This window comes from Lepeophtheirus salmonis, chromosome 6 (genome assembly GCF_016086655.4).
Source record: "Lepeophtheirus salmonis chromosome 6, UVic_Lsal_1.4, whole genome shotgun sequence".
In the NCBI taxonomy this organism is placed as follows: domain Eukaryota; kingdom Metazoa; phylum Arthropoda; class Copepoda; order Siphonostomatoida; family Caligidae; genus Lepeophtheirus; species Lepeophtheirus salmonis.
The window spans coordinates 45,627,481-45,697,232 of record NC_052136.2 but is presented as its reverse complement, the minus strand read 5'-3'; the positions used below and the strand labels follow the sequence as shown (position 1 = coordinate 45,697,232).

Here is a 69,752-nt window from a genome sequence, read left to right as displayed (position 1 = left end):
GAAAAAAAATACCAACAAATTTTTTTTTTTTTTTAAAACCTATAATTGAGAGGTTGTATATATATATATTTTTTTTTTCTTTCTTTCTTTTTTTTTACAGCGTTATTCATATTAATATTATTTATTGTTTACAAGATTAACCATATACTAAACAATTTACAATCTCCTAGTATATATTATTTAATCTTTTTAGACTCTTTGTAAATAATTTTTTTTCTTCTTAATCATATGTTTCGTGATGACTTTTATATTTATATTCTAAATATATATATATATATATATATATAATCACATTTTTTTATTAATACTATACAAAATTGTTAAATGAGAACACAAAAATGATTAAGTATAACTAGTAAGTGTTAATTTATATATAATATAATTCAGATGGAAAAAAATTATTCATTTGATTCTCTGACATTTTTAGGAAATAAATTTACTTAGTTTATTAATATTATTTTAAAAACTATTTTTTAACAAAAAAATATAATAAATTTAGGAAAATAATCTGATTCCAATGGTTTTTACATTTAAAAAAAATGTAGAAATGGATTTTCTGGGAATGTCATTATCAATACATTATCCACTTCACTTGATTCCCAATCAAACCCGGTTTCCGGGACAATGGTCTAAAGCCCTGCTCCTGTTTTGAGCCCACATTAGATAAATATATACAAGCAGAAGACATTTATATAAAAATTACAGTACTCTACTGCATTTGAATTTTATAAATAGAAATAAATAATTAATTTATATCGCCAATATCTTGCAGATTACCCAAATATAACTTTTTTTTAAATGTATGCTCACAAGGTTACCAACAATTTTTAATTATTTTATCAATCTTTTTTAGAAAAAGAAATGTGTTTTTAATATATGTTAAGAGGAAATTGTAAAGTATTGTAATCTATCATGTGAAATATTATTCACCACATGTAAATCTGGTCATTTTTTTTTTCTTCATTTATTCTTAAAGTCGAAGATGCATTTTTATAATGCATAATTGAATAATTTTATAACTTTTAAAAATGATGAAGTTCGAAATAAAACTGAAAAGAGCGCCTTCAACACTCCAACTAGAAAAAAATAACGAAGCTCCTATCCCGTCGATGATCATCCTTCAAATATTATTTATATCGTTATAGATATTTTAATTCAATAAATACAATATTAATTGATTCCCATGAAATTAGTTTAATTCTAGACTGAAACAATACCTATCATTGATATAAGAATTAATAATAAAAGTACATTTGTGTGAGCAAGAGAATATGGAATGAAAGAGAAAAAATAAGAAATTAGAACAATCAATTTGTGTTTAAAATAAAGGTTGTATAATTATTTATTGAGTCTGATTATCCAGTAGTTAAGAAAACCATGCCAAAGCTGAGTGCATTATATTCAAAAAAAAAAAAAAAAAAAGGGAGAACACATGATGATGACTTATAAAAATCATAACTTCATTGATATAACGATAAAAAGATTTCATCCAACATACCCTTTTATAGAAAAATGTATAAAAAATAGTAGTTCAGATTCTTATAAAACACACCATTACTCTAAATTCTATTGTTTCTCCAATCTATATGGTTCTTTTTAAATAATAAGGGTTTTATCTTTAAATGGTTAAAATTTAAAACAAATTAAATACTATAAACCGGATAAAATTGAAGGTCCAAAACTGAGCATGGTCTATTCTTTTTTTTATTTTAAAAAAGATTAAAAATTTTTGTTTAGCCTTTAAATGACTTATTAAACCATAGAAAATGAAATAGCGCGATAAAAGTTTCTGTTGATTCGTGTTATTATCGACCCAAGAGGACGTTAGCTGTTGTTTGGATATTTATGCTATAGTAATCTATAAAAAATGTATCTTTTTTTATATATTTTCCGAAGAATATATAAATATACGTATATCATACACAAGGACATACAACAGTTGACTTGATCGTACGAGACACCTGCAACCCTCAAGCAATATATACTTAACTATGTATTATACCTGTAAATCACTGAATAAATATTCATCAAAATGGTCATTTCTTCATCTTTAAGGCCTCAGAACTCAAAGTTGGATTGAGTTATAGATCCAAAATATCATTTCTGAACTGCTCTACTGTCAATAATACCACATGCCAAATTTTTGTCAAATCTGTTTCCATGTGAAAATTTTGTCATTAATCTTTGTATTTTTTATTTCCTTTTTAATACAAAATTTATTATTGCAGAGTTTAAATTTATAATCTCAAACAATTTCTGATGGACGGAAGAGACTTGAGACAAAGTTAAATTTTATGACATAATACAATCATTGTATCCATGTTCTTGAGCAATGACCAAATGAATCGATCATTCAAAGGATCATCAGCTTGCAACCAAACATGAGAAAATATGATGATGAGTTCAAGTAGTGTCGTGTCACACCTCATTTAAGGACTGAAGTCTCGTCCAGTCCCACTTGTTCGTCCTTGAAGAAGGTCAAATCGATCAGAATTTTTTGAACTAGGATAAGGATGTTGAGCTCCCTGAAAAAAATACGGACCAGACAATGGTCCAGCCGTCAAAAGGTGAATAACTAAATTGTCCAAATAAAATCTTCTATAAATAAATATATAAATATTAAATTATAGTTGTTGCTTGATAGTTTCAGTTTAAATTTACTTAATTCATGAAGCATGTGTCTAATGGTCTCACCTTACAAACTCAAGCTTGTATTATTCAATTAAATGAAAGTATATGTTAAGATATACCGATTGAACACCGAGAGATGATTGTGATGATCTTTTTAATTAAAACACAGAAATCCTTAAATGGATGTAATATCCTGTACTGTAGTCGAATCCGTCTTTTCCGAGTTCAAGTTCTTTTAACGACTCTGAGACTACTCAAAGTCTCAATGCCTCCGTGTCGTCATGTTATTTTGTTGGTGTTGAGTCTGATTCGTCAGTCTCAGAGTCAAAGTATTTGATAAAATGACTGGAGCACCACAGCTATGGTAGTATCCAACTTCATAACAATTCATGGAAACAATATCCATCACTTTACACACAAAACTATCTCATTTCACTATATAGTAGAGTGTTCACTATTTTTTAAAGTTAACAAAGTTCAAAATTATCATGAATCATGAGATGTGTTTAGGTGTTGGTAATTACATCCTAATTTTTTTTTTCTGTGCCATCAAAAACAGTTTCCCTCCATCCCGTTAAAGTTCCAGTGTTCTGGAAGTACTTCAAAATGAGATCAAATTAAAAAAAGAAATAAATATCATCATAATTAAGGCATAAGAAAAAAAAACTTATATCATAATTTTTTTGAACTTGTTAGTAACTTTTTTGATTTTATTATGTAGTCAGTTTTGTAAGTAAAAACTCATGAAGTAACTATTGACGGCATACACAAAATATAAGTAAATAATTTTGAATTTTTATTTATTCAGCTATTTATAAAATTAAATTTTTTCATAAACACGATAAAAATATCCATAAATATATATAGTCTTTAAATCTTTGAATAATCAGTAAATTAATTCATGAAATCAGACTTTTGCAAGTTTTTATTCAATTTTGCTCTCACATTTCAAGCTGTTCATGCAAAACGTACACTTTAACATTTGTGGCTATCAAAGGAAGTTTATTTATATTAATGTTTGAGCAGAGATCAATAGTACTTTGTCCAGATTTGTCAGATTCTACAAAAGGGGACACATTATGTACTGAATATATTTTATTTGAAAAACATTCTGGAACAATGCAAGATGCGAGATGGATTATAACTATTTTTACTCTTTTAAGCTTATACATTCAAAAAATTCATCAGTGGAGCTTAAAAAACTTGTTATAATGATTTTAAATCCCTATGTTACTACTTTTCTTCATATAAAGATTCCCTCACATCAAACACAGATCGAGCAATTTCAATTAAGAAAGCAAACCAGCATCTCAACTCTGACGAAAGAAATGAAAAAATCGGTTTTAGTTAGGACCAATTTCTGCATTGCATATCCAGAAAATATCCCTATACGTGTCTTGTTGGATTCAAACCAGTTGACATCATCTTAGACAAAAAGGTCAAGTCAGAATTTTTTTCCTAGAAAAGAATTTCTAAATGGGCGTCTAACTAGTTACCTAGATTTAAAAAACTTGAATACAGATCCTAAAAGTTATTAAACTTAACAACCTGCACAAGGTGAAGATTTAGCTCTACCAAATATTCCGTGTGATTCTCAAATCGTTGAAAGGGATATAGCATCAACCACGAAGGAATCTGAGAAAAAAAATAATAAAGAGAAAAGACACAAAAAATTTCATTGTTACAAATCACTCAAGATCAAAATTGAATAGAAACTTTCAAAAGTCTGATTTCATTAATTAATTTACTGATTATTAAAAGATTTAAAAACTATGTATATTTATCCCCATTTGTATTTTGTTCTTGAAAAAAATTAATTATATAAATAGCTGAATAAATAAAACTAGCATATACTTTTTCTGAGTCCAGGCCTCCATGCTCCGAAACAAGTCTATGAAAAGAAAAATAGAGAGACAAAAATAATTCCTTCCACTTAAGTAGTCATAATTCATACCATTAAGGGAATGACTAAAATGTCGTGGTCCTCAATCATTTTGAAAAAAATGGGAATAAGCTGCAAATAAGGACTTATTCTTTCATAGACATTCAATGGTACGAAAGTGTTATCCACTACTGAGACGATAATTATTAGAGATTAAAATGACGAGGGGGAAAAGGTACTGAATTTGATCTTTTTTTTTTTTCTCAGTACAATCCGTATGGATTTTCCCGTCTCTTATGTAAACCGTGGTGTACAAAAACTGGGTAGATTTTGTTAAAAAGTTGTATAATACCCTGAACTTTATTGTGAAATGAACTAAATTCAATTGTGACATGAAATTTTCGAGTTCTTTTTGTGTTCCAGTCCAATTTAAATCCTCGATGAATCGACGTAGAAAATAAAAAGGATTAGAAAAATTTTAATTCGAAGATTGTGCTGCCATCGGTTTGATAATTTTAACTATTTTGCCCAAGAAAATATTGGCAAACGTGGGTATAACCTTAGTTCCCATTGTAGTGCCCCACAACTGGATGAAGAGCTTCGAATCAAATTCAAATATGTTCAGACAGAGAACATGTTTCAACAATGATATCAGAAACGAAGTTGGAATTGATTTGTTGGGTGAAGTTTCAAGAAATTCTTTAAATGTGACGATTGCCTCATTAATGGAAATATTACTATATAAGCCAACAACATTAATGGAGATAGGTGTTGCATTTGTGGGAAGAGTTTCACTTTCATTGATCTCGTTGACGGATCTCAAGAAGTCTGGAGTATCCTGGATGGAGGTTTCATGAGATTTTACATGCGCTTCTAAATGAGAATCTTCAAGCTGAATTAACTTCTCTGTGATGGACTCATTGCCAGATATGATGGAACGTCTTGGTGGAAGACTCCCTTTTGAAATGGTCTTTGTTTAATTTTAAAGATCTCATAAAATCGAGCAGCTTTCTTTTTTTTCGTCAAATTTTAAGGGTGACCACTTTATTTGTCAGTTTTTTTAAAATAGCGGCAGATCATATTATTTTCAACTATGATAATGATAACCACAACTCAATTCACTTAGATTATGAATCCATCGGTGAAGAAAAAAACAAAAAAAGTACAAGGATGAAAAAAAATTTAGAACTTAAATATTATAAGAATCAAAAGTTCGATCTTTTCCTTTTCACAACAATAGGCATTCAGTTAAAAAAAAAGATGTATCTTCCTTTTAATATAGGATATATACTCGTATGATCCGTTAGTATTGTTATTTCTGCAAAGTAGTTGAACACATAACAGGAACGAATTATTTGAAGTTTGGTTAAAAATTTTATTTTTTGGGTAAATTGTAACATTTCAAATTATCTTTGGCTAAAATCTTTATTATTAATTAACTTTTCAACTAGACACATGATTTTTAATTTTTAACGCCAAATTTGAACCAGTTTAAGCTAATTTATAAATTCACTTAATAAAATTCTAGAAAACTAGTATTTTTTTGGATGGCTCCAAATTTGTTCTAAACAATGACTATTCCTAAAATTAAATTTTATTATTAGCTATATAATTTTATATCACTAAGCTTTTATAAGAGAGTAAACTTAATCTATCAATTCAGCCTTGCAAATATCTTGCAACCCCAATTTATTTTTCTAAATTAGGAATTAAATGCTGAACAAAACACTAAAAACGGCTAGACGCTACAAAAAAACTCATTAAATGTAATGCTTACAAGCTTACTCCTAATAAAGGATCTATATATATTATTTGGCTTAATGAACAACTTAATTTTTAAAAATTCAAGGACCCATACAACACTAACTTTTACCCGTAAAATCACTTAATAAAAGGATTTTCCAATTGGGATTTTAATTTTCATATATAAAAATCTGAAAAGTGTAGAAAGGATTAGTAAGAGTCTCATTCAATTCTTCCACATGAAATCCTTTCCAGATTCCTGTATAAACTATTACTTTTTGAAAAAAAGTAAGATTATAAATAAAAGTAATTATTTATTGAACAAAGTTTATTACGTTTTTTTACGGACTGTCTGTTTTTCCTAGGATGTAATCCCTACACTTCAAAAGATTTATAAATCTCCTCCTTCATGAAATTTAAGAGCCTCTTTCAAAATACTCACATAACCTTCTTTTTTCCTGTTTTTGTTTAACTTACCTTCCAAACATTTTTTTTTTTTTTACTTTTTTCATGTACTTCACTTCACCTTCAAAATAAGTTGATTTCTTCCAAGTCTTAGATCATTTCTTTTATATGGATTAAACACCTCTCAAGAAGAGAAAAAAATACACTAGACAATTGTATAGTTTTGAAAAATAATCTATAGCTTCCTTCATACTTTTTATTACATATGTTCAATCAATTTAAATAAATTGTTACATGATCACAGAAAAAAGGTTTTAAAGGATGCAAAGGTGACAAGAGAAAGTATTTATAGATATAAATATATATATAATATATAAATCACCAGCTATTGTGATAAAATTATTATACTTTTTTTTTTTTTCAAACTTAGATGAAAAAATATATTCAATGTTCATATTCTGATTATTAAAACTTTTTTGGAGTATCTAGTAGCTTTCAAAAAAGTATAAAAAAAATTAAGGAGGTTGGAAAAGGAGGGAGAGAAAACAGTATATTTTTATAGGAAATTTAAAACAGATTTTTTCCCCTCCCGTATCAATAGGGAGAGAAACTCAATTAGAAAAATGTGAAAATATTTTATTTTTTTTAGAAACTAAATATTATAAAGTAAAAGTTCTTACGGTTGCATAATTCAAATTCTTCAGAACAATCTGCTATATGAGTATGCCATCCATTAGGGTTAAGGGAGTGTATAAACAGAGTCTACCATATGTTTGTTTTAGGGAAAATTAATTTAAGTATTAATACTCTATTTGAGTTTCCCACTTTGATTCTGCCCTCATATGGTTGATGTATTTTTTGTTTTTTTCGTCAAGTCATTATCGATCTATAGCGACAAGAAAAAAACAAGCAGTGTTATTGAAGATGCCTGAATGGTTTTTTTCAAGGTTACAACTACTCCATCGAGAGGTTTAAGAAGAGCAACAGCTCCTGCATGGAATGAATTGTTGAATCCCATGCAATCAGCAGTATAGGACAAGCTTGGTGAGGAAACGAGTTGATTCACGCCTTGTGTATCAAAGAGTACACTATGCAATAGAACCTATTCCCCAGACTGTTCGATGTAATGCTGAACTATATTTACTCATTTAAAACTTCTCTTGAAAGTATTTGAAATTTAAAAAACCTTTTTTTAAGTGAAAATTCTGAAAATATTGTGAAATACGATTTACCCATATTTCTTTAGGTTTTTCCCTGGTACACACTATGATTTATTTTTCATTTTGTATTATGAAATAAAGTTACATTGAATATTTGTTTATTGTTCGAAAAAAATAAAAAATCTTTTATTCACAAAAATGATCGAATAGAGTAAAAAAAAACTTTCAAAAACTTTTTTAGTCATATGAAAAACAATTTTTAGTTGTTTTTTTAACTACTAGAATTATGGTGTAAAAAGTTGGCTTTTACCCCTCCCCTCCTTTTTCATTAATGAACATTGAATTATATATCTCAACAATATACTATAAATTTACTAACATGAAATACGAATAGAAAAACTTAAATTCTTTTGAAGAATCAGGAAAGCAATGAACTATTTACTTTAATGGACTTTTCCATGAGACTGAAAGATGGGAATCCAGTGATATTGTTACTCTTATCGATCTTTTTTGTCATGAAATCTCATTTTCATGATTACAAACGTTGGAATAAGTTAGTGTAAGCTGAGTAATACTGTTGTTCTGATATCAGTACTATATAGTAATAAAAATCATAAAAGTTCACCCCTTGATGACATAACCTCTCACACTCTATCAGACAAAATTATATTTTATACAAAAATTCATCAAATTTTTGAGCTAGCCCATATCAATTGCCCAAAATACATTTTAGTTTTATATCTTTAGTCGTATAAGTATTAAAAATTACCGAAATGCCGATACCGGTAAAAAGCAATGAGTATCGAGTCAACGCTAGTGACCAGCCGCCGTACTCTTTTTCCATAATGTTCCCTTTTCACATCTTGCATGATATTCATATAATATTCGGTTTTATGTGAGACAAATAGTGTTTAAATTTAGTGCTATGTCGATCCTTGTTAAAGACTGAAGTCTGCAGTCCCGTCAGACTCAGTCTCGGTCCGGTCAAGCTCATTTCTGCATATGATCCATAAAACTTATAAAGTTCGATCCTTGATGACGTAACTCAACTTTTTTTTTTTTAATCAGTTCTAGTACTAGCAGTACAAAGGAACAGTCTTTATACTGGACTGGACCGAATAAATAAGGACTGGCACGGCACTATTGAAATTCAACTTGAATTGAATGTAAAATTAAAACATATATATTTTTTTTTTTATATTTAAACAAGATCCAAAAAATATTTTATTAAAAAAATAACAAGGCTCAAAATGTTTTATTACTTTAAATAATAGGGGATTTTCTAAAATAGAAACAGCGCAACAGGGGGCATACCCACTACACTTTTTGATAATTTACAAAAATCATATAGGAGCAAAAAGAGGGGGGTTGAACTATTATCCAACCCTCTCCCCCCTCCTCCCACTTAAAAAACGGTACATGGAAACTGTAAGTAAAAACAATACTAATTAGACTCAGTCATCTTTTCTGGAAGTCAAAATATTGCCACCCTATTAAATAAAGAATCATTTATAACATTTTTTTTCTCATATTAATAGACAAGGCACGCAAAAAGCATGATACATATTGGCCAATGATCCAATAAATATCCGGCAGACCTGTGAACCCTGACAAAAAGTGTTTTGTCAAAACGGTACTAATTTATAAATAAATAAAATTGTGTTTTGAAAACTTTGATTATAATTTAACAAGAACTAAATAAAAAAATATTTTATAAAAAGGATAAGGTGATCTAAAAATTTGTTTTGCTTGATTTTGAAGAAAACAGAATTAAAAATTTGGAACGTCATTCAAAAAATAATACTAAACATTTTGTAAAAAAAACTATAGATATTATCGAACAATAAAATATTCTATTTAAAGAATAAAATACGTTACCTTGATAGGATAACAAATTTTAGTTAATCAACACCAAATCCTTCTTGAAGGGTTTTGATTTACTTTAATTATACAGAAAATACGGTTAAAAAAGCTATTATTCCTTAATTCTCATTGCTTGGTCACTCATTTTGATAAACACACAAATTACCACTTGACTTACCATGTGGTCCATTAAAATCTGAACACTTACTAAATTAAATAATTGATTAAGGTTGAGTGATTGAAATTCATTCATATTTCGATATGTTAAAGCTTAAACAATTAGTTACAAATAAAACAAAAATAAGCTCTCTAGCTCACGAACAAGTCGAGAAAATGAAACTTGATCGTAATCAACGAATTTCAAATCCCGCACTCCCAAGTAGTTGGGAGTACCCGGGGAGTACCACAGTCTACGCCGTCAGTAAGTCGAAAAAGTTGGATAAGAAGAAGGGATCTGTCAAAAAGGTCAAACTAGACCTGGAGGAGTTAAAGCCCAAGGTAATCTCCACAAGTCCATGAGAGCCTATGCAAGAAATCGGGGTGTTTCACATCAGACTGCCTAGAGAGCTATCAAAAAAGTGGGTTGAAAGAGTATAGTGGAGAGGAGAGGCCACTTTTAATAGCAGTAATGAAAGGAACCCTGATACCAACCCCATCAACTACAACTTTTGGATGCATGTCAAGGGGAAGGCCTGCAGTGTCCGTTATTAAAGCATCAAGGCCCTCAAAGCTACTGTCAACCAGCAATGGGACGCCATGGCAGATGACCACATCTGCAGCGGGTGCCAGTCCTTCCACCGCCACCTGGAATCCATCATTGCCGCTAAGGTCAGATACATTAACGATTAAGAGAACTCAGACACACATCTGTTTATAGTATTAATTTTGTTGAAATTATCTTATTAATTAATTCTACTTGGAGTTTAAAGTTCAGTTTTCAGATTTTAATGAACCACTCAGAACATGTAATATTTATATTAGGGTGAAACTTATTATTAAATTTCCCAAAATGTTGGGATCTTTATTTGTCAAATAAAGCTTAGAAAAATTATTGCTAAGATCATCCAAATTTCCACTTTTTTGTTTATATAAATAAGTAAAAAATATAGGTGCATGCAAATTTTAATGTATCATACAAGTAGTTTGATTATGATAACCTAACGAACAAAAAAATTTATTGAAAGCTACAATTTATTTAATTAATAAACTATTGTTATTTTAGATAGGAAAATACGAAATGCTCATACAAATAATTTTTATAGCACTTATATATTAAAACTAATTTTGTAATATTTATCGAAAAGTTTTAGTGTGTAGCAGTGATATCGCTAGACCCTTTTAGGAGAGCTCAAGCCCCCTCCGTAAAAAAAAAGTTTCTGAAGCTACCACTCCAAAAAAAAAATATCATATTTTATTTATATAAATATATTCTTTTTTTTAAAGTAAAATTTAGACTTTTTTATGAAAACAAAAACCCATTTAAAAAAAGAAAATAAAAGTACAAATTTTCAAAATTTTACTTTAAATTTGTTTACGCTACATTAAGGTTGCGAAGTGTTCAATTAGAGCACCATAAAATCAGTTATGCCACAAAGACCAGTTGGGCTACCTCTTAATAATTTTCAAAACGACTGAAATTTGCATACAATGTCTTTAGAACAAAAGAAACACTTCGAGAAGATTTTAAGTTCAAATTTTTTAATCATGTAGGAAAATAGTTGGTTAATATGAATTTGAAAAAAAAAAAAAAAAAAACTGAAAAACGATGAAAATGTCTCTTATAATGAACATTTTGGACTATAACGTCCCTTCAATATTTTGAAAAAAAAAACTGAAAAACAACGCTAATGAATAATAAGGCGATCTTTATATTTTTAATATGATTAATATGAAAGCTATGGGTTTTTGTTATACATTTGAGCATTTTATTATTAATATGATTTTTTTCCCCTATAAATTCTTAAATATCGATTTCAAATTAACATGAATAGATGGTAAAGGTTGCATTATTTTAATATTATAATGATTAATTCAGACTATTGGCACTATAAAATCTATGGGATCTTATCGACATAACTCGCATTATGGTGTCGTTGGAATTTAATTCACATTAAAGGTTCACATTGATGAAAATTTCTTTTGATTGACTACAAAGTAAGTAATTTTTTTAGAGTAAATATTATTTTTTATTTATTTACATTGTAGAAACAACGATATTATAAAAGAATATTTCTGCCATAAATTAATTCAAATTTGAAATCGATGATAATAGTTTCTTCTCAATATTTTTTCGAAACAAAATTTATTTGAACAATTTTTGTTCAAATGCCGACCTATTTCCCGTGGCTTGTAAAGAAAATAAACATTTTAAAAAATAAGGAACGTCCTTATATATGTACATATTCACATAATATTGATATACTGCTATCTGCCTCCAAGAATTATAATTTTGAAAATAACAAACACGGACTAACACAAGTAGATATTATATGAAATAGTAGTAGGGAGGTGTATAAATAATATAAAAGTAGATTTATCTTAAATACAAATTTAAGATAAAACAAAGAACTCTCCATCATCATTTCTTTATCTACTAATTTATATATATTTTTTTTTCTATTTCTATTCTGTATTAAAATACATCGAATCTATCTGAGACAATAAATAAATATATAAGAGAGATATAATAATACATACATCACTAAAAATGCATAATATTAAATAATATATAAATATATAACTAATTAAGTATATAATAATAATAATATTGTGAAATTGCACTCATAAAAACACAGGGTTTTTCTTTCTTTTTTTCCTAATTATCGAACTTCAATAGTCAAAATGTTTATAAAGGATTTTGAGACTTTTCAGTGGGTGAAGGAATGGAAATGGATGTCAAAGAGGATGACAAATTAGTTCTTTGGTCTGAAAATTCCGTTGGGTCGTTGTTGTCGTCGTCTATTTCATCGGGCAGAAGAAGGCATGTCTCAACAAGGGCCTCCAATGTATTAGTAAACAACTCAACGTTTTCTGCATTACAATTAGCTTTAGTGAAGGGACCAGCAAATCTCCAAAGGCCACCAAATCCACAGCTTTGTAAGAAATGAAGTTGTTGTTGAGATTTGTCATCTTCACATGCAATCATGTTTTCTATGATTGACTGCACCGCCGCCAGAATGGTTTTATCGTGACATAGTGAGAGAACAGTAGTAATTTTAGCATCAAGTAGAGAATGAATGACCGGGAAAACACGAGGAAAGACAACAGAGGCTTCTGCCAAATATTCATATAATATTCTCACTTCACTTTCATCTGTAGTATATTTTACTAGAGTAGCCATGACCGTCAGAACAAGCACTTGAGTTACTTGATCTGTAAGAATTTCGGGATCCAGTAGTATATTATTTTCATTTGTAGTCGAAGGACGAGTAAGTTCCACCTGAGAAGATTCGTCGCTGCATCCTAAATCATTGTCCCCTTCTTTACGATTGGGAACCGAATTAGAGCGTTTGGAAGAATTATTTATCACGGCTAAACCTGCTGTGGACAACTTAGTTTGTGGTGGATGTTGTTGTTGATGCTTAGATTCGTCTGGATCAAGAGACTTTTGTCTTTGTCGAAGAACTCCCATCGCAATTGATGATCCCGATCTACGATTACTACGAAATGATCGCAAATGATTATCTACAGTAAATGAATCGAAAGTAGGAGAGTCAGGTACAACACCAGCAAAGGAGTGCTTAACGTGACAACGTGAACGGACTTCGTCAGATACAGAAACTAATGCGCCAAGATAAGCGACATTCTCAGTGGTAACTTCAAATTTATCTCTTCTTCTTGGCTTTGCCACAATATCTAATAAAGACATTAATATCCTTGTTGTTCGTGAGACAGTCATTGGGGATGGATGTCTGTATCCTTTTATAAGGTGTCCGACAAGAGCAAAATGAAAATTATTTTTAAATGAAAGTCCAACAGAATGATCCAAGTGCTTAAAATACCATTCTAAGGGATTTCGAGTTTCTAACATAATAACATCCAAGCACTTATCTTCAAAAGTTCCTTGAGAATCTAATGTGTGAAGATTTTGTTCAAGGAGGGCAAGTCCAGATGCATAGAGATTCATTTCATCTAATTGAAGAATAGAAATAGCGACCCAAAATAACGCTTTATGTATAGGAGATTCGCTCCTCAAGAGGGGTTGAAGTCGTGTGGAGCACATCACAATGGCTTCTATCAAGTTAATATCTTGGAAACTTTCTAAAGCCTTAACAAGTATTCTCAATAACTGTTTTATTTCACAGTCAGTGATAAAGCGAGCTATACACCCGAATACAATAAGCCCTCGCGGCTGAAGAGCTGGATTGTATCGAAAAGCAAAATTTTTGGCTAATTCTGTCCACTGTGTGAGCCAATTGCAATCTGGAATTGAGGGCGAGCATATCTCCATTATTTCAAGTAACGCATCCGTTAAAGTTTCCAAAGAAGACAGAGATAGTCTTTCTCTATCTTGACTTGGAATAGAAAAGGAACGATCCGAACCTCCCCAACGTTCTCCACAAGATCGTGAAACAGATCGAAAGGCTGTTGTAGCTGCTGATTGAACTCTGGAAATCCCGAAAAGTTGATAGAACTTAGGCAATGAAAACTCGTCTAAACTGAGCCGTAAAAGCCTTTTGCACTCTTCAGTTAGAGTAGGTTTGGTGCAGGTACAGAGAGAATGAATAATGTTAATGACCAGTCCATGAGTCGAGGCCCTCATAGACACAGGACCAGTACAAACCAAGAATGAAACAATGTGAAAAAGATAGGGAAGATGTCTGATGACATCTAGGCGGTTATTAAATGACAACATGAGAAGAAATCGAGCAAGATTGGCGATGTCATCCCACATGATATGCTGCTCTAAGGAATTAGTAGGTGAAGTACAGGTATTTATAATGACTCTACAAAGTCTCCAAATGACTTTGCGAGCTACAAGAGCTACGTTAGCAGCAGATAGAGAAACTGCAGTTTCTGCCATGATTTCTGCCTGAGGAGATCCCAAGCCTCCAGTTACTGAACGCTTAATAAAAGAATCCAGAACCATATCAATCAATTCGCTAACTTGTCCTATATTCCCCCAAATTTTTGCTTGAATAGAAGGGTACATTTCCACCTCTTCAATGGTCAAGGTTATTAATTTATCGAGAATGAGAGACACTTTTTGCTTTTTGTTTTCATCAGTTGGGTGTTTACAAAATCTAGTCAGATTTGGCAGCCACGGAGTCATATACTCCAAGCATAAATGCTTTAGTTCTATACTAGATGCTGAAAAACCCTGAATGCATTCTTCCAAGAACTCCAAACTTAAATGTGGTTCATTAGAGGCAAGAGTCTCACTAATGGACTTAATGAATATAGTGTTATTCGAAGGAATACACACTCCATTTGTTTCTAATAAATGTCCTTCAATTTTGAGATCAAAATGAGATGTAAGAGCACAGAGCAAATTATAGGCGGCAGTGCGAAGATTGGGATCTGATGATCCAAGGTTGAGTAGTGCCATATTAAGAAGCGTGCCAGGAACATCTTTTGGGCGTATTTTTTGATGAACAATCACAGAGTCTGGCTGAGATAGTTCCCATCTTGTACGAATATGTATTATACTTTGAACAATTGCATCACAGTCGTTATGAATAAAGCTTAAAGGGCCAGACTCGTTAGCAATAGTCAAAGTAAATTGATTATCATCCACCAAACATACTTCTTCGATTTCACTCGCATAATATACATCATTCAATAGAACAGAATGTCCCAGAACTTTACTTTTCTCTCCACAAGCTATTTGGATGGCCGTGAGTCCAACTTTTATGTTCACCTTGGTGTCCTTGTTAGAAAGTTTAAGAGCATTGTTAAATACTTTCAGATCTTCGTCTAAAGACAAAGTTGCCCCTGGTAATTTTTGTTGATCACTTGCTATATATTCATTTAGCCTCATAGGTGAGTCAATAAAAATAAGTTTTCGATTATTCTTGAGAGACATGATGACCCTTTCATGAAACTTAGTATACTCTCGGACCCAAGAATTACAGTTATATATATAGGCTGCATGGATATTTTCATATGCAACAGCTGGTAGTACTACAAACCATTTTTGAAGGAACTCAGTGCGAAAACGATTGTCGGAGCATGTATGGGTGAAATCTACAACAAGTTCAAACGGTTTCTGACAAAATGCTTTTAATGTTAGTATAACATGATAAATCAATAGATCCCCATTCGTCTCTCCAATTTTGTATCGACGCGCAATGTAATAGAATACCAGATTTCCAGCTTTTGAGGTTCCTGCCTGATAAAATATATTGAGTGACTTAATAGATTTAAATTCATCTTTTTCGTGCATATTATGTTTTGACATAATCTCTTCGAATTTGGTAGATGTCATGTCCATTGATGACCATCGGGTATAAGAAGAGAATAAAAATTGAGTATCCATTGCTCTATGCTCTGGAGGACCTAAATATGCCAGAAGTGTTGCCATCTTATCAAAAGGACGACGACCAACAGCTTTTTTGTCTCGTGAAGATGATAAATAATCCCCTATTTTCTCTTGATGATTCCAGAGAAGGCGATGGAGAGCCAGAACATTTGCATCCGAAATAAATGACATAGAATGAGACTGACCCTGATCAATTGATTCACAATCTGATGCTATCTGATAGAAAAACATTCTTCCTGATTCAAAATTTTTTGAAACAAAATCATTGAATTCAATCATATGTTGTTCCTTAGAAAACTCAACATGATTCGCAATGTTTTGTAATATTTTCGACATTAACATCAACCCTCTTTTAATGTGACTTGGTGGCTGCTTTTCAACAATACCCATCTCATAAGGGGAAACGATTGCTGGATTAATAAATCTTAGGAACATAACAGTACCCACGGCACCAATATTATTTTGCTGAGACTGGGGGAACCTTTTACACAGAACCTGATAAAGACAATGACACATCGATCTCAACTGTGATGGAAAACGGTCAGCAGATGATGTAATTGCATCAAATACATTTTGAGTTATTGTTTTTAAATTTCGCTTGTTTTCTTCAATGTCGTCGTTAGGCTCCAGACGTGCTGGATCAACTTCGAAACGTGCAGTTGAACTAGCAGCATTGTCAATCAGCTCTTGAATAAGTGGTTCAAGTAAACCTTGCAAGTATGTTGCACCATAAATTTTGAAACAAAAGGCCATTATTTTCGAACCCAAAGAATTCCCTCTAAACAAGGTCTGCATGCAATCTGATACTTCTACCTCCCGATAAAACATGTTCCATAGGAGGGGAGATAATAAGTGTTTAGCGTCAAAAAGTGTTACAAACACTCTGGCTAGTTCATCCATTTGTTGGGATGTCACAACGTTTGATAGGGCCATGGCAATAGGGAGTTCGCCTTTGTCTCCTATCATAGTAACTAGTTGCACTAATTGCTCAAAACGTCCGGCCAAAACATTTTCAGCTAGAGTATCAAATTCTGTTCCTTGTTGCAGTATTTTGGTCAGAACTTCCATAAAGGCTGCTCTAGTCTGAAGATCCTTGTGATAGCCCAGACTAATAGAATGCATTAAACCTGAATCAATATTGGCAGAAAGAAGATTTGACATTGCTTGAATCGTAGCATTTCGAACCGAGTTTTTAGAATGGTTTGAGCGACGAACAAGTACATTAGATGACAAAACGACAGATTCTTTTTCTTCAATGACAGCCCCACTTTCGGAACAGTCATTAAGTAAATTCATAAACAGAGTGAAGTATTTCAAAAATAGAGTACTTTTAGCTTCCATCAAGTCTCCCCTATCAGATTCTTCAGATTGAAGGGGAAGACCCTGCAATAATGCGGCAACAGCATGCATACACGCTTCATCTAAATCCCTTGTCAATTGAGTGACATCTGGAGATATTCCAGCAGGACTCGGAGCAATTTGATGAGAATTCCCCATTGCCCAATCAGTGAGATATTCAACTAATTTATTTCTAAATTTCATTTCTTGTCTGAAGCTTAAGTCATCTCTTCTTTTCATCATAGTTTCTACAAGCAAACAAAGTTTGGCTTTAATATGTAGAGTTTGAACAGTTGTGTCCAAGTGACGAACGTAACGAACAATGGTTAGCATCATCTGCTCAATAGAGGTGTGCCCTAGGTTTTCACCACCACTTGATTGTTGCTGCTGTTGTTGTTGTTGCTGCTGTTGAGCTTGAGCTTGACCCTGAGATGTGGAAGATTGGCCTTGTTGAGAATTTGAAGATGAATTTGGAGCATTTTGACCAGACTGCTGTTGATTCTGACTCTGTGGCGCTCCACCACCACCTCCTCCCCCATTGTTATTGTTGCCGTTTTTGTTTTCTAGCACATTTTTCATAATGAAGATTATATGTTCTATAAATTGAGTATTGGTATCCGTGACGAGAACTTGTCCCTTCGTGTCAAAGAATTTCTCTACTATTATTTTGATTTGATCAAACAGAATAGGATATAAAGAGGGTGACATATGTCCAACCAGATCCTTGACATGTTTTTGAATTTGAGTACCAAATCGCTCATGAGGGCACACAAGAAGACGGAGTAACTGCCCAATAAATGTAGTCACTGGACAATACTGCATATCTGAGCCATGAGGAAGTACATTTTGAGTAGACGACGAGGATGAAGAGGAAAGGGAGCCACCGCAGAGAGCAGAAACAGTAGACTTCTTACTACTAGGAGGAGGGGGATGGAAATAGTGATGAAGATGTTGATGATGGTGGTGGTGGTGATCGGATGGCACAGAGGATGAGGATAAAGAGGATGAAGGACCTCCGCCAGGAGATTTTTTTTGAAGGCAAACTCCACCAAGAGCACACAAAAACCCAGTCATGTTAGCCCATTCGTTTACTTGATCTTCTAATTCATGATCAGTACTGTGATGAGAAGCCCTCCGCTTTCCCATTCGATGGAAAGCTTCAGAAGGAGGTATTTCATCCCCTTTTTGTTTAGGAAAGGATGCAAGTTGCTTAGTCGCTGTATCCCAATTCATGAAAGTATCTTCCCATGCCTGTTGAACTCCTTGAGTATAATTTTCTATTTTGCGAAGAAGAGCCATTATTCGCTTTAAAAGAGCAGCTCTCCCCGTGGTCAAAATTGTAGTGGCTTGTGCAAGTTCCTAGAAGTACAAAAATGATTTTAAATGTTGGTTTCCTTGACATATTTATGTGATTTGTATCTATAGAAAATACCTGATAAACGACATAATTTGGAAGCAAACAGTTGACAGATATCTCGTCAGATCTACAACGAATATCAGCTTCTTCACAGAGTAAAGAAAAACAAGACATCGATACAAGAACAGCCTCTGCATCAATACTCCATAAATACATAAAGAATACAACCTAAAGGACAGAGCGATTAATAATGGAATAAAATTTGTCAAATTTGCTGATTAGAACAGGGCCGTAATCCCCTGTAGATGAGCAATAATTTGTCCCATTAATAGTATTTATCTACCTATTAATGCCGAGTAATCCATTGTCACTCAATCTGGTCGTACGTAAATAAAAATCACCCCCCCCCCAATAAAAACCGATCATTACCGATATAGAATAGGAATAAATTCAATAAAATAAGCACAAATGAGTAAGATATTACCTCTAATTTAATGTGAGCCTGACGACAAATTGGAATTTGTGATCCAACATTAGCGTACTCTCTGTGTCTAACAAGAAACTGATTCCTGCATTCTAAAATTTTTCGGAGCCACTTGAGAGTATCAGTATAATTTATAATTTGATGCTGAATTAATTTTTGAGACATTGAGAAAAGCACCTGTAAATAACCAAGTAAAATAATTAAACAAACCTAAGTTACAAAAATCTCAAATACCTGTGAAGAAATATCCCAAAATGTAGGAACAGGAGCTTCAGGATTCCATTTGTCAATGTTATCTGGTATATGCAGAACCAGGAGTGCTTCCATAGCTTCCATGGCTACATCAGGCATAGAAGGTTGTTGAACAAGTGAGACAAGACCATTGATTAGTTCTAATGTAGAGTTTTGAATATCTCTGCCTAAACGTCCTTGAGAATTTAACATGAGAATGGGATCATCATGAATGAGTCTGACGATGGAAAGAAGCAAGTTTTTTTGAAACCCACAATCCTCTGATGTAGATCCTTTTGTGAACTTTAATGGATATACTTTTTCCCGAATATTAAATGACTGTATCATTTTAAGAGGTGTGTGAGTTGTATAGCCTTGCGTCACTCTATTTAAAGTTTCTATGAACATAGCACGAAGTTCAGAAGATTTGTTATAAAGCATACTGATTTGCGGCCACCAGGCAAGACGTGGTTGTTTAATGATTCGAAGTAAGGAGCTGACCAGGACGTGATGGTAGCTGGGAGGAGACTGAGTGTTCAAACATACTTTTAAAGTATCATTATTATGAGGATTAATACGAAAATTAGCTAGAAAACAGTCTATCATTAGGTCTGCATCTTCTTTAGTATAGCCAGCTCCTCGTGAAAAGGGTCTGTCTGCTTTGAATAGTAAGTTTTTTAAATCGTTAATAACAGTTTTAACAAGGGAAAAAATAACATTATTAGAATCCTTGATATTGATATATGTAGCACTTTTACATAACTTGACACAAGCAACAGCAGCAGCTTCTCGAAGAGCCTTGTTTTCGTGAGGACTTAATGCTCGCTTCACTGTATCGACATATTGTTTTTTACGTATATGTTTGGCTGAACAAGGTGCTCCATTATCTGCGTTATAAATCTCTTCCAGCACTTTAGGAGTAAGAACTAAAAGCATCATTTGAAGAGGCCAGACAATGCTTCGATACTTGGCATTGTTTTTGTTTTCTCCAAAGTTATCTAAGTGCTCAAACAGAGTTTCACAACAGCGATTGAGTTCTTCATTAGATGAAGCACCTTGAAGTTCTATAAATTCATGGGGATATGCATCCATCCAATTCCAAATTGCACGTTCTAACGAAGTCATCAATGCTGTATTTGCAGACTTTTTAAGAGACCTAAACTTCGAATTGACTTCATTCAGCAATCGTATAAGGCGTGCCAAGTCTAGATGTATATGTTGAATGAGTTCAATATCAGCATGATCTGGAAGATTCTCTTCAGAAGATGAATTAGATGAGCTGAGCTCCTGAAGGCGTCCTGATATGCGTGAGAAAACTGCGTTGAAATTATTGACTGAGAGTGCAAAAAGAACCTAGACATTTAGAGTAAGAAATGAGTAGCTAAATATTCAATCATTTATGAATCTATTGAGCATTACTTTGGAAGCAAGATTTCGAATCCTTGCTGTCATGATATAGGATTCGGAGCAACCTCCCCCTAAATCCAGAAACTGGCATATCTCTCTCAGCAGGAGTTTGACATTCATGGCATCGTCATATTTCGTGTAGGAAGAAGAGTATCCCTCCATGCTCAGGCTGCTCTCAGGAGCTCCACTTCCGCTACAGCTCAAACACTTCTCCAGGGTGTCCAACACTATCAAAAGCGACTCGTAGTACCCCTTCTCGAAAAAGTCCGAGGAATAATCCTGTGCAAAGAGAAAGAGAGAAGTCATCAACCAGCACAACAATCCCCTCAACGTAAAGACAGACCTACCTTGGGAGGAGGCCCGGAAGGACCACCCGCAGGACCAGGCCCAGAGGGAGAACAACCCGAATTCCCAGACGAGTTGGCATTCATGCTGCTTCCCAAGGAAGAGCAAGAGGAATTCATGGACAGGATTCGCACTGCAGATTCGTTGATCTTCTGAAGTGTCTTGGTGAGGCCACTGATGACGAGGCTGAATTTGAAGCGAGATATGTGCACCAGACTCTCCTTGTTTTGAGCTGCATTCAAACGAGAATGAAGAGTCTGCGGTCCAATCCGACAGGGCAGCTGCTCCTCAAATCGCAACAGAAGAGCCGTAACCCATTCCACGGGCTTCTGATTTGACATCCTCACCACTCACTCAAGGAATATCGATTAAATGCCCCCAATTCACGTCCGATGACGTCATACACTTTCCACACATAACACATCCACCTACGGCTACTGGCTACTGCCTACTAGACCTGGCTACTTCTTCTAGTCCCTCTCCTAACTCTGCTGCTCACGACTCACGAGACAAAATCACTCCAGTCACTCCAGGCCATCGCCTCAATACAACTTAAAACTTGGAAAAACTAAATAACAACAAGAGTCCACTTGCGCGATCCATCCATCCATCCCATCTTCTCTCTTATTTCTTCTTCTTTTACTTCATTCATATAAATATAAATATTCGAGGAATATCAGCAGAAGGTGGTATTCATTTGAGTAATATCCATTCAGTCACTCAACCTCTTCCCCACTTTCCTTCTTTCACCTCTTCCTTTCTTAGACAGATTCATAGAGATAGATAGAAGAAGTTCTGCCTCACTAAAGCTTGCCTTACGTCTTCTCTTTTCTATTTTCCAAGTCCCACTTCTAGCTCTCTCTCTCTCTCTCTCCTTCTTCTCCAATTCATTCAACTTCCCTCGCTTTTTACTTTTCAGCCTAGCTTTTGCAATATCTTTCATCAAATAATATAAATATCATACTATTCATATTATTGTCTACAATCTGTCTGTTTCTCATCATTCTGTTATTAAGCTTTCTACGAAAATATTCGAGCAGGAATTAAGTTTCTCTGTGATGGAACGTTTTTTCCTGCGTATTTCTCAAATTACAAATCAATTATGTAGTTATGAGCTTTAATATTATATAGGTAAAAACATGTATCGGTTCTGATTAAGTCAGAAACTAGATTAAAATGTTAACATGACTTATGAATGATAAGAAATTAGAAAAATACTTATTCGTTTAAAAAATGTTAACTACTTCTTTAGTTTGAGAATAACTTGATGAATATAGTATTTCAACATGGAAAATAAAATAGAAGCATCTCTTCATCTTCCCAAATTAATAACAACGGTATTCCAAACCGAAATTTCCAAAGTACTGTCATAGATACATGCCGTTAATATCTTGTATAAGATATTGGAAGAGACGTTGTAATCTATGCATTACCCTTTTTCCCAGGCTGTGAGACTAGATTAGCCGGATAATGTAAAAAGTCCAACTATGTACCCACCATAATCAAAAATTTTGTTGGTACAAAGTTTTTATTGACCAATGAATTATCACTGCAATACCTTTTTTTTCTTTTTTTTTGGTCATCGCACTCGAAACAATATTTATTAAAGGTTATGTCATGCATAGCCCATAGGTCATAAGTCGAAACATTCACTCTAGTTAAATGTCTATTTTAATTAAAAAATATTCATATTCTAGTTTTAAAGTTTTCATTATTTGATGGAAATTGCTGGAGATTGCCTTTTTATTTGTATATTATATGCTACGAGAATAATAAATAAAGAAGGGGCAATGTTGTTTTAAATAAATAAAAAATGTGTCCCTATATTTTTAGAACCATAGCAATAAATATTGGTTAATAATGTGAAGAAGTGTTGACTAGTCAAAAAAGAAGAAATAGTTGACCAAACCTTCGAATTGTATTAGTTAGGTGAATGTTAAGATATTATTGGTTAGGTAATTTAATAAGTCCATCTGTTATTAATAATAACTAAGAGCCGGGGTTTATTTTGGGCCATTGGTAAGGTTGGTGCTTGGGAAAGGGGAGGTGGAGAAATTTATCTTGACTCGAGCACAGCAGTTTTCCTGCACAACCCGTGGGCGGGGGCATATTCTAACAAATTGTAAGGGGTTCTTGGTGTTTATAAATTCTTTAAATTTTATGGTCTTTATTTTTTGTTTTACATTAAGAGACGACTTATTTATTTATTTGAATTTCTTAATGCCCCGGGAAACTCCGAACAAACCTACTCTAGTCTACGTTATGAATGAAAAAGAAACATCTTATATAATAATTGTATTCATAACAAGAATCACCCTTATTTCTGTTGGCAATGAGTTTCTATTTTCACTCATAAGAAAACAGTTCCCAATTAAGTTAGCAATGACAATAAATAAATCACAAGGTCAAACATTTGAAAAAATTGCTTTATATTTACCAAAATCAGTATTTTTATTTGGTCAATTTTATGTGCATTTTCAAGTGTGCAAGTTTAATTATATCAAATGAATAGAAAACACCGAAAAATGTCATATAAAAGGAAGTTTTACAATAGAAATTTACTTATTATAAATTTATAGTTTATAATAGATCGTTTTAGTTTAGAATTTTAACATATACAAACTAAATATAAATAAAATCTTTTTAATTTTTGATTGGCTATCTTTAAAGGGCTAGAATTAAATAATTTATTCCCATAGTAATATGAATTTAGAGATGTCAATAAGTAAATAAAGTATTTTTGAACAGATTATTTAATGAAGCATAGGGGTTTATCGTGGTATTAGTTCACGTTGTATCAAATCTGCGTTGTACGACCACAGACTAAAACCCGTAAAATGGGAGAAATTATTTTTCAATGTCCAATTTTTCCTTTGTTTTTTTTTATTATAATTAGGAAAATAAAAACATTTTATTCATTATAAATTATTTAAAATAATGTGTGCCGGACACGATACTTTAAAATAATTGTAAAATTTAATATTGATCAGGTATATACTTAATTTTTTATGAGGTAATTTGAATACTGTAAAATTTAAATAATCGGAACTTAATCAATATTTATTCAGCAGCCTTTTTAATAGCAAATAGGTTAAATTAACCTTGGTTTACCTCAATATATAGTTTTATTATTATACTATTAAAAAAAACGCAATATGAGGGGAACATACCGAACTATACGGCGAGCCAGAATAATTCCAAACACCGCGTTACGGAAAATCCGTAGTATTTGAAACTGCGTTATATGGGGAACTTCCTGTATATTAATAATTTATTTATTTTAATAATATTTTACAAGCCCTTTCTGATATCGCAAATCATACAACCGTTTTAAATGTTTTACTTTTCTTTCCGTGAATTTTCTTTTGGAGTATTAACAATGATTGTGATATATATTCGCCAATATAAAATACTATTCTTTGCTGTTATTGAAGATCCTGGAGAAAATTTTTATAGTTAGATTTTCTATAATAGTCTGAAATAAACTACAATTTGCATGTCATATTGATCTATTTTTAGAAATAAGAATTTAGATATTATCATTTTTTCGTCTTTGTATAGATGGACTTGAACGAGATGTCAAATAAGGAAACAATTTATGTTTAAGTAGTATCCTTGGGATATTTGTTAAATACTAAGTTTTTCATTCCTTTACAAATTATTACATTAAATTAATTTATATAATTAGTATAGAGATCACAGATTGATAAGATATGAAGAATTACTTTTAGTTTATTATTTTTTGCACTAGCTAGGCAGATATCTTAAATATATTAATTAGATATCATGCAAACTATTTCTTGGTAACTACAGCCCATTCCTGTTATCGTATATCATACAACCGTTTTAGAAGTTTGATTTTGTGAACTGACATTGTGACATATCAAAGCAACGGAAGGAGCACAAAATAATATCTTTTACTTTTAGGATGTTAGAAGAGATGAGACATTTGTTCCATTATGAATGAGAACGTGGAAGATTGAACCTGGTCCATTAATGCTGAGTTGAAGAAATTAAGAAGTCGTTAACAGATGTCATATGTTTCTTTCTCTGTCCGTGGATCCCAAAAAGGGTGCAATATTGATAGCTTCAGTACACGAGTTAATTTTACTGCCTGAATTTATGCAGTGTGATACTAAGCTCTTATTTAGTTCGATGTTGTTACAGAAGATCCTGAAGGATATGTCTTCTTTCACTTCCAGGAAGCTACAATATCATTACCCTTTCATATCTGAATGTATAATTTTGACAAGTGCAACTTTTGGAGTTTTAAGCAACAAGAACCCGAGGGCAATGATTCCGAAGAGAGTTTGTCATAGAGATCTTCTGCTGACAGAATGGTCTCTTCCATGAAAATTGCATACTCCAGATCTTCTTGTCTTTCATTCTCCAAATGCACTCTTTTAGTGCTAGTTGATGCATGTGTTGGTCTTGGAGGTGATGATGGCATCCATTAAAGTGACCGAATCTGCCAAGCTATCTCTCATTACCATTACTAAAATTACAATATTAAAGTGCATAATTTAGAATTTGAAGGGAATGCTTCTGAACTATGCCACAATTTCGTTGTCCATACATTAGAAAAGCATAAGACAGTGTTTCTAAAAGTATTTTAAAGGAAATTAAGCAAAAAATGAGCCGTTTCATAGATTCGCAAGCCTGAAGCAATTTCATAGTAATGGGGAGAATTGCTTACCTTCGTTAGAGTACGGGATTGATCTAAAGATTCAGTGACAAAATAAGTCACTTTACAATGAAGACTGCATAGTCTTGAATTCGCTGTTGCCTGTTGTTGTCCAATTAATGATTAACTGTTAATCGTATCTCTTGGCATGGCCGTAAGCCATTTGGTTAGGTTTTTGCAGTCTTTCATGGGGAATTTGTGAAAAGTTCTTATTAATATACGTCATAGTCCTGCTTGCATCCAGGAGCAGAATACTTTTAAACCATTATTAATTAATTAATAACAAAATTAATTAATTAACGTTTTCCTATTTCATGATTTATAAAACTAAGGAAGAATGTGTCAGCCTCCTCGTATAGAAAAAAAGAAGAGTTGGTTGTATCACGCAACCTTTTGTCCAAAAAGAAACAAAAATAAGGTCCAAATCATTTGGTAGTTAGCCAATTATGTTAATATACCAACCGCTATTTATATCTTATATACTCGCAGACTATCACAGTCATATTATTTAATTACCATCTTTAAAATAAAGTACAAATTATTAAAATCTACATATTATTTTATTCGATACTGTATTATAATATTGCTTAGTAATATTTGATTAAAAGAGTAGTTATGATTAGTTACTATATTATTAATTTGAAGAAATAGCCAAAATTTCTTATAGAAATATTAAAATGACTAATATATGAATTATATAAACGACGAGGGATCAACAAAAAATTGTATTCCCGTTCTTTCCGAAATGGACCATATGTATAGAATAACTTATTACTTTTTGTATTTTTGAAAAAGAATAAATTATGAAATAGCCATGGCGTATCAAGGGAGAAGTGGGAATCGACAGCTGACAACAAAATACATTGGGTATTTTTATGGTAGCAATGTAAAGCGGTGTCAGTATTTTACTTTCTTCACTTGTGACTCAAATCTAGCTATTTTTATTAATACACGAATACATTCTAGTTTATAGCTACACTTGTTGTTATGGAAGTAACAGCCATATAATGCCTCTGGTGGATAAAAAAAGTAAATTGCGACCAAGATATTTTTCACCTGTTTATTGTTATTGTGCTCGTTTCGTTACTTGGTGGTCTATAGTCTCGCATCGAGAACAAATAAGCTGACTTCCATAGCTGCCATATCGTTTAATATATCGCTGAATGCGTTCAAACAGTAGACATTGACTAAGTCTACTCTATTAATGTCATATTTTATTAAAATCGTAGCTATACATTTAAACCTTAGTGAGAAATGGAATCTGCTGTGTGATAGGAGTGAAATTGAGTGATAAGGGCAGAAAAGAGTGATACAACGGATAAAATTCTAAAAAATAATTAATATTGAGAAATGTAAAAACGTTAATGATGAAAGGCCTTCTAATTAACAATTGAATAAATATTAATTAAGGGTGGATATTTCTATCCTCAGATTTTGATCTGAAAGGAGAATATCTGGAGAATGGTAAATTCTTGCTCTGCCGTTGGTTGCAAGAACCGTGGTGTTCTAACAACTTTCCAGCAAGGAATAACCTTTCACAGGTTTCCCAAGAATTCTGAGCTCAAGAGTGAATGGATCTCCGCACTGAGAAGAAAGAACTTCACTCCGTCAGCAAGTGCTGTCCTTTGCTCTGTGCATTTTGAGGAGACGGACTTCAAAAGTCACACTACACGCCGGGTGTTGAAAGATGGAGCTATACCATCTATAATCCCTGGATTTTCTAAAAGTCTTAAGCCCAGACGCTCTCCGCCAAATGTTATTCCAGAATTGGAAATTATGCCTCCTACTCCAACAACGTCATTAAATCCTTCTTGCGTTCATCTCGGTAGTATTTTATTAAATTCAATTGTTCATTATTGTATCATTTATGTATTTCCCATATCTCCACAATTTGCAGACCACACATACGCTTTCCCAACGACTCTTTCAGCGGCCAAGACCAAGTGTGATTTATTGCAAACACTCTTAGACCAGAAGCTAGCCAGTGACCGATCCCAAGTTCGACGTTTAAAGCGCACAAAGGAGAGGCTTCTTACGACCCAAAATCATCTAAGTGATGCCCTTGATGTAATCAAACAAGGGAAAACGATTCCCGATGAAAATTTTACTGCTCTCAACGAACGATTTTCTGATGTTGAATTGGAGATCGTCAAGAGTATGATCAACAAGAACAAGGGAAAGGGCAATAAGTTCTCCCCCAGTGCAATGGATTTCGCGGCAAAACTGTATAATTTAGGTCCGAAGGCCTATGAATTTGTCGCTCAACTGCTCACTCTCCCGTCGACAAAATCAATCAGAAGATACAATGGAGGCATTGAAGCCTTTGAGGAGTTAAAGCGCTTTTGTGCTACGGATGACTGGCCCATCATGACGTTAGATGTTATATCTACCAACGAGGCAGTAGTATTTGACGATAAACTCGATAGCTGATTTATTTATCATTGTGTAGCATCAATCGGAGGAAAAGGATAATCCTGCCAATGAATGCCTGATTGTATTATTTGTTGGTCACAAAAAGTTCTGGAAAATGGCAGTGTTGTCGTCCTAGCAATTATTCGAGACAAGATTTTTGATATCCTCAGCAGCAGAATGCTTCATGTATGTGACCACAAGGTTGCTATTTCTCCGAGTCGAATGGTCATTGCTTAAAATTTATTATCCGAATTTATGGCAATTTATTCTAAAAGGGCATATAGATGTACTTTTGAGAAGGTGATACTCAATTGCGAATCTCTACCTTCTGGATTCGGAAGTGTTTATTAAAAATTAAAAAAAATTATATTTTTTTAAATAAAATATCTTAAAAATAATCGTTGATTTATTACCATCTGATTCATTCCAACTCGGATGTAATCTAACAATAAGTAACAAAAATGATTAAAAGTTAGGAAAAACTTCATTCATTAAAGGATTATTTTATTATACTTCAATTGGATTTTAATGGAATTAATTTCTGTATTATATCAGTGATTTTAATGTGCTAAATCTCATACTACCAAGCACCCTTTTTATTTTATAAATTTTGCTATTGTTCCCTTTTAATCTTTTTGCATAATGTAATGTTAGTATTCTGGACCGAAAAACAATGACTATGAAGTCATTCTGTTCTCCAAAATCAATGATATTTAATAATTGTATGTTTTAAATTCAGGGTTCATTGTTTTCCCGGCTGAATTTCAATAAGGATTTACCTCGTTCCTACTTATTATCTTGAAATTCATCACTCATAAGTGAAATTACCGCGTACAAAACGAAGTTTTTATAATGAATGACTTAAATTAACCAAATGTATATCCGAGTGACCATTGACTTACCCTCTGATTGGAAGGCATGATCCTCCATCAAAATTTTAAATCTTCCCTATGTATTGGATTTGATAAAACACACATAGTAGTTAATGATTATTTACACCTGTAAAAAGGATATTTTTTGATGGTTATTTGTGGTAATTATGTCAATAATTAAGTCTTTTGGAGTACTTCTGGAGAGGATAATGCTATCTGATTGAATATTTTTTGGATGTTCGTTATGTCAATGATGGAATTATGACTTTTTTGATGATAATTACCAATTTATATTGTGACACATAAATATCAAATGCCCATAGATATATTGCTCGTCAGTATGTACATAATAATTAAATAATTTCAAAAGATACTAAACGAAATCATAGCATGGATAAATAGATGATAATTAATATGATTGATGTAATTAATTAATACGTTTAAAATATACAATATATTTTAGCATGTTCAGTTTGCCTAATATAAATAAAATTTCTATTGACAGCTGGGATACAAATAACCCAATTAATAATTAAGTAATTTGTATTTTGTCTCTGTGTGTGGTTTGTTGTGTGACGTCATGCAAAGGGAGTGATGACGCAATCATTTCTCAGGGTCACGGAGATGCGCTGGAACAGTAACGAAGTATCGGATTTGAGTCAAAAGATTCCCGATTGGGAAGGGAAGATGTCTTTTAAGACATGCTCTTCCTCTGGCTCTTCATCCATTATCTCTGATTCTGGAGGATGTAAAGAAAGATACTTCAAGCTCATGGGGAATTTGTTGTTTTACTCCAGAGAGGGACAAGGACCCATGGGGCTTATTGTCCTGGAGAACGTTGTGTCAGTTCAACGAGAAATTAAAGAAGCTTCCTTGTTTTCTATTGTCTTCTCTGATGATAAAAAGGTCGGTTTAATTTAGCTTTGGTTTATAAATTCTATGTCCATTCTATGATTGATAACATTTGAATTCACATTCTCCTTAGTTACTTTTTGGGTAGCAAACGATAGGAATGCGGAGCAATGGATTACTGCTCTCAGCAAAGCATCCTATGAATACCAGCGAAATCTTTTAACGGATCTTAGACTACGCATATCTCAGAAAACTGGAAAAGATCCTTTAAGTGGCACCATGTTCGAAAAACGACCATTTGGCTATCAAATGCAGCCCTCGCCTCCCCCACGTACTAAGAATAAAAAACCATTAATAAGCAGTCCTTTCAATAGGCCCAAGGCCTCATTCAAAAGCCACATCAATGAAGATATTGAACAAGATTTGATAGAATTTTAATTATGCCGTCCTCTTTCGTGTACCTTATAAACATTGCCATTTGGGCTGTAGTCACTAGTCTCTTTCCATTTCTTACTCCTGCTAAGTCATTATTGGCGTCCAACGAGGTATTTCCTATTTGTGGGTTTTCTTGTCTACTTAAAATAAAGATTTTATTTTTTGTAAACTACGTTTCGGAGGCCTTAGTAATATTAACTTATAAATTATATTATTTTAAATTTTAAGAGGTTTGGTTTTTTCATTTAATTGCGTTAAAATCGCTTCTATTTTTCTATAACCTGGAATAGCTTGGAATATTTCTTCAGTTTGTCTTTTGACAATTATATAATTAAATTCTTATTTTTATGACTAACACAATCCACATCTTTAATCAAATTATGATCTCACATATAGTAAATATTACATTAATTTTTTTAAAGTATATACATATTCTTTTTCTTAATCTATTTCTAATTTTTCTTGAATCATGGAAACAAATTTTAAAGTCAGTCTACTAAAATATTTTTGTTCATTAGTATTAGTGAAAATTATCCGATAATAAAATTATTTCCCAGTTATTTTATTTCTTAGAATATCTTAATCGTTATTTAAGACAAAATTTGTATAATAATAATATCTTAAACATTTTTGGTGGTACGGAAAAACATGTAAAAAAAATAATGATACTTGTAGTTGAATACTTTTTATTCCTATTCTAAGCGGCTATTCCACAAATTATACCTTAGATTTATTTATTCATTCACCATTATTTTTGATATATTTAATCCTAATTGAAGATCAATTTCTTTATATGTTAAGCTCTTGATACTTATTGATTTTCGTGAATAGAAGACTGCTTTTTTATTCCTCATTTATATGAATAAGGTTGCAGTTAGTTTAAAGGAACCAGGATGATATATTTCATAAAACCGCTTTTCTCTCTTATCAACATTCCAAATTTATCATTTAATACTCCCAGAATATTTAATAAAAGTGTTGGAAAGATTGTATCTATGTCTTTGTGCTCAATTGTATACTTTTTATCAATCGCTGGGATTCCTTATGACATTTCGATGTCATCTCCTCCCTTTGGACTTGAAATGGATGAAAGTGGTCGATTCTCAAAGCCTATTGCTTTTATGCAGGTATAGTTATGGGATACTTATAAATAAATATCATATTGTCCAAGAATAGGATGATTAATATCATAATTGTTTATCTTACAGTGGGAGATCAACCACCAATATATACTTGAAGGTCTTTTTGCTGCTACTTTCGTCATAATTGGGGCCTTTGGTATGATTCTACTATCAATGGCAAGCGAAAAAATACAATATTGGACAAGATTTCAATCCTATTTGGGGATTTTCCTATTCACATTTGCTCCTATTGTTGTAATTAACTTTTTCTCAATCAAGTGGCCTTTATATATTAGTGATATGTATTTAATGACATCAGCTAATTACGATGGAAATTGGATCATATAAGGATTAAAAAAACTCAAATATATTTATACATACCACATTGTCAAACGAATAATAAAAAGTACATATAATCAAGTTGAATGCAGAGAATATTAATTTTTAAATTCGTTTAAAATATATGGAGATAAAAGTAAAACTAACTGAATAAGACTGATAACTATGTTTTTGACGATTAATGTTAATACCTTTATATCAAAGTATCGGAGAAAATTTATTGATGTCACTCATAATAAAGATTCAAATAAGTACACTAAAACTCTTTCCAATTGACCGGTAAGCAAATACTTCCATCTGATTGAACAGAAAAGTATCTTGTCATTATAAAATGATTTCCATGGGTTAAGTGCTTTAGCTTTTGAGAGTGTTTCAAAAGTCTTTGGCATGACATGATCATAGCATCACTTGTTATACTATCGTCTTTATCAAATTGTATAAGACCTAATTCTTCTACGCATTTTCTCATCAAGTTTTTTTCTTTTTCCTTTTTAAAATGGAATACGTTAAGCTTATCAAGTGCATCGTTTAAATGCTCAGTGATGAAGTTGATAAGGAGAAAGCCTGGAGTAGATGCAGGGACAACAAATTCTCCGGAGGGTGCTACCATTAGTGGTGAAGACTCTGACTCGATACATATCTTAAAATTTGAAAGCTCAAGGTTCTTTGGCTTAGCTCCCGCCCCAATGACATCACTCACAGAAGTAATAACTTTGCGTAGACGGACGCGATAGTCCTCAACTGTGGTTAATGGATGATACTCTCTGTGTGAAACCTGTATAGAGCATAGCAATTCTGACAACATTTTTTCAAGACTAGGTATTCTGGCTAGTTCTTTCTCCTCATGTGGAATCTGTCGTATGGTATTTAACCAGTTATATCGAATTTCACCAGAAAAAAGAACAATATCTCCATCCAAACTCATTCCAGACTTGCGCCCAAATATTAAATTTCGTCCTTTTAGAAAATAACCAATATCTTGATGACTCTCTGCTAGAGTTTTAAACGAGTCCAATGCACCTCTGCAATGTAATGTATTCAAGTCGCAGTCCCATATAATGGAGCGAATACCAAACTGATTACAAATTTGTGTTCGAATGCGTTCAACTTCTAAACGAGCTGGAGTACAATCACTTAGCCTTTTTCTCGCAACTTCTACATTGATTTGAAGCCAATCTTCGATGACTGTGTCATTATTGTCTCTAGGAGGAGCCTTATGTTTGGGTTCTGAGTCCTGTAAAAAGGGGTTTGGAAGAATGTAAGCTAAAATATCCTTAGCATAGTTTTTAAAAAAAGACAAAATTATACGTTTTAGGAACTTGAAAAATGAATTTGGAGAAATTAAAAGATATTTTAGCATGCCATGATGTATGAATTAAAGATTTTGGGAGACTGTATGCTGTCAATGTAACTAGTTGGAAGATTGAAAGTTTTGAGAACTTTAGATACGGCACTTTTAACATCCTGTGCTTCGTTTAAAACAAAATTGATGGGTTTGAGTACGTCATTATTGCTCTTATTTATTAGAGGTTTTTTGACGTAAAACTTGAGTCTCAAATTGTTTTGTCTTGATTTTTCTTCTTCTAAGTAGGATTTGAGACTTTTTAAAGATGTTTCATTGATGTATTGTTCCTTTGGATATCTCACGAATAAATCAGGATGAACTAAGAAATAAAATGGTCTTAGGGCGACAGAAATTTGAGCACTACTTAGAGAACGACAGATTATCATCCATTTTGAGATTAACCCCGATCTCCCACTTAATATACACATATTATTTTATCTTCTCTCTTATCCAACAGTCTAATAAATAAAAATTAATAATTATTGTCTTGTTACTACTGTCTACTTACTAGTTAGTAGTTATCACTTATCAGTTATTGATTTACTATGACTTCAAGTCCTAGCTTATTTACTATCACAACTTCTTGGTAGTAACAACAACAACACAACGACGTAGTATTAAAATCACACAACCTATGTGAATTACGTCATTCCGCTTTCTCCTTCAAAATAATTTAAATGCCTTGTTCGAGGTGTACGGTCTTTCCTCTATGCCGGCGTATTGATCATTGCAATAAAAAACTAAGCTTAATTATTAAATTAAAGATGCAAGAGTAAAATCAATCAACGTAGTTTCTGGCTATAATAGAGTGTCTTCATTGACATCATTTATTGTATCCTAAACCCGAAGTGACGCCATATTTAGAAGCCCAGCGTTTATATATTTATTAAATATAATATACAAATTCCAAAAAAAACAATAATAATTCAAAAAAAATAATAAGAAACTTCATCAAATTGCTTTTAAAAAAAAAAATGTAACATTTGTATTGAATGCAATTTGAGGGCAAAGAAAAACAGTAATATTTGAATGAAATTAAATTGATAGATCTATAATATTTTCACGGGACGTCACAACTTTTACGCCGTCCATTTTGGGGCCTAAACAACCAAGTTTTATAACAATGAAAACCCTTTTTTGATTAATATTCAGGAAAATAGCGAATTATTGGATGTCAAAATGGGACCATTAAATGGAATGATTTTACTTTTACAATGAAAATTATAATATATTTTTCTCTAATTATCCTTTCTCGTGCCTAATCGATCAAAAAAAAACAAAAGGACAAATATAGTCATTTTTAAAACATATTAATTTGATTTAATTCAAATATCAGTAATTATCATTGGTATCAAGTATTATAAGAGCCCCCTCCCCCAAATCAAGGAAGTTTTGAACAATTATGGATGTTGAAAAAAAAATTATCAGGAGAAAATATTAGATTTTTTTTTTTAAAGTTATTTGATCAAATTAATCTTTTGAGAGCAAAAATTTAAATTTTTTAAAATTTTTTATAAATAATTTAACAACAAATCCCCTTCCCCTGAGTATTTAATGCACGTGATAACTTTTTTTATTCATAAAGCCATTTGATGTTTTTTTCAAGATTAATTAGAAATTTTCCATTTTATGTATATGCATGTTTTATGTTTTACTTATTTTTATACAAAAATTCCAAATTTTATTTTTTAACAGAAACGTTTTTTTCGATAAATTTTGAAAAAGAGGTTTTAGTCAGGGGACGGGTGTGGGAGTGTAACGTAGTCATGGGCTTAGAAGTGGCTAGATTCTTACAGTATAGTTTGGAAAGGGCGACCAACCGTCATTTTTTACCCGGCATGTCTTTTTTTTAAATTCTGTCCGGGGTGTCCGAGGACTTTTTTAATAACTACTGAAATTTCGGTTTTATAAGGGCTAAATGTATGAGATATATTAAAATTTGACTTACTTAAATAGAAAATTAATTTTAAAAGATTTAATAAACAAAATTTGAAATATCATTTGTAAAAAATATATTTAAAAAAAAAACATAAATATATTATTCTTAAATTGAATAGTTAAAATATTAATCCTTGTGTTGTGTTAGTCCTTATTCTGGAAGGACCCAAAATGATTTATTTTTTTTAAATGATCAGCTTGAAAGGAAAGATTAAAGTGAACAAACAAAGGGAATTTCTTTAAGGATTTATTTGTTAAAAAAAGTTCATTGGATCAAATTATGCAGCAGAGTAAAGAATTTAAATTTTTGGAAGTTTTATGAAAATTCAAAATATAAATGCCCCCCCAAAAAAAAAAAAATGTATATATATAATCCTGCTGACGCCCCCTTGAGTCACGTCCTCGGGACCAGAACTTACAACTGTCGGTTTTGGGCTGTCAGTACTAGAACTGATTTAAAAAAAAAGAACTAAAGGTAAAGGTCTTTTAGGAATGAACTTTTAACTTTTTAGGACTGATGTGATTGAATGAACTGGACGGGACTGTAGTCTCCACTGACACAATACTAATTAACCCCCTCTCTCCAAAGCTAAGCCCAGGACTTTTCAGCCCATGTGTTATATAATGTGGAGAAATAATTGTAATTGAATAATTTTGTTTTCAATCTATGTTGTACTTTGTACATTCTAGGTTGTGTCGGTTTAAACTACGGGACTTAAAACAAATCTCAAATGACTATTTATAGATTCTCTTAGAAAATACATTTCAATTCTAGTTTTTTTAAAGAAAATAAATTGTACTTCTCATTTTTTATTACATTTTTTCATAATTTGTTGCTCTTTTTAATGTATGGTGCACTATAAAATATTTATTACAGGAGAACGATGTACCTTGTGTCCCCTGCCACTTCTGTCCCTCTTGTCATTCCTTTAGACAATTTGATAAATCCCCAAGTAGTCCTCAATGTTACTCTCCGTTTTTCATGATCATACTCCTAGCTAACTACTCAATACTTATATCAATTCATGTGTCCTGTCCTCAAGAATGAAAGAATAATAATAAGAGTTTCTGAAGAAAAGTAAAATATGATCGGAAGTACTTTCGTACTCTAGAACGCTACCTTACAAAGACAAACAAACCAATATTCCCCGTATGCTAATGCAAAATGCCTGGGAGAGACAATTCATTTTTAAAGGGCCCGTACTTTTGCCTTAAACTATTTTGCCTCAGGACATTTTACCTTAAACTAAATCGCCTGATGAAATTTTGCTTTAAACCCATTTTGCCTTAATATATGCATAAATAAATTAGTTGTACACGTGTTTATTGTTTATTTTTGTTTGAAATTGACGTTCCCTTTGAATTTTTTAATATGGAAATATGTCATGTTTGTTACAATAAAACGTATTGAATGTTAGAATTATGCTCTTGTATCAGTCATATTTCGCCTACCCATGAGTATTTGGCATTAGCCAATATGAATAATCCATCATGTCTAATTATAATTGATAATGGAGAAGTGATTGGCACTTCTTACAATCGAATCGTTGCCGTATTTGCTTATTTTTATTGATCTAATTACACTAATTTTGTTACCTATTTTGTGCCTGCTTCGAACTAGTTACACAGTAAAATTTCAGTAGCATATATGCACTGGAATATTGGGGGATAATTCTTTCATTATTCATACAGACAACAGCCATATAATGCTTTTTATCGTAATTAACATTTTAATTTTGATTAAAAAATTATAAGGGAACATCAATTTTTAACAAAAATAAAGTATAACGACGTATAAACCTCCTTTATTTTTGCATTAAGGCAAAATATCTATGAGGCAAAATTACTATAAGGCGAAATGTCCTTAGGTAATATGGTTTAAGGCAAAATGTCCAGAGGCAAAATAGTTTAAGGCAAAAGTACGGGCCCTTTAAAAATGAATTGTCTCTCCCAGGCATTTTGCATTAGCATACGGGAATATTGGTTTGTTTGTCTTTGTTCAAGGCAAAATTTTTAGATATCAGCGTTTATATTTTATTCAAATCTTTCGTATACTGAAAATATAGATATGCGTCAGAGAGCAAAAACAAAAAGAAACAGGGCTCCTAGTATAAATACACACTCCTGCAATATTTCATTTATAGGACTACACTGTTATATTTTCAAATAAAAATATGTATATGATATACATCAGTGAGTACTATATACTATTTTCATACAGAGAGACAGACGACAGACAAACTTTGCTTCATTAATATCTATATTAATAAAGCAAAGTTTTGTCTTTTTGTCTGGCGAGACATCATCTTTGAGTCCAGATTTGTATCTATACTAGCACTAGTGCCCAGCATTGCATTAGACGTAGACGAACAGACAAACTTGGTTTTAATAATATAGAATATAACTCCTCAAGAAATCCTTGGTGTTACTCTGATTTAGGACGGTATGTCCATTTTTAGAACATCTAAGTTTTGAGTAACTACGAGTGAGTGTACTCATGAAAAATGCAGAGTAAGTCTGAGGCTTTGTTTGGGGAGTTATCTTTTATATTAATAAAGCAAATATTACAACTAAAGCAAAGCCCGTCTGTGCATCGTCCTCTAAGAACTCCAAGCAATACCGGGTACTACCACTTGTACATAATAACTCAATAATTTTAATAGATTAAAATGAAATGATACCATCGGTTAATAGATGAGAATGAATATGACTGATGTAATTATTTAATATGTTATGAAACGGACAAATTGTAACTTCTATAATCTCCTTATACACATTACAACTTGTACAGGAATTGCAGTCTTAGAAATATATATATCTAGAAACACTTTTCTTTTTCACAGAATCTGATAATAGTTATCATATTAGATATATCAAATTTCTGTCAAATTTAATATGTTTTATTTTTTTGTTTGAATGTGTTTTTGAAATGACTTGGTTATTATTATTTTTTTTTAATTATATATTAATCAGTAATTAATAATCATATTTACATAATCTCCTTTTGTACTTTTAACAAAAGTATGGAAGTTGGTCTCCAATCTACACAACAAATAAGGTGTTTAATATTGATATAAGGAAGGGATCATCTTATTAAATCCTTTATAATAGGTATATACCTAACTAAGTGATGTAATAGCATGAAAATCGTGATGTTAATACCATATAATGAAAATTAGAATGTTATTTATAGAAAGAGATAACGACATTTTTTATTCAAGATACAAAATATGATGTATAATAGGGTGTCCAAAAATGTAATAAATTTAATTATTCGGTCCCAAGTTATTTGTATTGCTGTCTATTGTATAAATAAGAAAAAGTAATTTAAAAAAAAACTTTTTAGATGCATTTTCTTCTCGATGTAAGTTATTTTCCTATTACACATTGTCACAAATTTAAATGATCTGAAATAAAAATCGATAGTGGTATAAACTAGTGATGGGACGGTTCAAAAAAAAAAAAATCCCGATGCAGATTTCCATGCAATCAGTCACTTTTGGATTTATAATTCAACCCCTTATTTCCTTGAGCTAAAAAAACAAACTTTTGTATTTTGAGTATAGAATAAGCCCCTGTATATGACCCTCCCACCACCTAGTCGAAAATCAGCAACAGCCCTATCTTAACTTGACAGGTTCAAAAGAGGCACCCATGCAAAATTTCAGGGGTATAAGTCCAACGGTGTGGGCACCCATAAAAGACACGCGCACAAACTCTATTATTTATATAAATATATGCAGATTAGATGGGGAAAAAATATTTTTTCTAATTCTTAAAGTTTTATTATTTCAAATGGTGAACCAATAAAGGAGGTGAGGATCTCAGTATAGACTAACAACCTACATATTTGTAAATCCTTAGGGGTACCAAATAAAACTATTTTTCTACAATTTATATTTTAAACGACCTGATTGACAAAATTCAATTCATTAAAAGCTTATAATTTTTGTTGTAAGTCGTAAAACAAGTTTGGTTTTTACAACCATTTGAAAAAAATCCTATGTTTAGGATATTTTTACGATTCAGAGCCATATTATGTAGTGAAAGAACAATATAGATGGAAATCAGAGTTAATAACGATGTATCATTAATATTACAGCATTTCAAAGATGTATAATAATATTCAAATATAGATAAAATCCTTGGGATGCACAAATCTTACACAAAGATAAATTAAAACTTGTATTTGATCTGACTCTATAAGACTGACTCCAAAAGGTGTCAAAATGATATGAAAAAAAAATCCTATGAAAGATCCCTTGCACCAGTAGTTTCCAACATCAGGGCCACCAAGTCTAATCCATTTAGCATGATTCAAGCAATATTCCTCTCTAAAACACGATTTCTTATGTTTGTTATGTCTGCAATTCTCACTCAAGTTCAAAATTTGAGAACCCTTAATCATAATCAGGATTTATGTAGTCAATAAAAAGTTAAACTGTAAAAAAAGTAAATCATTTTAGATTTGGTTTATGTATTTCCTTTACACATAATAAGGAATCGGAATCATCCATGAACATCACTGTAAGTAATATAATTGTGAGTAATTTTATTTTAAGGTCAAATAATAATTATCGTGTACATTGAATAAAGAGGCTTCTATGTTTCAAGCAGAGATTTTTGCCATAACACAAAGTGTAGAAGCTCTTCTCAAGTACGAAAAAGCACTGAACAAATGGAATAATCAGATCGGACTCCCAATCAGCAATTGCTGCAATCTTTAATCCTCTTAGTACTAGTAAAGAAGTTTTAAAAATGTAAGGAAACCATCATCAAAGGAATGAGTGAGAAAATATACATCTAGAATGGTGCAAAGGACATTCTGACATAACAGTAAATGAATTTACAGACCATCTTACGAAGAGGGGTACTGAGAGCCAAAAACAGTTTACTATTAGGACGCCTCCTAGCTACATAAAGAAGGAGACTTCTTCTATCAAAATTGGTGTGACCGATATAAAAAAGTTCAAAGTATGAAACATATGCATACTATGCTTAATAAGCCGAATTTGAAGTGTATCAAGCTCGGAAGAGAAAAATTGTGACTGATTGTACATGCCCACACAAGTTAAGTTAAATTCTTCCACAAACTCTTAATATATTCAAAAATACACCCCTACCCTCAGGTTGTACAGGTGAAGGGATGGACTCCAAGGTAGTTTAAACTCTACCGCCGTCGCGTTTCTAAGCACCTAGAACCCCTTCTTGTGTACCATCTACTTCTACGTAACACTTAGTACTTTTTTGTACACTGTTTTTGTGATGGATGGTGTTAAATATAAATTTTTATACATATAAAAATAATGGGGAAGGAACTCCCTCAATTACTATCAAATTTTTCTTTCCATAATTATTCAAATATACTCAGACTATAAGGACAAGTTTGCTATAAACTTTGACGGCGTATCATAAGGTCTTGAATAAGCACAGATCTTTAATTATTTTTCGGGTCCAGATTTGATATGTGCTGATATCACTGATGTACAATTTTTCTACCTGATATTTGATCCGATATCATTAAAATAAAAATTTACAATAAGACATTTTACAATGATCATCAAAGATGTTCAAAATGCTATTTAGCGGTATGGTAAAAAAAAACCTGAAAATTAATGTGGTAACCCTAACAATTTGAATAATATTTTAGAAAGAGTTGCTCAACTGTTTTATTCGATTAGTTGTTAGCAGCCTTCAGAAGATTGGAAAGAAAGTAAACACAAATCTTACTCCGTATATAGTCAACTAAAAACATTGGCAGGAATAACTTCGAAGTCGATCCTAAACTCTAGTTTTAGTCCAATAAATACTTTTTATCATAACCATAGTCATAACTTTCCAACCAATGTTGTATAACAAAGAATGGTTAAAGTATTAATCCATTATCTTCCTCAGTTTTTATAGAGGTCTAATATCTTACCAAATATTAAAATTTGAAGAAAATCTGGGTCATTTGTGTCCTAAAATGGTATTGCATGGGAAGAGTTGACGATATGGATCTTTGATATTACAATATCAAGCCGGAATTTTTTATTTATTAAATACGCTTTTTTGTTACTCTTTCTTATTCCAGAGGAGGCCTGAGCCAATTTTGATGGGACATTGATTTATAAGAGTTCTGTATGACGTATTTGTAGGTAATAGGTACTACATAGTTATGTAATTGAAGAGTGTGTTGTTTTTATGTTTTTGCTAGTATTTGCACTTTAGATTCGAAAAAGTATGATCAGCAAATATTAGTAACATTATATTTAATACTCTTTTTTGTGATGACAAATCACAAATTTTTACATAGTGTGTACTCTACAGAGTAAAATGTAAAATTATAGAGGATCTAAAGTGTATAAATAATTTTGTATATTAGGTGTCCTGAGATTCATCAACATTAATTAATAGATCCCAACTTTTTGTGAGGCTGCAAATAAGAAAAAAATAATATAAAAAAACTTTTTGATGGAGTTACTTCTCTTTGCAAGCCATTTTTAAATCACACCTCGACACCTATATAATGTTTATTGTATACTAGCGGTAGTACCCGGCATTGTCCGGCGTTGTTAAGGGTCGACGAACATACAAATTTTGCTTTCATAGAAGATAATTCCCCAACAAATCCTTGGTGTTACTCTCTGTTCTCTCCTCAAGAATTAAAAAAAAATAAAAATATGATTTGATGATTTGTCCTTCAGGAAACCACATCCAAAGTCAAATTTATGTTTAAGAATTTTATATAAAGTTAGCAAAAATCATACAAGGAGGATGAGTTGTTGACGAGGTAGTTCATTGTTACATTGATGGAGGCAATCAGAAAGTCATTGATAGCATGAGATGTTCGATTTGTTTTAGATTCAACGTAACCATAAAGAAAATAATCTATCAGAAAAAGATCTGGACTGCAGGGGACCATATTTCCTACACAATCAAGTCATACCAGTGCCCACTCAGGGACTTCAGCAATCTGTCTGAGACATAACAAGGTCCTTTGTATTATTCTCTTACCGAAAGACAATGTTTTGAGACATTTGAGACCTCCCCATTTGAAATCTTCATGTTGTCGTGGACAAAAATCATGGTCACTGCACAACGCCTTTCCTCCTCTGTAAATTTATATCTTCTTTATATCCAGAGCAGCTTTCCCCATGTTGCCCAAATCTTCACTAAAGTCAGTTGATACAAAAACGTTTTTGCTGGCAAAAAAGACAAATTATCAGACAGCTTTATCATAACAAAATCGCCGGTGCACAGAAGTGCCGATTTGTTTTTAACGTCCTATATATCAGGGAAAACTATATACACCAAATGTTGTTAAAAAAGAGTCATCTTCAGACTTTCGAACAAACAAACAGTCAAGCAGACAAACTTTGCTTGATTAATATAGAAAATAAGTATATTGTGTACAACTTGTAATTTTTACAAGCAAACCGAGACAGGAAGTTGATTAAAGTAGATAAGTTGATTAAAATTATACTAAATGTTAAATAACTTGATAGTAGTGTAATAATATACTTTTGATTATGATTAAGTTACAAATCATAAGAAAGTATTATTATACATAAGAAAATTAATCTATCACTAATCAGAGGCATCCGCTGCAGGTGGGCTGGACGGGGTAAAAAAATAAAGGAATTTTTGGTTTTTACTAGAAACTTTTTCGTAATTTGCGCAAATTATACAGCAGAGCAAAAAATTTAATATTTGAAATTTTTTCCACAAAAATTAATTTTTTCTGAATAGCTATGGAAAACCAAGTAATCTCCCCCTCCTAAAATAATAAATACATCATAGATATTGAAAGATTTCTGTCTATCTGAGATTTGAAGTTAATGGAAGATGATTTCATACGAATACTATAATGAATTAGACTATTTTATTAATTTAATTTATACAAAATTATGCTTTCCTAAGTACACTACAATATCATTACAGTGCAATAATCTTTTGACAAATTTTAGGATAAATATGGCCTGTTAGGATTAAATAAACTTATTCGTTTTAAGATTTTTTCATAAGTTTAAAATAAAGCATTTTTTATTTTCAAAGGAGTAAATGGTCGCTAAAGGTTGAGTTCAACAACACTTTTGATTTGATTTATTTATACATATATTGCCAACAATTACTCTATATTGGCATTATAATATATTTGTAAATTGGCAATCCATAGTTTGCCTAATATTTCAATGTTTGAGATAATTTGATTGTTAAACTATGAACCAAATAAAAATAATTTGAATCTAATAATTTTCAATTGATTTCGAATTACAGTAGGTATTATAGAAGAAATGACACTTTAAAAGGTACTAAACCAGGATTAAGGGCCTCATTAAGAAAATTGTTTTTTTTTAAGTTTAATTAAAACATTAACCTAGTATTTATGTAAAAAGCCAAAATATGATACAACAATTGATTTTTCACAACGCTTCCCCCAAATCATCAACAACTACTATTTTTTTTCTTCTGTCATTTGATGATTTTCTATATTAATTACGCCTTATTAGTATTCCAAACTTTGATTGGTTAAATTCTAATTATCAGGGGAAAATTTCTTACTATCCATAGTATAAAGGACGAAGACTCCCACAGTTGGGAAGAATTGTCCAACTACAAACTGACTTTGTAGTCGTTTTTTTTTTGGGGGAGGGATAGGAATTGGTGATCTTATAAATTTATATTTAAAACTGTTGAAAGTATAAACTCTCGCTGAATCCCATTTCTAACGCTAAAGATAGTGTTGTGCCAGTCGTTATTTATTCGGTCCAGCCAAGTTCAGTCTTATGACCGGTTCTTAAGACTGTCAGTACGTGAACTTTAAAAAAAAATTAAAAATTAAAAAAAAGTTGAGTGACATCATCGAAGGCCGAACTTTATAAGTTTTATGAATGAACTGGACCGGAGAGAGACTGAACTGGACGGGACTGTAGTCTTCAGTCCTAAATAAGGATAGAGACAACACTAAGTACAAATAATCTTTTTTGATATAAAAAAATGTAGTAGGGGACTAAATACAGCCTGCTACCCGTAGTCTGCCTCCCTTTGCACTCAAATAATGTTCCCCTTCTAAGTGTCTAATGAAAACACTATCTTCATCTATATTCAAATCTTTACCAAGTTAGGAATAAAAGAAGCCATGAATAATGAATATGAAATAATGGAGGAGGAATCAATAAAATTTTATTTCACTGTTTAAGAGGAATTAACGTACTCAATGAATGAACAAAAAAAAAAAAAAAGAAGAACATTAATATAGGAACTTTGTCAAATACATTTATGAAATTACGCATGTATAGTGTATAATATATAAAGATTATTTTTAGTTGGAAAAAGTGCGATATGCACGACCTTCAGGGCTTGATTTTGTAAGTCTTCGAAAAAGAGGAACCCCTTCCTCTCTTTTGTACTCATCGATAATCTTTTCTAAGAGTTTGATGATAGTTCCAAATTCATGGCTGCTCATTTTTTCATTCAGATTACTATTTTCGGCAGAAGGTCGTGAGTCCAAAGAAAAGGTACGGAATCCAGAGGCATCTGATGATGGGAATTTAGTTCCGATTATGAGTAGACAAGCTATTGATAACAATGCAAAGGCTTTCATTTTGGTTGAATGCTGATACTGGAAACGCGTTCACACAACTGTGTTCGCTATAAATGGAATGTCCTTAAAAAGATCAAATTTAAAGAGAGAAAATTGTTATGTAAGAAAAAAGAGAAAACTCAAAATTTATAAAACATCTTTATATTCTATCTCATGTATGTAGAGATAATATGTATTTCTCTCCTTCGCCCTTGAATAAACTTAAAAAGGCAAATACATCAATCAATATAGAAAAAGGTATAACTTTTTTTTAAATGTTCCTTTAATTGGTCAGACGGAGTTGCACTGATTAACATACAACTCTAACACAGGATTCCAGACGGTGTAAAAACAAACAAGGAGATCTATTTGGAGGTTTTTTTTTAAAAAAAAAGTTTACGGACATGAGTTTGAATGGTCTTTCCATACAAAGAGGGTTGTTTCCAACAAAATACAGCACCTACATAAACCGCATTGAAAGTACAATATCGCTATAAGAATTACTTTAAAGTTCAAACACTTTTGAAATTGAATAAAAAGGTCTCCTTTTTATTCCGATCTTAACCTCTTGGATTTTTTCATGTAGGAAATTGCTGAGAGGAAGGCCCGATATGCTTCCAGAACAAGCAAAATTGTAAGATAAATCATTTTCTCCTATTTATTTAAAGGTAAATTAAATCATCTTGAGACAAGGTCCATAAGAAAATATGCTAGGGACCCATAAATATAGTTTGTATACTTTTATCTTTAAAATTTATTTAAAAATAACAACTTAACTATTCTTACATCTTTGAGGATACTCCAAGGCTAGTTTTACTGTGAGGAGGGCATAAGTAAAACATAAATAGTGATATCCTTTTCTGTCATTTTTTAAATATAAATTTCGAATCCTTGTTATAAAATTTAGTACTCTTTTTATGTTTATTTGAAATGACATTTTTGTAAAAGACATTTCTAATTTGATTACGAAGTACCTTTTTTTTTAGAAAATATTTTATTAATTTATGAAATATTAACACATTGTGGGGGCCTAACTTTTATAATCAAGGGGTAGGGACGGGACAAATGACCCCAACACTCCTTCTAAAACCGGCCCTGAGTGAATCCCTCCTAAATATCTATATCCATCTTTGTTTTCAGTCTAGACCTAATTTCTTTAGTAATTCAGTGTGTTATGTACGACAAAGTAGATAGACAATCCTAATTAGGTCATCCTCAGATTAATTTCCCTCATATTGTTCGAGTCTACCCATAAATGACTCTGACATGAATCAATGTAATATATTATGTGTAATGACAATGAATACCATTTTATATGACAAAACAAAAACAAAAAAAAACACTTTCTAAACAATAAAGAAAAAACTTATATAAATATTGATGTTAGTTCAATAGTATTTTAAGGAAAGTTAAGACGTCATTCTAGGCAATCTCTCTCAAGATTACTACTTCCATACCCTTTTACATATATATATATACATGAAGTTTATTGATATTACTTGGATTCTCATTAATATGATGGTCGAGTATTCCTGGGCTTCACATTCGGTCGAGCACATGCATTATAACCAGTCAGTTAGAGGTCAGATTAGTTTTATCCAATGGCGTAAATTTATTATATTTAAATTTTTATATGATTGGCTTTCAAAGGTAAAATAATTGAGTATAATCAGTCCATAGAATTTTGGAGCCCTTACCAAAACTTTTCAAAGTTTGTGTGTAAAGGATCAAATAACCCTTTGGAAAAAGCAGCAAATGTAGTTACTCAACAAGTCCTACGTAAGTTTTCTTAAACGAATTGTGTAATTAATACTTTTTTGCTTTAATCAATACATAGACATTCTCACCCATCCCTCTTCCGAATATCCATCTCGCTACTATGAGGCAAAAAAGTTGTTTGACTCCTGCACATCCATAGGTTAATTAATTTTAAGTTATTATAGATGCAAATTTGGTCAATTGAAATCCAAATCAATCCCATCATACTCAATGATTTAAGACATATATTTAGCGTTTTCACGTGACATCACAATGAATATATAGGACTAGCAAACTGGAGAAAATGTCATTAGCCAAATGACTTCATCGGTGTGTACATTTTCTCTAGTTTGGTGGCACATCCCGTTCATTTGTGACGTCCATGAAAATGTCTTATATACCAAGTGGCAAAACACGCTTTTTAGACACTGAAGAAGTTTTCTTGGCAATGGGAAAACTTTTCCCCTCGCAAGATGTCGCTTATGATGTTACTTTATAATATCCCTTGTAATGTATATAATTTATTCTTCCCTTCACATAATTAACCTTTCTTAATTGAAAAAAAAAAATAATAATGGAGTTTTCATAGTTAGTTACCGAGTAAAATTCAAGTATGCTCAATGCCCTTAGGGGACAAAAGAGTTTGTCGCGTAGACAACCATGTTTGGACAAAAATTAAACGAGTGGTCTTTGTTTTGCAACTTGGTTTATATCATTGAACCTATATACCAATCGATGTAGCTGTACTTTTTCTTTACCATTTTATAGAGAAAAGAGAATATTTTGGACTAAAATTTTTCAAAAAATGGCTCTCAGAAACCAGTCCCATGGGAGGATATCCAATTATCTACCCTAACTGGAAAAGAGGATCTTTCGTAGTTGAGAACCTGATAATTAAATTTGGCTTTTTCAGCCTTTTTATGATGAGTAGATATCGTGATGAAAGAATTAATGTAAGGAAATTATTGTTTATCATTTATTCATGAATGGTAACACTATTGGACAAAATTGCAACATTGTTTTGTCTTGAAATCGTGTGTATCGAATTTTTTTACCTCGAAAAATATAAAAATGACCTTTATAACTCAAAATTTATAGTTTTTGGGCCAAGAAATGTTTTTGTTTTTTTACATTCAATAATTACAGCATCTACGTGATTTTCACCTAGAAAGTGAATAAATAAAAGATAAAAAAGTAAATTATAGTTTGAAAATACATGTTTACAAATTAAAAAAAAAATATTTTTATTATTTCTGTATCTTTTTCTGAATCAGAAAAAATGCCTTAAAAATCAAAAAATGAGGGCGAAATGGACCTTTTATTTGGAAATCTAATAAGTTGATCATTTCTGATCACAAAGATGAAAATCCTAATTTGTTGTACCAGATGGTCCAATGAAATCTGAGCACGTAACAATTTAATAATTAATGAAGGTAAAGTGATTGAAATTAATTCATACTTCGATATATTAAAGCATAAACAATTAGTTACAAAACAAAACAAACCTGATCTTTCTATATTAAGTACAAGTCGAGAAAATGACACTTCAACTTGATCGACGAATTTCCATTCGCACACTCCAAGTATTTGGGCGTCTCCAGAACCACTGTCTACGCCATCAATAGTCCAAAACTTTGGAGAGGAAGAAGAACTATGTCAAAAAGGCCAAACTGGACTCGGAGAAGTTAAAGAAAACGGCCCAGGCCAATCCCCGAAGTTCATGATGACCATGCAAGATATCTGGGGGTTTCACACCAGAATGTACAGAGATGTATCAAAAAGTGGGTGGAAAGAGTCTTGTGAGATTAAAGAGGATACTTTTGACATCAACAATGAAGCAAACCTATTTCCTCAGTTGCAAGACTCTTTTGAGTTCTTTTGGCTACTTTTGGCCATTTTACATCCCTGATGGTAACCCCCTCGACTACACCTTTTGGGTGCATTTCGAGGGGAAGGCCTGTAGTATCTGTTATCCAAACACCAAGGTCCTCAAAGCCACTGGCAGCTAGTACTCGAACGCCATGATGGAGGACTACATACTACATTCTGCCGCTACCTGAAAGTCATTAACGCCACTAAAGGTTGTTTCATTAATGATTAAGAGAGCTCAGACACACATCTATTTATAGTATTAATTTTGTTCAAATTTTATTGTTAATTAATAAATTATATTTCGTTGAAGTTTAAGTTTCAAAGTGTTCAAATTTTAATGGACCACTCGGTAGTGTGAAGTCATGCAATCTCATTTAAAAAAATAAAAGATCACCTTTAAAAAATAATGTTTGAAAGGTATTTAAGATGGCTGGGATTTTGAATACTTTCCTTTCGATAAAGAATTGATGAACAGAATTCTTGCGATATAAAGATCATTTTTATGTTTCAACCAGAAGCACACATCTACATTCAGAGGGGGGGGGGAATGTTGACTAGTATTTATTAGTATTACATTTATTTCGCAGATAGTTCGTAGATATGACTATTCGCATCAAATAAATGAGTCTTTCTTATTTTCAACTACACAATATTTTATAAAAATTATGGAAACAAACCAAGAGACCGAAAACCTTAAAAAAGAGTATTGACCGAATGGTTAAATTCGAAAAAAATCTGATCCAGGTACGTACATACATATTTATTTCGATCATAACTTTTAGAAAACATTTTTCAAAGCAATTTATAAACACAAGCTCAATATTATAACAATATAAATGTGTTTTTTAATTTAGATAATTAGGTCTACAAAATATGAAATGAAGGGTCAAAGACGAAGTGCTTTGATTTATTATGGACTCAATGTACGTAAATTTTACAAATTTAAAAAAAAAAAATGCCAAAAATACATTCTATTCTTTATTAATTATTTAGATAGACTGGAATCATATATTTGCAAACGTATACAAAGAAGGTATCAACCATATAATGTTTGATATAGCTTATTTTAAGGAATTGGACAAATTACTCGCAGAAACATCAATTGAAACTCTTTGTGAGAGTTTTAAAATTTGTATGAAACAACAATATTAGCTGATTTAATTCCAGCCAATTTTCTTCATTGGAAAGGAAGTGTGGAGGAGTATATACCGTGGGGTCCTATGGATTTAGCAGTCATTGTGAAAGGAAGGGATTCTAAGGGTTTTTTAGATAGGTAACTTTGCCATTAATTATAAAAAAGTTCAGATCAGTTGAAAAAATTAATTATATGGACACATGGTCAGTTTTATCTGATAGGGTCTGAAGCAAAGATAAATATGCAGGGTTTCTAATTTTTAAAATATGTGCGGGACCTAGTTAGTTCCACATTTATTGTGAGCAAAGACAAATTGAAGGGGCCTATTTTTTATGTTTAGGTTAAACAAACGTGTGTTTTTTTAATTAAAAAAATATTAATTAATTTAATTAATAATATCTACAACTTGAGGGGCTTCTATTTTTTATAATCAATCGAGGACCTACGTCAAGTGTCCTCGATTTCCATATTAAACCAGCATTGTGTGGGCATCAATTATGATAGATTCATCAAAATAGATTCCCTTAAAATTAGATAAGGACATTTTTTTCCATAGATGAATCTACGATTAAATAAAACACCAAACCCCAAATTTGTATACCCCATCATTTAAAACAACAATACGTCACTGGTAGTTTAAGCACTTTTCTATTTCAAGTCCAACTGATGTAGTTAGATAATATGTAAATATCGAACTCTTTTTAACATTTTATTTCCCCGATTTTAGTAATAATATAGATATTCAATTGGAATGCACTGGGTATATAATGGAAAGCTTGATGTCATATTCAATTGTAGATATATATCAATCAAAGTATATAGCAAGCGATTCAATCAAAAAGGTATTTTTTAAAGATTATTTGTGTATTAGTGTTGAGTGTCAGTTGATAAATACAAGACCGGTCTGACACAACGAGATTTTTTGTTCACTCAAAACCTCTTAAAAAAAAGTGAATGCAAATTTGACAAAACTAACGAATTAATTAATTTGAACATCCTAAAGTATATTAGGGCCAAAGCTTTTGGGTAAGCGGAAATATATTAATAACTATTAATCCCTACTATTAACTATAGTTAATACCGTCTTGAATTTTTAAATACACAGAGTCTCCTGCTTTAAATAAAGGTTTTAACTAACGAAAATAGCTGAACAGATAATTTATTGTATTTCTGTTTACACCAAAAAGCGAGTTGTGGCATGATAGTGTTATAATTTTTGATGGACTCAACTAATTCAGTTCTTTTGGAAGTTAGGTCTGAATTGGTCATATAAAATAATATGGTCAAGATCAGTCCACAAAAATAACCAATCTTGATCAGTCTCATTTCAAATTCGATCTACACTAGTGGTTCCCAACCTTTTGAATATAGCAACCCATTTCAAAACAAAGAATCAGGAAACGACCCCAATTCTTGAAATATCTTATAGCGTATGTATATACAGTCATTTTTTTATTTTTAGACAAAAACACACACATTTTATACATATATTGCAACTATCGTAATTCTTTATCGGAGAAGAATATCACGTTGTCGCCATGATGTTTGAGTCATTAAGAAGAATCCAAGAACACTTATAAGAAATTTTGAGTCTAGAATGGGCTCTCTTCAAACCTCTTTGACATCATCCCTTGACCACCATTGACAAGGTATTCTTACACAAAATCCAACTACTAAATGAAAAAAAAAATCTTGGAAATGCACAAAAATTTGGCTAAATATAGCCGAAAATCGGCTAATTTGAGAAAACTGGAGAAAAGACGATAACGGTGGTGCAAACAAAATAAAAACAAAACATTCTTAATACTGGCTCATACTTTGTGTTAAGTGACTTAGGGAAAAATATAACTTTCTTAATATATTGAGACCTGTAATAGAGCAATGTTATAGATGTATTGTTCATGACACCATGCGTGCTTCCAAATTGTGAACATCTGTACAATGAAGTCAAATGGATTTTAAAGGATTTAATAAGCGTATAATCCGCTCAGTTTTCAGGATAAACAAAGAAAAAAAATATTGTTTTTGTCAAATGATTCTTTCTAATTTGAAGAAGCAAACTTTACGTATTTATTAATTTAAAATGTTATAAATACATCTTTTTATGAGCAAGAGTAGGTACTTTATCATGCCAAAACATACCATAATTACATTGAGTTTTTATCAATTTGTCCTATTCCGTTTGAAAGTTGAGGTTTCGAGTGAACATAAAAGCTCGTTGTCATATTTGAAATGGGGAGAAAATCGGTCCAGTATTTCAAAACGATTAAATTTCATTCCCCAGTCTAAGACCGCCGTCTCAAGCGAAAAATCAGTCCAAATTGGCCTACAAAAAATTATTAAAAACCGAATCGGGTAAAATTTTTGTCTCGGACTGAGCCTTCACACTAATGATTATCTTGTACAACATTCGTAACCTATGTCAATACTTCTTCAAAAATAAAGATTCAAGAAATGATTGTTCAAATAAAGAAAACATTTAAAAACTTTATAAGAGAGAAAAAGTATCTTAAGAAGCTAACAAAGGTAAGTTCCAATAAGTTTTACAATATATACTTATTTAATACAATGTGTACGTTTTATATCAAAAAGAACTCAATGATAAAAAAGATTGATGAAATGGAATTCAATGTGGGAGTTCCGAATTGGATGATGAGTAAGATGGAGCCCAGCACATTTTACGAAAAGGTATTCAGAAATACAGGATAATATATATAAGTCAGACCGAGTGCATCAATAGCAAAAAACAAATTATATATCCCCTTTTAATCTGCTAATATGCATTTGAATAGTAGCATGTGCGTCAGGTATGGAGAAGAAATGTAGTTGCCATACATCAGCCTCTAGAAAACATTACTATTCGAGATGTGAAAATTGTCAAAATCCTCGCTAGGTTAAATTTAGAAAATGCTTTTATTAACTATTTTGAAAATCCAAAAGTAGGAGCGAGCAATAAGTACTATAGTTCATAGAATATAGATGTGTTGTTTCTTAAAGCTACCATATTTTAACGACATTATCTCAGGCTTGGTTTTTACAATCTACTGAATTTCGACAATTTTCTAAGTTCTAATTTTAATAAACTAAATTGATGAAAAATGTATTTGTGTCTTTTAGATATACGTCCCAGTAATTATCCATTAGGACTGTTTGTTTTCAACTTTTTTCGAATTTCAATTATGGCTAGTTCAGAAAAGTTGTAATATGTTATGAAAATGACCTATGCAAAATTGCATTGTCCTATCTCTAGGTCATCTTTAGGTCGCACATCTCGATTAAATTAGGACAACAGACAAAAACAAATGACTTAGTAAATATAGATACTAAAAAGTCATTTTTTATTTTGCAAAAAATAATTTTGATAAAGATTTTTTTTAATTTATAAAAAGTGGTTTGAATGTTTTTTCTATAATTTTTTTTTTTTTTACATATTCAGAAAGAAATATGTCAAATTTTTCTTATGTTATTCTCTCTTTTTGCTCCATAGGGTATCTTTAGAAAAAAACTACAAATATTTTTAATAGGTTAGAACAATGTCTATCATAATCAATAAATTAAAAAAAAGAATAATTAATGCTGTATTTTAATATTTTTATAAGAAATAAAAAACTTTTGTCTCCTTTCAAACTTTGAACCTGATGTCCTACATAAAGATGATATCTTAGAGTAATGAATTTTTGCAGAGGCTATTGTCTTTAACAACTTTTTCAAACTAGCCATAATCTAAATTCAAAAAAAGTTGAAAAACAAACCACCCTATTGTCCATACATATTGTTTTGGTTGAATTAACAACACTTAGTAGAGAAAGGTCAAAAATAAGGAGATTAAATGTATCTTTGCATCTAAATTTAGAGATTTCTACAATTAAAGCATAGTTACATGTCATGAGACGGTTAATTGGAATCGGAACTAGGATAATCATGGGCTTTTTCTAGAATGGACGATGCATTGGGAAAATAAGGTGTATTTTTGAATTCGGATTCTTGTGTTTTGTTTATTTCTGGTATTTAACTATTTATTACTTTTCTAAACTATGAAAAAAAAAATGCAATATTTCCGTCAAGATACAGAAATCGACCATTTGAATGTTTGACTTTGTTCTTATAAATTGAACTCAAACTAAAGGTAAACAAAAATTTAATTCAATTATAGTTTTGATTTTTTGATTTTTAATAGCTAGTACTGCTCTGTACTACTTTAACCAGTGATTGCTTCAGGTAAAAGATGCAAAATAGTCTAAAGATCGTTAGCAGTGTTATCATTAATGTCAGAATTGGATGTAAAATTGTAATTTGAATCGTTAATTTTTCTTGAAATCGGCATTGGGATTTTTTTTTAAATCGTATCATCACTAATAATTACTCACATGGATCGGTGAACCACCAGGCAATTTATATTCTCTCTTTAACCATCAAGTTTATAATTCAAAAAATATATAATTTGATTTCTTATATTTATAATAATGATGTTTCAGCTATTTCCTTTGTATGAGTCCAAGTTTCTTGAGAATATGATGAAGATGTATGAATTTACAAATTTGGTTAGGGTTCTGAAGAAAGAAGTGTATCCAGGGTGAGATAAAAATTTATTAAATATATTTTGTGATTCTACGGTTATTTACCGAATTATTCTTCAGAATGAGCCCTTTTGATGTGGATTGTTTCAATATTCTCTCCTCTAATACAATAGGTGAGTTCTAGGTTCTTTAACACTTAAATTATATCAAAATTTGAAATGGGATACAATTTCGAATTTAACATAACATATAATAGTTCCTGTAGATCAGGGGTCGGCAACTACTGATGGCTCGCGGAGGCATATTCACTGGCACGCGCAAATTAGAATATATTTTGTAGTTTGTGTATGTCTGTTACTATTATTGTTCACAGTGTCACACTCATTGATTATAAATATTGAGGTTGGCACTCCATGTCTCAAAGGTTGCCTACCCCTGCTGCAGATGAATGTATGCATTTTACAGTTCCAAGGTAAAACAGGATTTGACTAAAGTTTAAAAATATAACGTAAATGTTACTTAAGGATAATATTTATTGTTATTTAAGTAAATTATTACCTCATTAGTCATTTGCAGAGGTAAATGCCTGGGCTCAAGTTCATATATTGAAGACTTGCAACTCGACTTGATCTCAATATCAAATAATCCGGACTTGACTTAGAATAGAACGCTAAAATTTGCAACTTGAGCTTTCGGCGGAAAGTTAATAAAGTTTGTACGTTTTTGGCTATTTTTCTTACGGGAAGAGTATATTTGAATTTCGGGTCATTTTATAATCAATTTTTTCAAGATATTTTCTCTAAGAAGAAGGTACATACTACATACATACAAAGTATTCGCCATTGGACTCGATAAATTGGATTTTAAATACTTAGAATATATTTATTACAGTCATTTTCAATTTTAGCCCTGGATGTAAAGTACTGGAGTCGATACATATATTAAAGAAAAGGGAAATATGAGTAAAGACTTGAGAGACGACACATGGAACATATAAATATTTTTTCTACTATAACTACCATTGGCTCACCACTTTGGCTGAATTTTAATAGTTATTGCATGAGAATAATTTCGTCTTGTATAAAAAATTTAAAATGTCAAAATTTTCCTTTTTTTATTTTATTTGTGATTTAAAAAAGAGGTTATCCGTACAAATTTACTTATTCCTTCTATAAAAAAAGTTATTTGTTAAATTTAGCATTTATAATAATTCTGTATTCTAATGATACTAAAAAATTTCATTTGACTTTGTTAAAACACTATTTTTTTAAAGGAATTGGGATTTCCTATATAGAAAAGTTCTATGATTCAAGAGCACCTGGGTAAGTACATATTATTTGAGCGATACATACCTATATATTAATATTTCAATACATACTCTATTTAGATTTTATAACTACGGAGCCTTGGGTACAGCAATAGCACACGAAATAGGTCATGGGTTTGACTTAAAAGGCCGCTCATTTGAATTAATAAAACAAGACAATATTGAAATAATTGAACCAATAAAATATTACTGTTTAAACCAACAATTAAAGAGCTATTATAAGAAGATGCTCAATACGCCACTTATCCAAAGACAAGACAACTTAAGGGTTATAAACGAAAACCTAGCTGATAATATCGGTGTTATAATAGGATATAAAGCGTATTTCAACTCATATCAGCGACTTGAGGATGATCTATTTTATGGGAGTTTATATTCAAGGAGAATGTATTTCATCAGCTATGCTCAAAAGTATTGTGGAAATAAACCCACGGATATTTTTCTGTATCCTCCTTTGAATTATAGAGGATTTATTCCTCTTTGGAACTTTAGAGTATTTAGAAATCTTTTTGATTCTTCAAAGTTTGATTTTTTTTTGGATTCCTGCGATATTTTATAACTTTAGTTCATTTAAGTATCTTTGTAGAATTAAGTTATGCTATTTGATAACGATACGAGATAACAAGAGTTAATTAAATATATCTGAATTTGTTAAAAAATTACAAGATGTAAATACTACCTAGGTATGGAAGAATAAAATATAAATTTTGAATGAGCACCAAACTGGTTGGATTCCCAAATTGATTTTTTTTACACCAGTGTGTAGCTAAGTAAAAATAGTTTACCATAATGTATTTTTTATTTTCCTCCCTAGACTGCCCCATACCTAGAGTTTTTGTAAGAGTAAGAGGAGAATCCGAGAGTGAAACATATAGTACTACTGAGTTAAGACCCTTTTTAATATCAGCTGCGTGTTATATTAATTTCGGGCGAAGAAAATAAACTACTGCTATAAAGAGATGAACCTTCCATATTAAAAAAAAAATACATTAGTGGAAGGAAAATATTGTAACGATATTTAAACTCATATACGAGGATATGAATTTTATTATGAATTTAATTTTTTTTACCCCAGATAGACAATAACGCATACTTCAGAGGGAGAAGTTAACACCACGACGACCTATTAAATAATGAACAAAAAAGAATAAAGAGCACACACAACAACTGTTTTTTCTAGAGAAAAATCCTACCATCGGATCTACCGTTCTTACTGCATTAATTATTTCTACATGTATAAATTTTACTTTTTTGGAGTTAATATGCTTTATATAATCTACATATCAATTTTGAGTATAATTGAACAAAAATTGAAGTGTGAGTGTAGTTAAATTTTTTTCATCTTTAAAAAAAAAAATGATGTACATTTGATGTGGCTTAATTAGATTCTCGTATTTCTTTATTTAATTAATTAATTGATATTACATTTTCTGTATTTTTATAACTAATTAGTATCCACATCATATCAAAAAATTAGCCAATTATGTGGTTATAACTTAGAAATTTCGGAATATGACCTTAAATAGGGAGAATTTTGGCTTTATAAGCATAATTAATTCAAAGAATAAACATATAAGATTGCTTATTTACTTATGGCATGAATTGAAATCCTCTGTCGAGGTTACATTAATAAATGTATACAAACATACTTGGGTATATACTCGTATGTAGGTATAGCTAATACACCCTGATTATATTCTTATTTACCTAGGGTGAAATGCTCATAATAGTTCAATACTGAGGCAGAGAAGGCTACATTAACATTGATAAGAAATATACGCTTCAATTAAGCCCCTTATTTGCATATGATAATTCATTTGTACTCTGATTTGTATCGTACGAGTGAAAATGACACGTATATGCTATAATTAGTATTCGTATATTTTGAGTGAGTACATAGGCTCTAATTAAACCGTGTGTGCGAAAGAATGAGAGAGGACATTCCCATATTCATATCCTCAAACAATTAACACATCGCCACTATACAAATACATACATTTGGAATACATTTGTGTTAACATTGTCTGCTTTAAAAAAGTAGCAACGCGTCCAAGTGCGCACGCATATTTCGGAATTACTTTTTCGATAGAGGGGAAATTCAATTGTATGAGTCCGTTTGATTTTTTTTTTTTTTTTTTTTGTACTTTAGTGTCGTTTTATCCTTTCCGAGAGGAATAAGAGTCTACATGATTGAATATCCCTCCATCCTTGGTGTTAGTATGACTTAAGCACTATTAGCATGGATAACTTCTCTTCGATAAAAATATTGATTTTCATTTGTTTTTATTCTGTGGTACTTGGTGATATTTGTGGACTGTCGTCAATCTGTGATTGTGATCCAATCGAGGATCCCTTAAACGTAATTTGCCAAGGTGATTTTTTAACAATCATTCCTCAGGATTTGCCACCCTACATTCAGAATCTATCCTTAAAAAGTACAATGATTCGTGACTGTGACTCAACTCTTGGTCATTACACTCAACTCATCCATTTGGATTTGAGTGATAATCAAATTTTTCGAATATCTCCATCTGCTTTTTCTAGATTATCAATGCTAGAAACTCTGAATTTGAATCATAATTATTTAAACGTACTAGGAGCAAGAAACTTGGAAGGCCTTTCTCACTTATTGAGATTACATCTCCAAGAAAACACTTTGTCTGAAATTCATGGATCTGTTTTCTCTCAAGGTGCTTGCTCTTCTCTAACTTCCTTGGATCTCTCTCATAACAAATTAAATCACCTTCATCCAAATCTCTTTCAAAATTGTCATCAACTTCAAATCCTTGATTTGAGTCATAACCACTTAACCAACATTGTTGATCTCCCCTCGTCATCACTTGTTGTTCTCAAACTAGATGGAAATAATTTAGGAGGAATGCAGTCAAATTCTCCATTTCGCCGCTTGAATAAATTGAAGACTCTCTCACTTAATGATTGCAAATTACATCATTCATCACATGATTATTTTGACGGACTTAATGAGCTTAGATCCTTATTTTTAGAAGATAATCATTTCTTAGAATTGCCTTTTGTGAATCATGTCAAAAGAAAAATGTATTTAAAAGAGCTGACGCAATTGAAAATAGGATCCAATGTTCTTGAAAAGATTAGTACAGAGCTCACAGTAATGCCAAATCTAAAATACTTATCAATTTCTGGATGCCAAAATAAAAAGGAGTTTATCATTGACCCTGGTAAGAGACTACTCTCATTTAATTCTTCTATTCACGATGCTCTAATAGATTGATACTCAAAATATTCTTCATTTAATTTTTTAATTGAATAAGTGCAGTGCGTGATGCGAACTTCTTATTAACTTTAATGATTGTTAACTTCCAATTTAAGAATCTTATTTCTCTTCTTTTTTTTAAAACTATATTAGATACCTTCAAAGACAATCATCATCTTCATGAGTTGAGTATTAGATCTTGTCATGGTCTAATGTCATTACCGGATAATCTTCTCTTACATTTACCATCCTTGCAATCACTCAGCTTGAGAGGAAATGGACTACATCGTCTATCTCCAAGAACTGCGGACTGGAACGCACTAAACTACCTTGATTTATCAGATACTCAGTTATTTTGTGATTGCTCTCTAAGTTGGATATTAGAGACGAATTACTCAGAGTTTAGACTCCTATTTGAAGCGTCTAATGTGACCTGTTTGGAAAAAGAAGGAAAGTTATCTCTTGATTCCTTAGATTGTCATATGAAACATGGGTCCTTATTGAACTCTAATACAAAGTACTTAAAATTCATTATTCTGGCTGGTGTGTGTGCAGTTATTCTTTTACTTGGTGCAGGGATGTACCTCTACATAGGAAAACACAGTAATGAGCGGCGTAAAAGTATACATCGAAGAAGAATTAATAAGATGGATATATCAGTTATTACAGAAAGTGTATCGAATCCTTCAGAATATAAAGACATTCTCTATGAAGATAATGACTATGATGAATGTAGTCCATTACGAGGAAATCTATCGAATTTTCCGGATGTTAAAACTTCAGTCCTTTAGAGATTCAAGCTGAAAAAAAGAACATAGACATCAACTACCTCTTTACCTTGTGTTTATGTACCTACGAGTACATATAAGTAACATAGTGCAAGCAAGCATGAACTTGAGTTTGTAATCAATACAAATTTACATATATGCTGGAAGGAAATATACATATTGTACCTACAGTTATTTAGAAGGATGTAACTCTATACTCATTAAAAAAGAATTATTACATATCGGGTGTTGAATGTTTTAACACATATTTAAAGTGATTAACTGACTCTTTATTCGCCATACTATCAGAGATATGTATGTACAATATCCGTATCCATACATTCGTATGAATATTATATTACAGATGATTTTATTCTACAGATGAGTTTCCACATTTATCGGACGTGTACACTATACGACACTAAGTGTTCAGGAACGAAAAATTTATTTATATAAACCCTACTTACATATTATAATTAGTGTAGGTTTTGGTCTGGAAATTTTAGACCGTCTGAGATCGTTATAATTTTTTTGAGCGAACTGATTCGCTATATTAAAGTATTTTGAAATTGACCGGTCACATATAAAATTCGGTCAAGATCGGTCCCACAAAAAAATTGGTTTTGATGATGTATAGATCAACTGTTAATAACTTCTTGTGGGTTTTCAAATTCAAATAACATCGGAGCACTGACGTCATATAAAGTTTAAAGTGTACAACTCGTTTATTTGAATAGTGGAGAAGATCGTTCTACGATTTGAATACGACTTAATGTAGATCCATGGTCTCAGACCACGGTCTCCACCGAAGTAAAGGTCTCAATCCGTATAAAAAAGTACGTAAGACCAAAACCAAAAAAGTTAGCCTCACACCGAATCCAAAATTAATGATGATCTTCAAATCTAGAAAAAATCATTTTTCAAAACAAAGAGATTTTATAATATAAGATGTTTCTGGTTTGTAGTACAAAAAACGTCACAAAAAGAAAAAAGAAAAAAGAGTAACACGTGAGTAACTCACATGTTTACAATGTATATCTTTTTGCGACGATTTCTCTCCTAAAACAAGATAAATTTTTGAAAAATGATAATTTTTGATGTTTGAGTATTATAATATGCATTTTTTTAAAGAAACGAATTGGCAAGTTCCAAAATTAAACACGTCGAAACGTCCGACGGTTTATAGACATAAAAACTCATATTTAGGCAGATGAAGCAAACGGTACCACCAATAATTCAACAATTAAGTATCTAGTGTTCACTGATAATAATTTCATGTTTTCCTTGAAGGATTGCATAAATATTTAATTGAATCTGTTATTTAATCATAAATAAAGTAAAGTCTATTTTAATTTTTCACAAATTTCATTTTAAAATAATTCGGAGTAATATAACTTTGGAATATAAAATGTTCCTTTCAAGAATGTTAATGTAAATTGTCAAAAGTAATACACCAATAATAATTATTAATTATTGTTGTATTACACTATGCAACATCATTGTCGCCCACAGGCTAAACACCACATTTATTATTATCATTTAAGCCAAAGAACACAGAAATTGCCATTAAAATTTACAATTGCAGTAAGTTTGGCCTTTAAAGTATTTTGTTTTTAAATTTGGGTTTTCACTATAATTTCTTTTCGACAAATTTGACAACTACATTATAGTGATGAGGATGCCACACTAGTAATAAAAAGTTTTGTAATTATGCCCATAACAATTTTAATTGTTTTCTCAACATTTTTAACAAAAACTGAAAGAAAAAAGACCTTAAATCAGTTAGTCAATTCTTTACAATTATGGACATTTATTAGTAAATTATAATTGTTAACCGATTAACAACAGCATTAATTAACATTAAAAGCACTAATAAGATTAAAGAAGATATAAAATTGACAATAGATAAAATATTACTGTTTAGAGTGTCATCAATAAATATAGCATAATATTAAATCAAATTTATTAATTGGGGATGGTGCCCCTAAAGTGTCCAAGTAAATAATATACTATATTTTTTGATCTTAAGGGAATAGAGCGTGGATAACGATAAAATTTTGATTGCATATCGAAACCTTTCCTACTCATTTGTAATTAGGGATAAGTTTATCTTCCTTATTGTTCAATAAAGGTTGCACTCCCGGGTATTTATAATTACATCAGTTCTTGCTTCTTTCAATCTAAAAAGATGTTCCATTAAGGGTTCATTATGTGGGCAGGTGATACAACTTGAGTATTGAATAGGTGGATATCATTTGACTGAATTGAGTGGAACATCTGTTCTTTTGTGAAAATCTTGTTAATTGTCGTAAAAAAGTAACATCGATTTCATTTAAAAGCCATCTAACGTGTAAAAAATAATTTTTGTATGTATGAAAATAAGTCCCCGAGTGCCCAGTTTAGAGCAATCTCTGATGCATATTATATATCAATACATTGTCAAGAAAAAAAAATCGAATGTGATATACAGGTCACTGTATACCATGAATTAAATCTCGCAGGCGTTTAGTTCAACTCATATTAAAAAAAGGAAAGAGGGAGTACTTTATATTATTAAAAAAAAAGTGTTATTTTAAATGAGGTTTAGCAACGAGCTAAAGGACTCTCTGGTTCATAAAATCATATTATTTATTTTTCTCAAGCTGTTAATATTATTTTTTTAAATTCTTATTCTGAACGTCTGATTATTAGGTGAGGAGCTACTTGTGAGTGTGCTCATGAAAAACGGAGATTAACACCAATGATTTGTTGGATATTTATCTTTTATATTATTAAAGCAAAACTTGTAAGTTTGTCGATGCTACATAACTCCGGAAAATGCCGGTTACTCCCGCTAATTACTTCATAAGAGCTCATTTGAGTTCAATAGATAAACTTCAGAGCACAAGTAAGTAAAAATGTTAATATAAAAAAACATCATAATGTGACCATGTATTCATTTTAGCAAGTTTAAGCCGAGGGTCACATTAGTATGTTTATATATATATATATATATATATACCATATTTAAATCTTGGAAGATAAGATCAATGACTTTTCTTATCTTGGAAATGGACCAAGTATTCGTTCTTGTTGATGGATTAGCCATTTTTCTGACATTGAATTAAGAACTAGGCCCAAAAACCTACATTATCAATATCATGTGTAGCTTTTAAGAATACACAAGAACATTTAATAACCCATCAGGATGCAAAATAAATACTTTACTTATAAATTGGGAATGGGTTCTACAGATGGGAAAGTGTCCCTCTAGACAAAAGAATGAAAGTTCCAAGAGAGATAAGTAAATGTAATTTAATTCAAGATTGCAATGGAAATTATAAGTGGTGCAAAGTACTGGGCTTGATTGGCAAATGGCTTGAAGCCTAGGTTTTCATTCAACGCCAGAAAGATGATTCGTCCACAAAAAGGAAGAAAAATGTCTCATATCAAAGGTTTGATTATATCTAATAACAAAGCCATTGATCTGATCTTTAAATCTTAATCATACATCAAAATTGGGAGAAGAGAAGCTATAAAAATAATGAAAATGAAATGATGGGATATATACTATAGTTAGTAGGATAACGCCGTATGGCTTACATATTTTTAGAGTGATATTTAACTTATGATCTTTTTTCTTAAAAAAAATATATTTTTTGATAAGTTTTAGAACAACGTAATCTATGGAAATAGGTAGACCATTACAAAAATAAATATTACTAACACAAATTTTAACTTTTAAGTACCTCATCTCTGGCTATTTCATGATTTATAATTTTTGATAAATAAACGAAGTAATGCCTCATCATATAGAAATACAAATGTACTTCAACTCTTTTGATCAAATATTACTAAACAATATTATTATAATTTAGTTTGGAATAAAATACTATGTAGGATTTTATTATTATGAAATATATTTATATATGTAATTCATTTTAAAGATACTGGATAAATAATATGATAATGATACTCTTGTATGACTTAAGAGATAAATATATCAGTTGGTATGATTGACTTATTTGGCTAACTATTGGGATTTTTTTCTATTTCTGTTTGGGAAAAAGGTTGCATGATACGATAGTGGTAAGGACGTGAGAAGTAATACCAATATAAAACAACAGAAAGTACTGCCCCTCTCCCTAACAAAAAGTAAAACAATTGGGAAGATTAATAGATCATGTCACATTATTTCCTCTGGTAACCATGTTTAATTCATCTTCATACATCAAGATACGTACATTTCTAAAAGAGCCTCTTAAATTGAAAGCCATTTATTTAGACTATTTCCTTATCTATATAAAGTAATAACCATATCCCACTATTTTATATAATGAAAGGCATCAGGACTGGGTATGTAACAATTGTATTTAAATCCGTTTTAATAGTTACTTAATTCATATAATATGTAAAGTTTTGCTTATGTACATTAAATCTGTAAATCAATTTGTTGTTCCTTATTCTGAGACTCGTTATTAACTATTCAAATAGATTCCTTTTATCTTGAGAATATTAAATTATGTAGAATTTTAATGGGCATTTTTGATGTATAAATAGTTACTTTATTCAGTTTAAAAAAAGAATAGTTACAATTGTTCAATTTGAATGTAAACTTTTACTCAACTTTGAATGGAAATATTTGATCAACAAATAAAGGAAAATTAAATATATTCACATTTCCTCCCTAACAGTCTTTTTAATAATGTAGGGTGCATATTGACAATGAATTTTAAGGGCTTTTTTGATGTAGAAGTTTTATTATTATTCAATTTTATTAAAAAAATAACAATTATTTCGTGTAAATTTATACTTCTACTTGACTTTGAATTTTAATAATAAGTTGAGAAATACAAAGGGAACATGGATATATTCACATTTCCCTCCTAACAAACTTTTTAAGCAATGTAGAGCGGGGAATACGGACATCTGAATATTATGGGTTTTTTATGGAAAAAGTATTTTTTACTTCATTTTGATGTAAAGTAACAATTATTTCGTGTGAAGCTTTTACTCGACTTTGAACAATTTCCTTTACCAAAAATGAATGATTCAATAACACTAAAATATCTTATTCATATCTCATAAATTAATTTTCTATAAACAACTATGGATTTTAGAAATTTTGCTCAAAAAAGTTTAATATTTGGAGAAAAAAAATTATTTAAAATAAAATATTTGAAAAAAAAAAAGAAAATAGATATATAAATTTAACTTTTTGTAAAGAACTATGGATTTTTTTATTTTTTATTTTTGAAAAATTTAATTGTTTGAGAATGGCTATGGATTTCTGAATTTGTATTCCAAAAAAATTAATTTTTTTGTGAATAATTGTGAATTTTTGAATATTTTTTACTAAAAATTTAATATTCAAAATTTAATGCTTGATTTTTTTTTCCAAAACTTTAATTTTTCAAATTTTCTTTTTAAAAATTTTTAATTTTTGGATTTTTTTAAAACCCTCACACGAAAAATATGATCCTGCTCACGCCCCTGAGTCTGGTCCAGTTCAGTCCTATAACTAAATTTGTTCCTAGATGACGTCACTTAACTTTATTTGTTACTTTTGTAATCAGTTTTAGTACCGATAGTCTGAAGGACGTTTCCCCAACGACTGAAGGACTGGATCTTAGCTTGAACTGGACCGAATAAATAAGGATTGCCACAACACTCATTACTAGAACTAAAAAAGGCTTTATATTTTATAGACCCACATAATTAAGGCAGCGTGACAATTTTGAGACTTCCAAAACAAAGAGTATTATGAAATTAATTAATTAATTGGCTTAAAGAATGGATCTTTAGGAGTACATGTGACTTATTCGTATATATATCTTCATTGTCCAAAATGAAATATGAGAAATTAAATATATATAGTGCGTATATGTAACTTAAGTCAATCATTTGAGGTATTTATTATCTTGTGTTTATATTATGTACTCAAGGGCATTCACATCAGCTCAAAAGAAACCTGTCAAAACTCAGTGTCTCATGTTTAATCCATAATTATATGTACATTGTTTCAGTTTTGTAATTAATTCACATTTAATTCTTACTAGTGTGTTTGTACCCAAAAATACCCACAATCTACTATTCCGAATCCATCCTACTGAGTAACACAAAAATACCCTACGTATTTGTTGTAAGCTGTCAATTATCTAGTCTAGCTTGATACGTCATAGCTATTTCATAATTTATGCTTTTTGATAGATAAGAAAATTAAAAAGTTATAATACCTATGCTCTGTTTTCAAAAGGAAAGGAATACAATTTCTTGTTGATCCCTCGTCACATATTGACCATTTTATTATTTCCAAGAAGAAGTTTTGTCTATCATAATCATATACAAACACAAATGTAGTTTAATACAATATTACTAGGCAATATTAATATTATACAGTATCGAACAAAATAGTATGTAGGATTTTAATATTATGAAATACATGTATGTATGTAATTCATTTTAAAAGTTGTGGAGCTTAAATATCATGGATTTTACATACTAGTGTTGTCACGATACAGATATTTTTGTATACCTATGTATTATTTGACCTAAAAAGTGAGGTTAAAAATGTCAATACTGATTTTAATACCAAATTTTTTGAAGAATTACGATCAAACACAATTGAAAAAATTCAATTTTTTATAACGCTCAAGACTTTACAAATTCTATTTTACACCCTCGTTAGTAACTAAAAGTCAAAAAGTTTGAAAAATTAATTTATGATTCTTAGACTGACTTTGGCTTCTTTTTCCCCCCCATACTTTAATGACGCTCCAAGTACCAGTTTCCATACCAATTTAGTATAGTACCAAGCGCTTTAAATCCGTAAGTATACTTGTAGCAAAAAATTACCGATAGACCAAACTACATATTCAAGAATTGTGACTGAAAATGGCACTATAAAACGTGGATATGTAAACAAGGGACTGGTCATTTTGCAGATATTATCAAAGAAATTTGAGATTTTGACAGGAATTGCCAACTGTTGTGAAATGACATAATATGTATTTACGTGTATTTGTTAAAGAAGGTTTTAATGTACTAATTGGGCTAATTACATCACGTTCTCCGGATCAAGTAAATCGAGTGTTCTTTTCCTGGTGTGACAAAGTCTTACTGCCAGATACAAGTTTGGTCTGTCATGATGTTGCAGATCTTGGGAAATATTTTGGTGTGAACGAAACTTAATGCACGCACTTCTCCTTCATGATCCTAAGGATGTTATCAGGAATTTTCCCCCAAATATCTATTGTTCGTTGAGCTATGATTCTGGGTCTGACAATAATTTTACTCATATGACAAGAAAAAGACAAGATCTTTAACGGGAGGCTTCTGTTTTAGTTTTATCAAGGCTTTGGTTCGGGTGAAACAGTAGAGAGTTAAACAAGAATCTACGTCGCTACTGTTAGCGATCGCATTCATCGATTGGCTAGGATTCTTCTTAATTTTTGTGTTTCTTTTCCTCGAGAAAGCAGGACTTCGAACAATTTTAGCAGCTTCTGAGTTACAAAGTTTCTGGAAATCATAGTCAGTGGGTCTTCAGTATCCTAATCGACACATTTTCTGAATTTTTGGACGAATCGAGTAGTGAACCTGACCGCTTTAGCCAAAAGCGTCGTCTATTTTACAATTTAAATTGCATAAAATACACTAAAGGGAACCAAACCAAAACTTCATAGGATTAAATCCACTTTTAACCATGTGGTCCCTGACACGAACACACACTTCACTTCTTGTAAGTGACCAAGGTTCTCTTCCTTCTTCCACGAGGCCCAAACTGAGGCACAGTCCATATTGCTCCGCCTTCTGCAGACGAACGAGCGTTCTCCCTGTCGACGAAAAAGGGCTTCCCAACTCCAGCAGGGCTAGCTTCTCCGACGATCCCACAGCAGTGAAGTCACGTGATCCTGATCCCATCCTCGTTGCCAATGTTGTGTCTTGACGAGGGAGAGGAGACACAAACTTATTTATAGGTGGAGAGATCCAGGAGAGAAATGAGAAGAAGGAATGGCGTGGAGGAAATAATACAATACTTATTAAAGGAACATCTGTATTCTTTAAAATACAAAAACCCTACTCTAATTAATATACAAAATACATGACTATTTATACTACGTAAAAGACAGTACTTTAATACATATATATATATATGCCCATAAAAGAAAATACAAAACGATAAGAAGAAGAACAAGGGGGAAGGAAATACATTACAGAAACCCAGCAAACATAATCTCCAGGAGGTCAATGATAAGAGGGAGATGAAAAATAAGGATAGAAAGGCTTGATATTTACGTCTTTGTTTTTGTCGTCATTCTCGGTAACCACACCAATCCAGACCCATTGTCATAAGTCCATACAACAAACTATGATTTTTTTTTGTACACGCTATCCCAAAATAATTTTTTTAGGTAAAGCTGCAAAGATAAGAAATATTGTTGGTGATAAAAATGTCAAAATTGCTCAGTTTTGGTTTGATACATTTCGATTTTTAAAAAACCAGCTCATTACTGATGAGGAGGAGAAGATCAACATAAACGTTCAAACTATGGACCAGTACTTACTTACCATAATAAAAAACTATATAAGATTATATTTAAATTGTGATTGGCCATCTAAATAAATTGACAGTACTTTCTTATGCTGCACGGTCTCAAGCAGGTCACCTCATAAATTTGAAAGAAGACCTTGCCAATACTGGGGTCATTTTTTAGTATTTTGATGTAATTAATTTGTGTTTTGATGGTAGGTACACCCAATGAAATATTGCGACCCAGAAGAACCTACAAAGGTGCACTATTTTGGGCTAAGAGTAAAAAAATTTCGAAAAACCATCAGAAATTTATGTGTGCTCAGTGCATAATTCAGCATAAAGTTCCTTCAAATTGGAAATAATTAATTTTTCTTCTCTTTGTTTTGGATGCTCCTGGTCAATCTTTGTAACAATTCTTGGTAAATCATCTTTCGATAGAATTGGCGGAACTATGAAAAGATTGGTAGCATGAGCTAGTCTGCAGCGACTATTCAAAGATGGAATATTTGACCTAATTAGTTTCTTCAAATTCTGCCGATATGATATATCATGTTGTTTATTTTAATAACAGTGATGTAGATCAACTGCGAGAAAACATGAAGAAGCGCTCTGAAGATCTAAAGACCATTCTATGTACAAGGAGCTTTCAATATTTTCAGCCAATCTCTGCTAGCAAGAGACTTTTAGAACGTTTAAAAAAACTACCTTTTATGTCTAAATTTATCTATAACTTATTTTTAGTTTTAAAAGGGATATTTACTTGATATTAGCGTTGTCTTTAGGATTTGATTTTATAATTACATATGTGATGATTGTGCATTGAGAGATAAATTAAATGAAATATATTTTAACTTCAAGGGGTATATGCTATACTTATGGGTTTCTGCATTAAATTGAAGTTTCCGTCCCCTTGGGGCGGCTGTGTCGTCGCATATGATTTATATTGACAATTGAGTATCCTATCGATTTTAATATACATTACATGGGTATAAATTATAAAGGACAATATATGTAAATATTCTGTAAAATTGAATTGTCTTATAGCATGTCCATATTTATTTTGCTTTTTCAATCTACTAATTCAGACAGGTAAAAGGAGGTAAGAGTAGTTAGACTTAATATATATCTATTAGTGTTGAAACTCGATCCGAGACCGAAATTGTTGTAGAATGAAATTCATTCCATGGATAAAAAATTTATTTCCTATAAAAAATGACGCTGAACCGGATAAAGATGGCTTCAGTTTTTGGTACATCAAATTTGACTACAAGACCGATTCAGATCAAATTTGTACCAAATTAATTAAAATTATATTATTTTTTGGACCATTTAGGATTTCCAGACCGAATCCAAACACTAATATATCTTAACACCAACGACTCATTCCCTAATTACTCCTGGAAATCAATATGCGCTATTTATCAAAACCAAGACTATTATATGGATATTTAATATTTATCTTGAATTATTCTTGAGCATCTCCAATGCATATATATATATATATACTTTGACTTTAGGATAAACTGTGTCCTTGTTTCATCAATTGTTCTCTTTTGTGTGTGTGTGTATTTTTACAAGATATACCCAACGTTTATCGTACATTTATATATATAAATTTTTACTTTAATATGGCTTCATGCACACACGTTCTTCAGTCCAGTTTCACAGAAGAGAGAAAGCATTTTGTCTTCTTTTATTTTACGAGTCCGCGTAGTTTTACATAAATGAACGATGGGAATAGT

At 31.4% G+C, this 69,752-nt stretch overlaps 7 protein-coding genes across 8 annotated transcripts; 5 read left to right on the top strand and 2 right to left on the bottom strand.

The window, feature by feature from the left end:
* Window positions 1-12,265: 12,265 nt before the first annotated feature.
* On the bottom strand, window positions 12,266-22,199 carry Nf1 (neurofibromin 1). Of its 2 annotated transcripts, none has more exons than XM_040715444.2 (6): window positions 21,330-22,199; window positions 20,995-21,261; window positions 19,579-20,928; window positions 19,345-19,521; window positions 18,936-19,088; window positions 12,266-18,862 (listed from the first exon to the last, which is right to left on the bottom strand). In XM_040715444.2, the coding sequence occupies exons 1-6, from the start codon at window positions 21,666-21,668 to the stop codon at window positions 12,530-12,532; spliced, it is 8,619 nt and encodes a 2,872-aa protein (XP_040571378.1). In that variant the 5' UTR covers window positions 21,669-22,199; the 3' UTR covers window positions 12,266-12,529. The 2 variants fall into 2 exon arrangements, with proteins under 2 accessions (XP_040571378.1, XP_040571379.1); XM_040715445.2 differs by having other exon boundaries at window positions 21,326-21,462.
* A 4,928-nt stretch (window positions 22,200-27,127) lies between these two features.
* On the top strand, window positions 27,128-28,821 carry LOC121119361 (THAP domain-containing protein 1). The gene is made up of 2 exons (XM_040714011.2): window positions 27,128-27,836; window positions 27,909-28,821. The coding sequence occupies exons 1-2, from the start codon at window positions 27,473-27,475 to the stop codon at window positions 28,439-28,441; spliced, it is 897 nt and encodes a 298-aa protein (XP_040569945.1). The 5' UTR covers window positions 27,128-27,472; the 3' UTR covers window positions 28,442-28,821.
* A 1,002-nt stretch (window positions 28,822-29,823) lies between these two features.
* LOC121119363 (pleckstrin homology domain-containing family J member 1) lies at window positions 29,824-30,809 on the top strand. Its single transcript, XM_040714013.2, has 2 exons — window positions 29,824-30,205; window positions 30,281-30,809. The coding sequence occupies exons 1-2, from the start codon at window positions 29,890-29,892 to the stop codon at window positions 30,583-30,585; spliced, it is 621 nt and encodes a 206-aa protein (XP_040569947.1). The 5' UTR covers window positions 29,824-29,889; the 3' UTR covers window positions 30,586-30,809.
* Window positions 30,810-31,128: 319 nt separating this feature from the next.
* On the bottom strand, window positions 31,129-34,111 carry LOC121119360 (T-cell activation inhibitor, mitochondrial). Its single transcript, XM_040714010.2, has 3 exons — window positions 33,896-34,111; window positions 33,405-33,845; window positions 31,129-33,276 (listed from the first exon to the last, which is right to left on the bottom strand). Exons 2-3 carry the CDS (start codon window positions 33,813-33,815, stop codon window positions 32,299-32,301), a joined length of 1,389 nt encoding a protein of 462 aa, XP_040569944.1. The 5' UTR covers window positions 33,816-33,845; window positions 33,896-34,111; the 3' UTR covers window positions 31,129-32,298.
* LOC121119362 (oligosaccharyltransferase complex subunit ostc) lies at window positions 31,476-32,129 on the top strand. The gene is made up of 2 exons (XM_040714012.2): window positions 31,476-31,709; window positions 31,791-32,129. The coding sequence occupies exons 1-2, from the start codon at window positions 31,476-31,478 to the stop codon at window positions 32,049-32,051; spliced, it is 495 nt and encodes a 164-aa protein (XP_040569946.1). The 3' UTR covers window positions 32,052-32,129.
* A 9,887-nt stretch (window positions 34,112-43,998) lies between the features above and the next one.
* Window positions 43,999-48,755, top strand: LOC121120201 (uncharacterized). The gene is made up of 6 exons (XM_040715045.2): window positions 43,999-46,472; window positions 46,541-46,669; window positions 46,728-46,808; window positions 47,417-47,601; window positions 47,923-48,081; window positions 48,173-48,755. Exons 1-5 carry the CDS (start codon window positions 46,370-46,372, stop codon window positions 47,980-47,982), a joined length of 558 nt encoding a protein of 185 aa, XP_040570979.1. The 5' UTR covers window positions 43,999-46,369; the 3' UTR covers window positions 47,983-48,081; window positions 48,173-48,755.
* Window positions 48,756-57,318: 8,563 nt separating this feature from the next.
* LOC121120369 (tsukushi) lies at window positions 57,319-60,850 on the top strand. Its single transcript, XM_040715215.2, has 2 exons — window positions 57,319-58,696; window positions 58,885-60,850. The coding sequence occupies exons 1-2, from the start codon at window positions 57,739-57,741 to the stop codon at window positions 59,520-59,522; spliced, it is 1,596 nt and encodes a 531-aa protein (XP_040571149.1). The 5' UTR covers window positions 57,319-57,738; the 3' UTR covers window positions 59,523-60,850.
* The last annotated feature ends 8,902 nt before the right edge of the window (window positions 60,851-69,752 follow it).

Excerpts from the sequence above, each read along its gene's own strand:
- Nf1 (XM_040715444.2), bottom strand. The coding sequence starts at position 21,668 with ATGTCAAATCAGAAGCCCGTGGAATGGGTTACGGCTCTTCTGTTGCGA. Across the intron at positions 21,262-21,329 it reads CTTCCGGGCCTCCTCCCAAG|GATTATTCCTCGGACTTTTT; the intron begins GTAGGTCTGTCT and ends CTCTTTGCACAG. Across the intron at positions 19,522-19,578 it reads TTTGGGATATTTCTTCACAG|GTGCTTTTCTCAATGTCTCA; the intron begins GTATTTGAGATT and ends GGTTATTTACAG.
- LOC121119361 (XM_040714011.2), top strand. The coding sequence starts at position 27,473 with ATGGTAAATTCTTGCTCTGCCGTTGGTTGCAAGAACCGTGGTGTTCTA. Across the intron at positions 27,837-27,908 it reads TCCTTCTTGCGTTCATCTCG|ACCACACATACGCTTTCCCA; the intron begins GTAGTATTTTAT and ends CACAATTTGCAG.
- LOC121120369 (XM_040715215.2), top strand. The coding sequence starts at position 57,739 with ATGGATAACTTCTCTTCGATAAAAATATTGATTTTCATTTGTTTTTAT. Across the intron at positions 58,697-58,884 it reads GGAGTTTATCATTGACCCTG|ATACCTTCAAAGACAATCAT; the intron begins GTAAGAGACTAC and ends AAACTATATTAG.
- LOC121119363 (XM_040714013.2), top strand. The coding sequence starts at position 29,890 with ATGACGCAATCATTTCTCAGGGTCACGGAGATGCGCTGGAACAGTAAC. Across the intron at positions 30,206-30,280 it reads CTCTGATGATAAAAAGGTCG|TTACTTTTTGGGTAGCAAAC; the intron begins GTTTAATTTAGC and ends CATTCTCCTTAG.
- LOC121120201 (XM_040715045.2), top strand. The coding sequence starts at position 46,370 with ATGAAGTTTATTGATATTACTTGGATTCTCATTAATATGATGGTCGAG. Across the intron at positions 46,670-46,727 it reads AGTTACTCAACAAGTCCTAC|ACATTCTCACCCATCCCTCT; the intron begins GTAAGTTTTCTT and ends ATCAATACATAG. Across the intron at positions 46,809-47,416 it reads TGACTCCTGCACATCCATAG|AGAAAAGAGAATATTTTGGA; the intron begins GTTAATTAATTT and ends ACCATTTTATAG.
- LOC121119362 (XM_040714012.2), top strand. The coding sequence starts at position 31,476 with ATGATATATTTCATAAAACCGCTTTTCTCTCTTATCAACATTCCAAAT. Across the intron at positions 31,710-31,790 it reads AGCCTATTGCTTTTATGCAG|TGGGAGATCAACCACCAATA; the intron begins GTATAGTTATGG and ends TTTATCTTACAG.
- LOC121119360 (XM_040714010.2), bottom strand. The coding sequence starts at position 33,815 with ATGTGTATATTAAGTGGGAGATCGGGGTTAATCTCAAAATGGATGATA. Across the intron at positions 33,277-33,404 it reads TCTTTAATTCATACATCATG|GACTCAGAACCCAAACATAA; the intron begins GCATGCTAAAAT and ends CCCTTTTTACAG.